Genomic DNA, 72,089 nt, shown 5'->3' with positions numbered 1-72,089 from the left:
AATTTCTTGAAGTCGAACATGGAAAGACATCGCTTGATTACCGGTCAATGATGTAAACCGTTAACAAGCGCGAGAGGAATCACCGATAAGGATGATGACCCTCAAGGTACAGCAGTACAATTCACATGGTGGGAATAAAGGACTTGGCGTCGACCACCATGCAAAATCTTCTGGTCGAAGGTCATTGATGTATACCTGTCGCCGGAAGTGAGAAACTTGCCATTGAGGCATGCAAGCTTCAAAGTACTGAAGGGGTTGTTCCTAGATCAACTCCTTGGATAATGAGCTGATGTCGACAAGGAGCGATCCGTCAAAGGAGGGCCTTAATGAATCCCACATCAGTGACACGGAATGGAGCTAGTGATTGTGATGAGGTGAAAACAAACTGTGATGTATGATTCAGGGTGGCGGTCATGAAATGGATGAAGGACAATGTATGGCAGTGGATGGGACACGGTTGACTCTTTGCAGAACAACATCTCTTGAACATATAACGACACTGATGTGATGGATTGGTAGCATTACCCCAAATGTGGATGGTGTGGCGAGGACCATGGTGATGAGACCGGTGAATGAAACAACCCAACCCGACGTGATATGGAGGACAAAGTGTCATGTTCAAGAGCGACTTGCTACCATTAAAGCTGTGAGGTTCTCCCAATTTTTCCCCAGTCATTGCTGACCAGTACCTCTTTATTTTTATCAAGCTTGAGGAGGATAACATATGCTTGTTCTATAACCTGCCCTTCGGGCAAGACCATCGCTATGTTTTAACGAGCCTAGCGATAGGGAAACTCGTTCTCGTCTAAAGACAAGTTTGTCGCTATTTAATGAATTTAACGAGTCTAACGACAAGGATAACTCGGTCCTTTTCATTTTTAGAGAGTCTGAAAAGGTACATAAAGTCAACTCCAGAATTCCTTTTTCTTCATCTAATCCCTTAAGTCCGAAAAAGTATAAGACAATACAGAAGGGATGAATTTTCGATTGCTTTAACAAGCCGAACAAAACAAGCGCTCGATCTTTTTGTGCAATAATCCCTCAGGTCCAAAAAGATTAAAATCTAGAGGAGGGATAGCTCTTCCGGTTGTTTAACGAGCTGGAAGGCCAAAACTCGGCAAACTTTTCATATTTTACGAGTCAGGAGAAAAGAGCTCAAAGAAGACTCGTCTTTTGAGGAACGAGTGATAAGCAGGGATAGCAGCAGATTCCAGGTACAGGTTGGAATTTTCCAATCACGGCAGTGTCACAAGGATGGCTAAGTGAAATCACTCTTCGCAGCTGTTCCTCAAAATGGGTAAACAAACATATGGAGATGAACGATTGGCCAAATGAACGGATGGAGGTGAGACTGCAAGAACACGACCAAGGGCTTTAATATGGCTGTCAAAGGTTACATTTACCAAGGTTATTTACCGGTTCATTTTTTCTGGGTGAGCTTGAACTCTAGGGGAAGATTGCTCACAACTTATGTTTATTTTTTAACGAGCATGAACTATGTGCTAAAACTGCTCGGATCTTGCGTTTATTTTTTAACGAGCATGAACTGTGTGCTAAAACTGCTCGAATATACCAGTCTTAATACAAGGAACGCCTCAGGTGAGGTAGTCATATTTAAGGAGCTATACCTCACTAGTTACTCCAATTTGGCAAGTTTTAACTTTTGCCCCACATCCTTTCTTTATGCAAGCTGGAAACGGCTAATCCTACGAGTTTAACGGGTTAGACCTACAGGTTTAAAGGGAGGACCTAAAAATTTAAAAAATAAATAGTCGTCCCATGCTTGCACTCCAAAAGGTTCGCATGCCCCCAGGTATAAAGTATAATTTCAAGGCTACCCCTCCTCTGTCCCACCTCTGTTTTTCTACTTGTCGTCTTGCTATATTTTTAACGATACTTGTCTTCTTGTTATTTTTTGGTGCCGACGGTACTTGTCTTCCCATCAGTTCACTTTTTGATTTTTGCAAGATTGCAACAGATAAAACATTGGCGTTACGGAGGGAGGTTTGCCTCTTACTTATTATCCGAAAAATGGTTTTGTTCGCTGCCGCAAACTAAACTCTTTTTTCCGGCGATGTCTATTACTAGGTTACTAAAGATGGTGACCACTTGTTGCAGCAATTTCATCTCTTTCTTTGGAGGCTACCCCTACTTATCCTTCAAAACATATGTTTTAATGGGTGAGGCTTGCCTTCAAAGATGGTGGCTACTTGCCGCCACAAATGGATCTCCTCCCTCGGCATCCTACTTACCTAGACAAGGGGAGTGAGAAGCTGATTATCTCACTCACATAACTTTGACAAAAGAACTTTATCCTAGAACAACCCTCTCTTCCATGCCGGACGGGGTACGGACTAGTCATATTCTTTTGTGGAAATTAACTTTATACCCAAGGTTTTCTCTGCCCAAGGCAGGCCAGGGTGCATGCCCCCTGGGTCCCAGTTCTTTCTTCGGAATCACTCGCATTCATCGGGAAGTAGAACCGGGGGTGGAGACATTCCTTGAGTGAATAAACCGTTAAGGGATGGTATTTGACTATTTGCGATGCGTGATCCTGGAAATGAAAGTTGGTCTACGAGCTTGACCATTCTTCCTTCGTGCGGAAAACACATAACTCTGAAGAGTGAGGACACTATCGCCTCCATGCAATATATATAGTCTCGTCCAAGGAGTAAGTTATACACCAAGGGTCCCTGGACGACCATGACGTTCATATGAACTGTCTTCCCCTTCAATGTAACGGGAACATTGGGGAGAATCCCTAACGGGCGACTGGTTCCTTTATCAAAACCTGATAGATTTCTCATCTCAGGTAAAAGCGCCGGGGAACCCAGTGCTTTCCAAGCAATAGAGGAAAGGATACTCACAGATGCCCCTTCATCAATGATAGTTCCAGCCATCACCATTCTGTAGATTTGGACGATGATTCTGAATGGAATACTGGCTGGTAACCGGGGTCTGCCTAGTTGATTCCAATCAAAGGACACAACCAGGTTGCTTGGTGGTGGGACCGAATACACGGCCGGATATGACCCTGACGATGTTCCTTCCTGCGATAAAGGAATGGGTGCATTGCCCTGATGCTCATCAGAGTCTGTGTTGATGAAAAGAATCTGGATGGTGTCATCCTTGTTCTCTTCAGTGAGGGTGTCATTTGAAGATGAATCTTCAACGACGGTGTCATTTGAGGATGAAACCTTTGAAGGAAGAACCGGGTCAACCGCCGTTTGAACCTTTAGACTTTCGTCTGGTCTGGATTCAGTAGGTTCATTCTCAATGACCGACACTTCAGCTGACCACTTGATCGGGCCGGCTGGATTTTCAACTATCGAGGGACTTGGCACGAGTTTTTGGTATCCAGGAGGAAGTCGTAACGGTGAAACCGGACGATCTTCCAAAACTCTCTTCGCCTCATCTAAGAATGGACAACGGTGGATGGCGTGATCGCCTTCACACAGTCTGCAGGGTGATCTTGGTCTCCCTCTTTGTCCTTCACTCTCGCTAGTTGACGGAATGCAATCAACATGTCTATCAGAGGTTGATGCTACCAGATTGTGCAACCTGGGGGACCAGTCCCTTAGTATCCGGGGAATACAAGGACAGTCACGGTGGAAGTGGGTCCCTTTGCAAATGACACATGGCGATTTAGGCCCGGTCGGTGCAGTGTGTGGATTTTTAAATATTTTATTTGAATTTAATTTTATAACATTTTTTAATTAAATCTAAAAGCAAAAATATTATAATTGCTTTTAAGATATATCTAAATCCCTTATCACATTCAAATATATGAGATATAAATAATAGTTATAAATTAAGATCCATTTTACCATATAAGTTAGTCTAATAATTTTGTAACCATATTTAAACTTTATTAATAAGCACATAAAAATTTAATACTTATAATATAACAATTTTTTTAACCATGGATATTCACCTCCACTTTACCATGGACATTTTTAAGTTGTTGTTGTAGACATTTTTGGGCACTGCAACCCCAATCATATATGTCCATAAACCAAGGGCTCCTAAGTCCCTAAAAGTGTTGCTTAAAACTCTAAAGAAACAAGGTCAGCTGATTACATCTTCTCCCAGAAGTTCTCCATGAAAAACTACTCAAAAATGGTCAAAACTGGACCATATTGATTGATCAGTGCTGAGGGTGAGATGCATCCTACCTAAATGCACATGGGAGGTGTGATGCATACTGACAATTCCTTCTATAGGGTGTGATGAATGAGAATAGACAAGTGGCAGAGACAATTTGCGAGGTGGATGATCATGGAATCTTCCTTAAACTTCTCATGTGACACTTACCTCTCAGAATCTCCGAAGGATGAGTAAGAGATCAATGAGATCTCCAAGTGGAATCAAGAACTATCAGAGAGAAGACACTAATCAAAAACCCAGAGCTGACTCACACCTCTGCAAATATCTATATATAGATCTCTCATCCTAGAGATCAGGAGGTTAGGGGCTGGAATTTTGTATCTTGTAAGGAAGTGCTGCTGGTTTCTTGGTGTAACGTCATAGTGTTGGGTGATCTAAGCTTTTCATGAGGTGAAGAAGGGATTTCTTTCTCAAAGGATGATGCTGGGTCAGAGAAATTGTTTGTAATCCTCTTTTCTATTCTTGATATTAATAAAGCTATTCAAGTTTTCCTCCATATTCTTGTATAATTGATGATATATGCATTTGTGTGGTCAATATATATCTGGTCCTATATTGTTTATGATAGTAGATCTCTGTTCTTGGATAGTGTTATGCTGCTTTGATTCTTCAAGTGCTCTTTGAAACTGGGTAGACGAGGAAGCGAGTGGCAAAGATCTATCAAAAGGGAGAGGAATCAAGCAAGGAACCAAGCGCAAGACTGAGGTTGGTCTCCTTCGTTCCCCTCTCATCTACTTCTCATAAAGGAAAACAGAAGTAGTTTTATTTTTTTTGTTTCTAAGATTGCTACAATATTTCTAAAATGGTGATGACCCATGTTGTCAAAATGTTCAAGAATGTTCTGAATCCATTAGAGAAGATTTGATATTGCAGGTTTCCACTTTGTCCACTTCCGCCATATTACTCGGAGGTGGTAGGGTAAAAGTACCCATTAAGGCAGGGTCTTTTAGTAGGCCTACTCAGATATTTTGAAGCGAATGATTGCTTCCATGGATCATTGGAATGCTTCCTGTAACTTGTGAACTTTTGGGGATAAATTTTTGTTGGTCGACAATTGTAATTCCTGCTTGAAAGGGAAATGCAATTTTCCTGAAGTAGGTCGACACAACTATGGCCATGGCATATATCCAGGTCCTTCCCAGTAGGATTTTGTAATCTAGGTTTCTTTCCATTATTTTGACATTAATCTCTACTGTTTTTCCCCCTATTTCAACTTGCAAGTTACTTAAAATCCCATATGGAGTGTATGATCATCCATCAAATTCTTTTAACATCGTTGATGATCACGACAAGGGTGGTGAGCCTAAATTTTTCCAGCAACTCATCGACATAATAGATGTAGATGCCCCCTCATCAATAATTGTTCGATGAACAATTTTGTTGAGGGCTTTCACTTGAATAAGGAAAGCTAGTTGAGCTGGTAACTGAGGGTCATGTCTTTTGTGATTAAAGGATACAAGATTGGAATCTGTTGGGTCAATCCGACCTATTACTGATAATAGATCCTGCTTTTGGGAGGGGCAATTTTGCGGTACCTCAAGTGTCGACATAGTGGACGGCGATTGGGCTAGGTCCTCTACCATATTATAATTTTGTGCTACTTTGGCATGAGGATTAAATGTCAATTTGCGTACTACTCCCTTTGGCGGCTTTATCATTGGCTCAGGAATGATGGGTAGCACAACTTCGGTCAAAGTTGTTGTCGAACTACTAGGTTGTTCATTAGCCTTGTTATTCGACAACTGTGGATTCTTGTGATCTGTATTCCTTGTCAAAGCATCATTTTTCTACTTTGAGCTAGACAACATAAGCACTTGGGATTGGGAGGCATTTTTATTAGCAACTAGTTTGGTTCCCGAGTTTACAAACAGGTCAGTCAATACTGTTGAGGTTTTTGAACTCTTAAAGAGTTTCTTAACTTTAGCTTTATGGGGACAATCTCTCGTCCGATGATCCTCATCACATATCTGACACCCCGCAGGGGGTTTCCTTTGCCCAGAAGGGTTTGCAGAAGGTTTTTCGGGATATGACTCATCTTGCTTCTTTTTTCTCCCTTCCTTTTTCTTCTTTCCCCCTCGTTGCTTCAGTTGTTTACCCTTGTCGGTCGACACATCATTTAGCTCCGAGGCGAGAGGTTCTTCATTTGCATTTTGATCAGAAATCTTACAGGCTTTCGTAGTGTTTGGATAGATAGGTCTAAGGAATATGGTACCTCTTTAGATCCTTGGTCGCGTGTACATTCTACAGACAAAGGAATCATTTAGTCAATGATGTTAGGAGAGGCACCATGGGAAGATTACCGCCATCATTCCCATCTTCCGGATTACCACGAAGATTATTCCAGTGACCTTAATCATCCTTCAGTTTTTAATTTTCTGTCAAATACTGTAAATACAGTGGATTCTGAGGACAATTCCTATCTTTTGTCAACCTCATTAAAAAATGAAACATCTCCCTGTCCAAATCGAGTCTTTGATTATGATCTCGTAAAATCCAAGTCGAGTCTTTCAAAGATCTCAAAGGTAAACCTTCATTCCAACCACCGAGATGAATGCAATGAAGCTTGGGGGTCATGCACCTCGATTTGCATTATTATGCTGGGGGCATGAAAACTTACCTCGAGCAATTTTTATGTGGAGTTCAAGCTTGTTAAAAATTAAACATAAGCAGTGAGGAAATGTTTCCCTGAGAGTTTAAGCTCATTCATTAAAAAATGAACCAATTTCTGGTAAATAATCATCGTGAATGCACTATCATCAGCCTTTGAAGCCTTGGTCGTTTTCTCATCATCACCTCCACTCTATTTTGGCCAATTATTCACCTCCATTTGATTGTTTACCCTTTTTGAGGAACAACTGCGAAGAGTGATCCTGTTAGCCATCCTTGTGACACTGCTGCGATTGGAAAATTCCAAACCTTACCTGGAATTAGCTGCTACCCGAATTTATCACTCGTTCCTCAAAAAACGCGTCCCCTTTAAGCTCTTTTCATCTCACTCGTAAAATATGAAAAGATTGCCGAGTAATTGGCCTCTCCAGCTCGTTAAAGTGACTGTAAGTGATATCCCTCCTTTAGATTTTAATCTTTTTGGACCTGAGGGATTATTACACAAAAAGATGGAGCGCCTATTTTGTTCGGCTCGTTAAAATTACCAAAAATTCATCCCTTTTGTATTGTTTTATTCTTTTTCAGACTTAAGGGATTATAAGATGAAAAAGGATTATTGGAGTTTTCTTTACATCCCTTTCACACTCTCTAAAATTGAAAAGGACCGAGTTATCTTTGTCGTTAAACTCGTTAAAACCGAATAGCGACAAACTTGTCCATACAGACAAGAATGAGTTTCACTATCGCTAGGCTCGTTAAAACATAGCGATGGGTTTGCTTGAAGGGAAAATTATAGAACAAGCATATGTTATCCTCCTCAAGCTTGACAAAAATAAAGAGGTATTGGTCAACAATGACTGGGGAAAAATTGGGAAGAAAACTTGAAGAAACTTTATTGGTAGCAATTCGCTCTTGAACATGACACTTTCACTCTACATCTGAGTTAGGTTGGTTGTTCCGTTCACTGGTCATATCACCATTGGTCCATCACACCATCCATATTTGGGGTTAACGCTACCAATCCAACATGTCAGTGTCACCGGTATGTTCAAGAGAAGTCGCTCAGAGAATTCACTTGTGTCTCATCCACTACAATACATTCATGCTCCATTCTTTCATGACCGCCACCCTAAACCCTATATCATCAGACCGTTTTCACCTCCAAAATCATTTACTCTATTCCGTTCCGTAGATGTGGGATTCATTAAGGCCCTCCTACGGCGGGTTGCTTCTTGTCGACATCAGCTCATTATCCAAGAATTCGACTTAGGGACATCCCTTTCAGTACTTTGAACCTTGCATGCCTCAATGGCAAGTTTCTCACTTCCGTCGATAGGTTTACATCAATGGCCTTTAACCGAAAGATTTTGCATGGTGTTCGACACCAAGTCCCTTATTCAAACCATGTGGATTGTACTGTAGTACCTTGAGGGTCATCATCATTATCAGTGATTCCTATCGCACCTGTTAACATCTTACACCATTGGCCGGTAATCAGGCGATATCTTTCCATGTTCGACTCCAGAACATCTCTCACATGGATCGACTTGTACTTTGAGTGAAGATCGAATGAGATTGAAGACCCTGGATCTAGTTTCATCCATCCGGGTTGCAATATATATTTAGGAAAATAAAGACATCAAATGTACATCATTTCTGCATAGATAATCATCCAATCTAAGGGATGATGACTCTACCAGAATCATCAGTCTGCACTCAGATGATTGTCTGTCTTATGTACATAAAAATGAATTTATAAAGCTGAGCATGGGAATGCCCGCCTTAGCTAGATCATGAAAATATTATGAAGATAATGTATTGTACTGTATCTTATTACAGGTCATCTTCCAGCTTGAAAAAACTTCGGATCCTCATGATAAAGCATTTCACCCGACATCAAAAGATTAACGACCTCATGCTTTAGGGGGCAACTGTTATAGACATTTTTGGGCACTGCAACCCCAATCATATATGTCCATAAACCAAGGGCTCCTAAGTCCCTAAAAGTGTTGCTTAACACTCTAAAGAAACAAGGTCAGCTGATTACATCATCTCCCAGAAGTTCTCCATGAAAAACTACTCAGAAATGGTCAAAACTGGACCATACTCATAGCTCCGTGCTAAGGGTGAGATGCATCCCACCTAAATGCACACAGGAGGTGTGATGCATACTGAAAAGCCCTTCTATAGGGTGCGATGGACGAGAATAGACAAGTGGCGGAGATAGTTTGCGAGGTGGATGATCATGGAATCTTCCAGAAACTTCTCCTGTGACACTTGCCTCTCAGAATTGCCCAAGGATGAGTAAGAGATCAATGATATCTCCAAGTGGAATCAAGAACTATTAGAGAGAAGACACTAATCAAAAACCCAGAGCCGACTCACACCTATGCAAATATCTATATATAGATCTCTCATCCCAGAGATCCAGAGGTTAGGGGCTGGAATTTTGTATCTTGAAAGGAAGTGTTGCTGGTTTCTTGGTGTAACATCATAGTGTTGGGTGATCTAAGCTTTTCATGAGGTGAAGAAGAGCTTTCTTGCTGAGAGGATGACGCTAGGTCAGAACAATTGGTTGTAATCATCTTTGCTATTCTTGATATTAATAAAGCTATTCAAGTTTTCCTCCAAATTGTTGTATGATTGATGATATATGCTTTTTTGTGGTCAATATATATCTGGTCCTATATTGTTTATGGTAGTAGATCTCTGTTCTTGGATACTGTTATGCTGCGTTGATTCTACAGGTGCTCTTTGAAGCTAGGTAGACGAGGAAGCGAGTGGCAAAGATCTATCAGAAGGGAGAGGAATCAAGCAAAGAACCAAGCGCAAGACTGAGGTTGGTCTCCTTCGTTCCCCTCTCATCTACTTCTCATAAAGGAAAACGAAAGTAGTTTTATTTTGTTTGTTTCTAAGATAGCTACCAGTCTTAGTGGGACTAGCAGATTCGAGTGGACACTAGATTTCCCGATAACACTTGTGAACATGCTTTGATATAATACCATGGGCCAATACCATGACTTATCAATACCACATGCCCAAAAATCATTTCTCATTTTACAATCAAAATATTTTACCGTTTTTTTTTTTAATTTAATGTTATTACATTTTTGGTATGGAAAAGATATTGTAATGTCATTTTATGTTATCTAAATATTATGACTCAATCAAATTAAAAAAATTGATTGATTAAATAATTAAAAATTAAAATATTTTGACTCACTAAAATTACATAAAAATAGAAATTACATTAAAAAAATAAAATTAATAATAATTAATAATTAAACAAACCTAGATCCATTTTAACTTTGGATCTATCTAGAGATTTGCTAATTAATAACCCTATGTTAAAATTAAAAGTCTATGTTATTATTTTATGTAAAAAATTTAGGTTATTATTTTTTTTAACCAATTTTTGTTGAGTAAAGGTAAATTTGAAATAAAAACAAAAATAACTCTATGTAAAAATGATAGTTCTACATTTTTTTTTTTTATTATATCAAGAGATATTGTTTTGTCCATTACTAGTTTTTGAGCTCAAGGTTTATAAGAACCCATGGTATTCATGTGGAATATAGTCTATTTATAGGGGGGAATTATACCATCCTAAATCCATCTTCTCATTCTCCCTCTTTCTCTCTCTCTCACTCAGCTTTGATTCACATTTCGCATTAGCCTTGACTATAGATCTCTCAAGATTTTTCGATCTCTCAAGCTTAGAGAGGGATGGATCTTGGTTCGTGTCTATCTAAAGAGAGGTATGCTATGAATTCTTAAAGTAGTATACTTGGATTTGCAAAATGTAAGATTTTTTTTACATAGGGATATCTTAATGTAGTATACTTGGATTTGCAAAATGTAATATTTTTTTTACATAGGGATATCATTTACTTTTGATTATGGTCTTGCCTATTAAGTGCCCATATTCTGGTTTTGATGAGTTTTGATTATGGTTTTGGTCAAGTGCAACGTCTATGAACCTTTCCTATTAAGTGTCTATATTCTGTTTTTGATCAGGTGAAGCGTCTATGACCCTTGTCTATTAAGTGCCCATATTCTATCCATCATCTGGGAGGTTTTTTTTATTGCACCCAAGGATGTTGTCTTGTTCTGTGAAGTTACCAGTGGTTTTTGAGCTCCAGGTTTATGAGAACCCATGGTATTTCCCATGATATTCATGTGGAATATAGTCCTTTTAAAGGGGGAATTAAACTAGCCTAGATCCATGTTCTCCCTCTTCCTCTTCCTATGCGTCAAAACCATTAGTTTTGATTCTCATTTCCCACTTGCTAGGTTTTCATTCTCATAAACTAGCCTAGATCCATCTTCTCCCTCTTCCTCTGGGTATCCCTTGAAACCCTCGGTTTTGATTCTCATTTTCCACTCACTAGGTTTTTATTCTCATTTCCCATTCACCTTAACTAAGGATGAATCTAGGTTGGTGTGTATCAAAAGAGAGGTATATTGTGAATTCTTAAAGTAGTATATTCTGATTTGCAAAATGTAAGGTTTTTTTAAATAGGCATATAGTTTATTGGATTTGAAAAACATAAGGTTTTTCTATGTAGGGATACGGCTTACTTTTGATTATGGTTTTGATCAGGTGAAGCATCTATGACCGTTGCCTATTAAGTGTCCATATTCTACATATCACTTGGGAGGTTTGCATAGGTTGATCATAATTGTGAAACCCTATTCCAAAACAAAGACATCTATCGACTTAATCATTTTTTTCATTTAAAATAAAAATAAAAATCAATAATATGAAAAATATCAATTATGGGGCTGAAGAAAAGCTAGAAGCACTCGTAGTTGTTGGGAGATTTCAGGTTTTCTAATATCATGAGAAAAATGTTTTTTTTTTGTTTCTTTATATTTTATAGTTTGTGTACGATAAAATATGGTATATTAACGACTTAATCATTTCTATCTTAATGGTTAACTTTTTTAAATTCATTTAAATTATAATTAATTAACTTGATATAAAAATTATTGATGAGACAATATTATATAAAGGGAAAGTGATTTGATAATTATAATTACAAGTTGTCCAAATTTGTGAGTGAATGATTACCTTCACTTTCAAAATCTGCATTGAGATATAATTAAATTTGTAATGGTTTATTTATATAGTCATCACTCAAACATGATATTTTTCCACAAGGAGGTCACTCACAAAACATAATAATAAAAATATACATATTTTAATTCCAAAACTAAATAGGTCATTTCAAGTTACAAGGGTTTGTCTATATATATATATATATATATATATATATATATATATATATATATATATATATATATATATATATATATGAAAATTAACGATCATGCAATATAATATTATGTTGACTCCCTTAAATTAAAACATAAATTATTATTTTAATATGATAACTATAATTATTGTTTATATGTGTCCTTAGAGGTATCCCAAATTGTTGTTAGATTCTAGCTAGTTCATTTTTAATCATGTTACGGAAACAATCATAGTACCTAAGGTGACCATGTATATTCATTTTAAAATTTAAATATTTTGTAATATTTTTTGTCAATATAGACAATTTTAAAACTGAAATTCATTAAGAAAAATCATAACAATACTTATCTACTAATCTCTCTCAAAACTACATCTCTCCCTAGACTTTTGTAATTAATATACATTTAAAAAATAAATATTTAAAACTGAAAACTAAATCTCTCCTTAGTTTCAAATGTTATATAAAATATTTTTTAATTAGTACATATTTAAAAACTAAATATTCAAAACTTATTTTTATTCACACCGAGCCACGTTTTCCAATGATGGTCTAAAATCCAAAACCCTAGTAGAAAAAAAGATTCCTTCCCACATGATAGGCTTCTTTGCACTCAGATTATTGGGAGGATGATACTAAAATGTAAAAACTAGTAATTCAAAAATACTATAAGATAAAGAATAAATAAGTTAACTACATTATAATTTTTTTGAGTTGAATTGCAAGGCGCAACCCTTGACATTTAACAAAACATTACTTAAATCATGATCAGGCTATTTACCTGCTCGCAAATAGTAAAATCTCATCTTCCTTCTTAGCTATTGCGAATATATGTAGGGCTCTGCATTTTAAGGAAGTCGCTTTGAAATGTTGAGCATTTTTGTAGGGCATAAACCTCTTCTTTTACTGATGCGAGGGGTTCTCACTTATTTTCGGCTAGGGCTTTGCATTTTGGGGTTTCATCTTGATACATAAAATTCCAAGGGAGACGCAGGGTTATTATCATTGTTTTGCTTGGCCGTAGGAGTTTAAGGCCGATTTCTATTGCAAACCTTTATGCGCTATAACCTTTCGTGCTGATTTTCACCATGTGGATTTTATTAATATGCTCTTTTAGTATGTAATGTTGGATTTTTTAGGCTTTTTAGTACTAAAAAGTTTTTGGTTTGCGAATATTGTCGAAAAAATTGGGGCATACTTAATGATAGACATGGCTATACCTATACAATTTGTTACAACAAAAAATGGGACAATTATATCTCCAATACTCATATTTGTTGATCTCCATCTAAAGATAGGTAGGATGAGTAAAATACATTTCACAAAATCCATGCTCTAACATATCTACTTGGCAACTATTTTACAAACTAATTATATAACAAGATACATAGATAGATCATTCCTAATTTTTCAATAGGCCTCAAAATAAGTACCCAAACTCAACGAGCAAGGATTGTAATCCCAATGCTTTGTTCCATTTAAATTCTTGTTCTCACATTTCTTTCCTAGATTTCCTCCCTCTCATGACTGGCATAGAGCATAATGTTTTTTTAGTTACACTTGCATAAGTGAGAGTTCTAATGTCTACCTTTGTTACCCTTAAGCTGATGGAACATCTTCCCTCACTATCTCTAATCATTGTTCCTCCCATGGATTATTAATTTGTTGTTTCACCATTTTTCCCTTGTATTTCTTCTCAATTTTTCCATTTTCACCTTTTTTATTTTTTGCACTTATCTTCTTCATGTCAATTTTATAAGGACTTATTGTGGCTCATCTCCCACTCCTCACTCATATATTTATATTCTAATACATGATAAATATATTTATATTCCATACGAGTAATATACATATTTCAGTCCTCAAGGGATTGCTTAGAAAATAAGGCTTATAGTCATTACAAGAAATACTCATTATGAGTCCAACACATTGTCACATGTAGGATTTCTCCCTACCACCTGTGCTAAACCTAATTGACTTTCCATGAGAAATATCGTTATATTTCATATAAGCAATATAATTTTAAGGAATATACTTGTTTTGGTTCTTGATGGATTGATTAGCAAGGCTTCAAGTCATGAGAAGAAATACTTATTATGAACTTTGTTAGCCCTTTACAAAGCCTTTATTATTCAGTGAAATATTCACCATGATCTTACAAGATTTTATAATGCAATGAAAGATTCACCATGATTTTACAAGATAATATAATTTGGTTAGAGATTCGCCAAAAACATTATATATACATATTATATTATTGATAAAATCACCTTCCATTTTTCCTATGTATCATGGGGATTCTCTCATTTATTATATATATAAATTTAGGGAGGTTTTAAAAATTTTCCCTATAACAAAGTCTCAGCGATTTAATTTCCTTTGAAAGTCGTATTTTTGAATAACTTGAGATTTTCACTAGATTGTTGTACCATTGAGAAGATTTGGTGATTACCTGCAGAAAGAAACACCATGTTTTGTTATCTGAACAAAGGAATCTTGTCAAGAATTTCTATTCCTTGACAAGTTGTTGGGTAAAATTCAAGTAACTATTTGTCGCTTTCTACTTCTCCAAACAATTCCACTGATCCAAGCAAATCTTATAAAGCTTTGTGCGACTGATTGTTTTTTGAGCTTTCTGTTATTGCTCCCCTCTTTGACTTTTGTTTTACTTCCCAGATTGTCTTTCTTACATCTGGAAAGCATTCCTCTTTCTCTAGTGAAGTCTTTGGACGAATTGATTCATATTAGGAATTTATAAAGAATATTTTTCCTCTCCCATTCCTCTTGGATAGTGGGCATGAACTTCCTTTCACCAGCAAAGGTTGCATAGATCAAAAGGGATTCTAAAATTTGATGAGCAGAAAGGATGGGTGAAGCGTCTCCATTAAGAATATGACATATCTCAGATTTGAGATCATCATAAGTAATTATTGGCAAACATTTCTTGTAAGTAGATCTGTTAATTTTCCCCCTTTAGATGTGCCTCTTCAAATACTCTGTATCGACATTTATTCCTAGGATTGGGGAGAGAACACGAGCCTACACCTGGTCGGCATTTTGGTAACATTCTTAATGAATTCCGGAGTTGCCTTATGTTCAGTCATTGGCATCATTATGCATCTGGTCATTGGTTTCTATGAATAATAAAAGAAATTGTTCGGTGGTGATGGGTACATGAAAGGAGCCTTCTTTTTCTTCCTCTCAGAGTCTCCGTGCAAATTTTACAATTGGCCAAATATATGTAACCGGTCTACAATAATTTGCAATGCAAACGTCTGAGTCCGGTGTGGATCTCAATGGAAATTCATGTGGCTACTTAAGCGCATGGATTTAGTGAGGACCGCTGCTCAATTTTGATGATCTCCATTGTTGATTACCAGACTTGGGAAGTGTGCACCATGCAACAATGATGCATTGTGTTGTAACTTCATCTGGTGGTGATTTAAATATGCACCCCTACCGGATTTGAACTTCTTGTTAATGATGCAGGTTTTGCGGCTCATAAGAATGTAATTTCTAGGAAAACGTTGTAACTTGAGCAATATAATACCAAGGCTTTATCAAGTTAATTTCAATTTCGATTCTTCAAAAGCCAACATTCCACATTGCTAGATCAAATTAGTTTTGGGTAATTTATATAGCCCCTCAGTTCTAAAAATACGAACCACATTGCTTGATGCCAATATTTGGTGGTCATCATGAACTGAATTTGGGCTTTTCGAAACATCATTAAAAGATATAGGGTAGTTTCAGTGATTTTTATCCAATTTCGACTTTTTACTTGACGAACCTGTAGACTTGAACTTTTCCATGCGACTGGCCCAAAAATAAATGATTAACAGTTTTGAATTTTTCACCTTCTAATCCTTCTTTTAGTTGTGTTGAGACTTGTGATGGTACGATATAGAGTTCTTTATCTCATGCTCTTACTTTAAAGTTATAACAAGGCATAATACTCCAATTCGTGCGAATAAAGTTGCAGCTCGAAATCATGTAAACCTTATGGATGTTGGGTAAAACTCGGGGGCATAAATGTAGATAACTGTAACGGTTCCTGTGATGCATAGGAGTGCTCTAGATAAACATAAAAATCATTTCAACCTCATGTTGATGGACTGTTAATGGAAGAAGAAAAACACAACATATGTAAAACATTGTAGCCATTGACAATTTACGCGCAAAAAGGTTCACAATAGTTGCTGATAACAAAAGAAGAAGAATATGCAGAACTTGAAATAAAAACATCCCTATAAGACTACTCTCATCGTAAGAAATTAAAAGCATAGTGTCTGATGTGAAATTCACATCTCCACTTCTCAATTCAGATGTAAGAAAGACAACCCCATAGTAGGAAAATGCATTTTGCAAATAATACTATCCACAGAAGAAGCACTGACCTGATTAACAACAGGGAAAAGAGACTAGAAAACTCTGAGAGTACTTCAGTTTCACTTTCTAGTTCCATGTGGCTCTCCTTTAACTTATCCTATGCTTCCAATAAACAACCTTCTTCTAACCCACCAATGGTAACTACTTCATTGAGTTCTATGCTGACATCACTAACAGATTTGCCAGGTGCAAGTTCTCTTTTATTTACATGTGAAATTTTTCAAGGATATGGCGTGTATCATCAGTTCTGCCCTTTAGCAAAAGGTACCTTGGGGATTCTGGTACTACAACATAGAATAGAAATATAATCAATAGAGGTGTCAAAGATAGTCGAAGTAACCACCTCCAACCATGTTAACATCACGATGTGGCTTTCAAGAACACTCTATGAAATTTCAAAAAACGGAGTTGATGTCACCCACAATAGTATTGATCCTTGGGAAAATTATGTTTTCTTCACACCTCCTTGCAACTCAATTAGTGAGGATAGTGTGCCATATTTGATCAATTTTTAATCTAGTCTTCTATATTGGGAAATCTATTGGCTCGGTAAACATTGAGAAGAAGTAACTTTCAGTATTATCTAATGTGTTAATTATTAAAGCTTCTAATGTTTATGGAAATGGAATTATTTGACCCTTGACTACAGCTTCAAGACTATAAGGATGAGAAAATCCACCAATTGAAAGAATAGGGTCTAGCATTTTCCACAGGGTCCATAAAATTTTGCAATTTTTAATCTCGTGTTGGAACTCCCTTAAACATCTCCAATAATTTAGTTATTCTAGAATAAACTACAACATCTGGGTCCCACTGGAGACAACGGTTTTCTTTCAAAAAGCCGAGTATCATAGGTCAGTGGCCTTTGTTGGGAACGAAGTCCAAAATTATAAAAACCCTGAAATATGAAAAATTGAAATTTGAAACCTCTACAAACCTTTAACTAAAAAATGAATGGAATAAGTTCAACTGAAAATAAAATGCTCACTGGTTGAGATTATTTATGCATAGGTTCTTACCTATGTACATGACTGATGTCAATCAGGTGAAGTCATCTTCCAATGGTACTAGGTTAACATTTGAGTGCTAGGTCGAAGACCATGTCCGTGAATTTTGAAAATACAATTCATCCTCAATAGAAAATAAACTATCCATAAGGGCAGCTTACAACGAGATGATATGCATAGATTGCTAATAAATTTCTCCATGTAATTTGCTGCAGGATCTTCAAAAGTATGAGAAAATATATGGTCTTGATTAGCTCCAAAAAATTCTCTATCTTTGAAGTTTTCTGCTGAAATAGATTTTCTAATGGAATAATACTCTCAATAGAATAATCAACAACATACTTAATAAAATGAACTATGTCACTTTTATGTCTCCATTTTACATATTTGAGTTTTGATTAAAAATACTTTTTAATTTTGATCTCATGAAATAAAAGAATTTTTTTCATATCACTATATGACATATGGCCAACTTCAAATAGATTGTTTACCTCTGATCCACGAGAAACATTGTGTTCTTCATTGCGATGATAAACAATCTCTTAATCAACTTCTTTTTTACATAAGATAGCATATTTTGCTATGATAATTGGCTTGACATAATGTTGTCCAACATTTCCCACTCACTGCTTTTCTTCTCATGTTCAACACTCAACTTATGAACTTGAAGACATTCATCATGTTCCTCGTATGAATAATATTTGTCATAAATAGAAGGACCAAGAAAATTAAGAACATAAGATCTCTGAGGATTTGTTTGCAATTTAATCATTACTCCTTCTCGATTGTTGAGTAGAAACTCTTGATGTAGGTTTAAACCTCTCCCTATTTTAATGCTTTCTTTATTTGTTTGGAATAGGGTCAAGAAACTTTTCGCTTGTGGGATTATTGAAGAAGAGTATTTTTTAAACTTTTTGATGCAGGAGCATCTGGCTAACAGGGCGAAGAGGAAAAGAAGGTTGACGTGGTTTCTGAGAAGGACAGAGAACACAACTCACTGGACTGACAACATATCTGTCTTTATTTTTATTTGTTGTTTTTATTTTACTTTTCTGTTTAAAATGCCTAAGAATAATGTAATGACTTCTAATTAGGAGTAGTCGTAATTATTTAGAATCACTTGTTTCCGAACAGTTATATTACTGTTGTAAATACATGTAAAGGAAAATGTGCTAGTTATGAAGAAGTTTCAAATATGAAACAACTACTATAATCGACAGCAAAAAAAACTAACAACAGTTATCCAACTGTTTGAGAACAATGATACAAAATGAGGAAAACAAGCCCAATACGGGTTCGACTGTGAAAAATAAATTACCAGTAAAGAATATATTCATTTTTTTAGTGCACATACAATTCCTACGAGCGTCCTCAAATACTGTATAATTCAATGCTGTGCAATCTTTTTGGGTGTGAACGTTGTTAAATTACCACTACAGATTCTGAACCAGAACGAAAAGACAACTAAATCAAACGAAGAGCCACAACGACCAGCACAGGCCACACAATCATAGCGTTCAGGCATATACAATTATAACAGGTAAGTAAACAAACCACGAGAGCGATTCAAGGTTTATTTCCACATAAATTCACAGGGTTATAATATAGTCATCCAAAGTCCATGTACACATTCACATTCTCTTTTCAAAACAATTACAAGACCAACCTAGTTCGCAGACGTGGGAACTGACACGACTACAAACAAAAGCCACCAGCATAGAGTCCGAACTCATTTCTTGAAGCTACCACCAAGCCTTATAGCTAAGGAACCAACAACAGACAGCGGCACAAGGCCAAAGAAAAACAAATAGACCCTACAAGTCGGAAACCCAGCCAAGCAAAGCTAGAACAACAGAATGATTCTACCCGTATACTGTTCGGGGCAGTCGAAAGTCCAGGCATCCATACCAACGAACGACTCCACCCGCACAAAGGCAAATAAAAGAAGGGTTAGGTTCCAACCACAGAAAAACAAAAACAGAGAACTCGGACGAAGACATTGACTAAGATAAACGAGTGTCATTACCTGACAGGCAAGCCATAGCTGTATTTTCTCACCCGGACGAACCCCCTACTCACAGAGGAGCCAGGCCATTAGACTCACGAAAAACAGCTTAAGAAAAGTCTAGCATAGAATAGAAGCTTACCAGGTTAAGCTGACGGAGGAACAAACAGAGCATGCCACCACCACCTGTCGAATTTGGAAGCCAACAAACCAGAGCTGAAGTGAATGTCACCATGAACCTTACAGCTCTCGACTAGCTGTAAACCCTTGTGAGATACGGGCAGAGATTGACCAAAACACACAGAGGCAGACATTAAGGCCAAATATATACACATAGTGACAGAGAATATACATGCAAACAAATCCCGTAATGCAAACCTTACCAAGGTATCGCTGAGAAAACAATAGCATGCAGGCCAATACTTAGAACGATTGAGACCACAACTGCAACCAGGAGCACATCACTCCGTCGACCAGGCAGATAGAACTCACAAACTCACAATGGAAAATACAGAAGTCGCAAGGAATCGCCAGGAGCTCGCAGAGCCAAAGACCGGAGGAACAATGAAAACCAAAGGAGCGCGAACAGTGTAAAACCCCAACCCAAGGTGGGTTTTGCAAAATCCCGAGGAGGGACAATTGTACAATAGACAGACCATCAAGGTAAATATACCGTAACCCAAGCAGATTGAAAATAAAATGACATTTATATCCAAAATCAATTGCATTGCTAAACATATTGTGAGTACATAACACATCAGCGTTTAGACGACGGGACCACGTGGGCTAGCCCCATCAAGTGGTATCAGAGCAACATTTTGAGGAAGTAGAGGAAGATGGAAGTACAAAGACGAGGACGTAGGAGAGGTGCACGCAGAGTAGCAGAAGAAGGTTTGAGAGAACAGTTGAGAATCCTTACAGCTCGCTTGGAAGTAGTAGATGCAGGTAGGTGAAGAGACCCGGAACTTGCGGATGATACTAAAGATGAGGCAGCAACTGTTATAGATGGGTCAGAGGAAGAAGCCCCAGAGTTAAGACTGTTGCGATCGGTACTGTTAGCCAGCAGCAAACCCAAAACGGAGATCCCTAACTATGATTGCAGTCTGTCCGCAGATGTCGTACTGGATTGGGTAAGTGAATTAGACAAGTATTTTGAAAATGAGTAAATCAGTGAAGACAAAAGAGTTAGATTTGCTGCAACTAAATTAAAAGGGCACGCTGCCTTATGGTGGGATAGTGTCCAAGCGGACAGGAGACGAATGAACAAGTTGCCAATAAGAAAGTGGCCAAGGATGGTGGCAAAACTGAAGGGCAGATTTTTTCCTAAAGACTACCAGGTTGAGCTTTATCGACGAGTGCAAAATTTAAGGCAGAAAGGTATGACTGTAAAGGAGTACACAGAAGAGTTTTACCGTGTAAATTTATGTGCTGGTTATACATATGATACTCCAGAAAAAATAGCGAGGTATGTAAATGGCTTGAGGTTGGAAATATTGGACGAGATCAGTATTCTCTCTCCCCGAAATATTGAAGAATCCTTTCAGAGTGTTGTAAAGGCTGAAGAGAAAATCAACAGGAAGCAGAACAAAAGGAGAGGGAGAGGGAATGGCAGAGGACGAGGACAGTCCTACGGCAGAGGGAGAACTACCACAAACAGGGAAGAAGGCAGCAGTTCCAGAGCTTCAGGGACAGCAGAGAAGGGAGAAAGCACTAGAGGAGGTCGGCCATATCAGCGGGGAAGAGTAAATGGTCACGGAAGAGGGACTAATGTCTAGTGCTACAGGTGCCATAAGTGGGGGCATAGATCCTTTGAATGCCCAGAAGCTGAGCACGCTGGCCAGAGGGGAGCATTTGATGCACAGCCTGAGGAAGTTGAAGCACAACCCCTGGAGATAGAAAACGTGGCAGAAACAGGGGAAGCTTTAATTTTGAACAAGGTACTGTTGAAGCCAACCAAGGAGATGGCTGAATAGACCCAGCGAAAGGCGTTGTTTCGAACAGTTTGTAAATCACATGGGAAGTGTTGTAAATTGATTATAGACAGCAGGAGTACAGACAATTTGGTTGCCACCGAAATGGTGGAAAAGCTGGGACTGAAGTGGCTTAAACACCCCACACCTTACAAGGTGTCGTGGCTACAGAAACGCCACGAGCTACTAGTTGATGAACAGTGCGAGGTTGAATTTCACATTGGCAAATATCAAGACATGGTGGTCTGCGATATTATGCCAATGGATGTGTGCCATATACTACTAGGGAGACCGTGGCAGTATGATCGGAGAGTGACACACGATGGGAAGACAAATTGTTATAAATTTGTGAAAGATGGGGTCAAACATACGCTTGTACCCATCAAAGAGGAGGATGCAGCAGAATCAAGTGGAACAAAGGCACTGTTAATTGGAGGAAAACAGTTTGTGAAGCAGATTGAGGAAAATGTGGACAATTATGCGATTGTAAGGAGGACAAAACCGATGTTGCTAAACATAGAAAAATCAGAACTGCCTGTAGAAATTCAGGAGCTGTTAAAAGAATTTCAAGACATTGTAGTTGACGATCTACCAGATAAGTTTACTCCCAAGAGGAGTATTAGCCATAATATTGATTTTATACCTGGAGAAAGCTTGCCAAACAAAGCAGCGTATAGGATGAGTCCGAAAGACAATGAAGAAATTCGTAAACAAGTGCAGGAGTTGCTGGATAAGGAACTGATCAGAGAAAGTTTGAGCCCTTGTGCAGTACCAACAGTACTTGCACCTAAGAAGGGTGGGGAATGGCGAATGTGTACAGATCTGTGAGCTATTAATAAAATCATTATTCGATATAGATTTCCCTTACCCAGGATGGACGACATGATGGATTGTCTTAGTGGAGCAGCTTATTTTACAAATATTTATCTGAAGAGTGGTTATCATCAGATCAAGATTAGGGAAGGAGATGATTGGAAAACAACTTTCAAGACTAATGAAGGGCTGTACGAATGGCTGGTCATGCCATTTGGATTGAGCAACACTCCTAGTACCTTTATGAGATTGATGAATGAGATGTTAAAGGAATTTATTGGCAAGTTCGTGATAGTTTATCTTGATGATATTTTAATTTTCAGCAGAACAAAGGAGAGCATCTTCAACATGTTCGAAGGGTGTTAGAGAAGTTATAGCAGAACAAACTGCTGATAAACTTAAGGAAATGCACTTTCCTGTAGAAGGAGATGGTCTATCTGGGGTTTGTAGTTGCGGAAAATGAATTGAAAATGGACCCTAAGAAGATTGCAGCAATTATAAATTGGCCATCACCGAAGAGCTTATTTTAGGTACGTAGTTTCCACGGACTGGCAAGTTTTTATCGAAAATTTATTAGAAATTTCAGTGAAAATTGTGCACCAATGTTAGAGACCATAAAAAAGGCCAGTCAACCTTTTTGTTGCACCAAGATGGCAGAAGACAGTTTTCAGCTTTTGAAGCGGAAGATCACGGAGAGGCCAATCTTGAGGCTGCCCGATTTCAATAAACTTTTTCAAGTTTGGTGTGACGCAAGTGGAACAACTATTGGCGCTGTGCTCAGTCAGAAAGATAGACCAGTGGCATTTTTTAGTGAAAAACTAAATGAGAGCCGGAAGAAATATTCCTTGTATGACAAGGAATTTTATGCAGTGGTCCAAGCTTTAAAACATTGGAGGCACTACCTGCTGGGCAATGAGTTCGTTTTGTTTTCTAATAATTCGACATTACAATATGTAATGCAGCAGCACAAGTTAAGCGATAAGCATGCCAAGTGGGTAGAATACTTGCAGAGTTTCACTTTCGTGTTAAAACACATAAGTGGGCAAGCTTACAAAGTGGCGGATGCCGTGAGAAGAAGAGCCTTGGTCTTACAGGAGAGTAGCATACAAGTATTGGGATTCAAACATTTGAAAGATTTGTACCAAACTGACACAGATTTCAAGGAATCTTTTGAAGCCTGCCAAAATCCCGTATTAAGGAATGCAAGCCCATGGGTGGACTATAATTTACAGGAAGGATTATTATTCAGAGGTGGGCAGTTATGTATCCCGGACTGTTCAATGAGGGAGAATATTGTACAGGAAAAGCATAGTGGCGGATTAGCGGGACATTTTGGCATCAACAAAACTTTGGAGCAACTCGGAAATTTTTATTATTTGCCTAAAATGAGCAGGGATGTACAGAGATATGTAAACAGGTGTAAAGTCTGCCAACTGTCAAAAGGACACAGTCATAATAATGGACTTTACACACCACTACCTATTCCAAGTAGGCCATGCGACTCGATCAGCATTGACTTTGTTCTCGGACTGCCTAGAACACAGCGGGGGTATGATTCAGTAATGGTGGTGGTAGGTATATTTTCGAAAATGGCTCATTTTATTCCTTACCGGAAAACTAGTGACGCCACGTATGTGGCACACCTGTTTTTCACAGAGTTTGTTAGATTACATGGCCTACCCAGAACTATCATTTCAGATAGGGATGTAAAATTCACAGGACACTTTTGGCGCACCCTGTGGAAAAAGTTGGGAATGCAATTGAATTTCAGCTCTGCGTATCATTCGCAGACTGATGGACAAGCGGAAGTGGTGAACAGGAGCTTGGGGAATTTATTACGAAGTTTAACTGGAGAAAATTCACGATTATGGGATCGAGCTCTCGCCCAGGCAGAATTCGCTTATAATGATTCGCCCAATCGTAGCACCGGACACAACCCATTTCAGATCTTGTATGGCATGCATCCTTGGGGAATACATGAACTACGAGATTTGGGAAAGTTGGAACGGAGAAGCGTGGATGGGGAAGACTTTGCTGAAGCAATGAGCGAACTTCATGAAAAAGTCAAAATAAGGTTGCAGGACAGCGTATAGAAATACAAGCAGAAAGCAGATTCAAAGCGACGAGAGGTGCATTTTAATGTTCAAGATGAGGTCCTTGCGCACCTGCGCCGGGAACAGTTTCCTAAGGGCACGTATAATAAGATAAAATATAAGAAAATTGGTCCATGCAAGATTTTACGAAAATTTTCAGCCAACGCTTACGAGATTCAACTGCCACCTGACATAGGCATATCACCTATTTTCAATGTGGCAGATCTGTTCCTATATAATGCCCAAGTAGAGGATGATAATGTGGTACAGCCAGAACGGGACACCCAACTTGGAGACAGTTCTTGGAAGAAAAAATTTCCTTTGGCCCAGTCCCATTAAATTGAAGGGATCCTCAGCACCCAGGTAGCCAAGAAGACATGTAGGAAAGAATATCTATGTTACCTCGTCAAGTGGAGAGACCGTCCAATGGAGGAAAGCTCATGACTCGACGCAGCGCAGATACATAAGGCTGGTTATTCAATGGAGGAACTCATGGAACGGAGCCATGAATTTCTTTTACCCCTGGAGCCTGATGCAGGAGCATCTGGCTAACAGGGCGAAGACAGAAAGAAGGTTGACATGGTTTCTGAGAAGGACAGAGAACACAGCTCACTGGACTGACAGCATATCTGTCTTTATTTTTATTTGTTGTTTTTATTTTACTTTTCTATTTAAAATGCCTAAGAATAATGTAATGACTTATAATTAGGAACAGTAGTAATTAGTTAGAATCATTCATTTCCGAACAGTTATATTACTATTGTAGATACATGTAAAGGAAAATGTGCTAGTTATGAAGAAGTTTCAAATATGAAACAACTACTATAACAGACAACAAAAAAAACTAGCAACAGTTATCCAACTGTTTGAGAACAGTGATACAAAAGGAGGAAAACAAGCCCAATACGGGTTCGACTGTGAAAAAGAAATTACCAGTAAAGAATATATTCATTTTTTCAGTGCACATACAATTCCTACGAGCGTCCTCAAATACTCTATAATTCAATGCTGTGTAATTCTTTTTTGGTGTGAACGTTGTTAATTTACCACTACAGATTCTGAACCGGAACGAAAAGACAACTAAATCAAACGAAAAGCCACAACGACCAACACAGGCCACACAATCATAGCGTTCAGGCGTATACAATTGTAACAGGTATGTAAACAAACCACGAGAGTGATTCAAGATTTATTTCCACATAAATTCACAAGGTTACAATATAGTCATCCAAAGTCCATATAAACATTCACATTCTTTGTTCAAAACAATTACAAGACCAACCCAATTTGCAGACGTGGGAACTGACACGACTACAAACAAAAGCCACCAGCATAGAGTCCGAACTCATTTCTTGAAGCTACCACCAAGCCTAATAGCTAAGGAACCAACAACAGACAGTGGCACAAGGCCAACGAAAAACAAACATACCCTACAAGTCGGAAACCTAGCCAAGCAAAGCCAGAACAACAGAACGACTCTACCTGTATACTGTTCGGGGCAGCTAGAAGTCCAGGCATCGAGACCAACGAACGGCTCCACCTTCACAAAGGCAAACAGAAGAAGGGTTAGGTTTCAACCACAGAAAAAAAAAAACAGAGAACTGGGACGAAGATATTGACTAAGATAAACGAGTGCCATTACCTGACAGGTAAGCCATAGCTATATTTTCTCACCCGGACGAACCCCCTACTCACAGAGGAGCCAGGCCATTAGATTTAGGAAAAACAGCTAAAGAAAAGTCTAGCATAGAACAGAAGCTTACCAGGTTAAGTTGACGGAGGAACGAATAGAGCATGCCACCACCACCTGTCGAATTTGGAAGCCAACGAACCAGAGCTGAAGCGAATGTCACCATGAACCTTACAGCTCTCGACTAGCTATAAACCCTTGTGAGATACGGGCAGAGATTGACCAAAACCCACAGAGGCAGACATTAAGGCCGAATATATACACACAGTGACAGAGAATATACATGCAAACAAATCCCGTAATGCAAACCTTACCAAGCTATCGCTGAGAAAAAAATAGCATATAGGCCGAGACATAGAACGATTGAGACCACGACTGCAACCAGGAGCACATCACTCCGTCGACCAGGCAGACAGAACTCACAAAATCACAACGGAAAATACAGAAGTCGCAAGGAATTGCCAGGAGCTCGCAGAGCCAAAGACCGGAGGAACAATGAAAGCCAAAGGAGCGCGAACGGTGTAAAACCCCAACCCAAGGCGAGTTTTGCAAAATCCCGAGGAGGGACAGTTGTCCAATAGACATACCATCAAGGTACATATACCGTAACCCAAGCAAATTAAAAATCAAATGACATTTATATCCAAATTCAATTGCATTGTTATACATATTGTGAGTACATAACACATCAACGTTTAGACGGTGGGACCACATGGGCTGGCCCCATCACTTTTCATCATCATTTTCATTAAAGGATTGCTCTTTGCAGTCAAAGACATGTTCATAATTAATTTGGCTATAGCCTCCTTGAATGCTCACTACATTATCAACATTATCATCAATTTCTTCAGCAAGATCGTGAGGCGCTTTAAAAGTATCTTTAGAATCGTAATACTCACAACAACCTTAAAAAGGAAACTCGTGTGCATATAAAGTTTTGCAAAATGAATTCAGTACTACATGAAACACCTTCAAGGATGAAACACTAGATTGAGGCAAGGCTCTATACCAAATCTGAGCATCTCTATTTAATGAATAGAAAAATAGCTTCATTAATGTGTCTTCATGTTTGATCCCTTATTAGCCCATGCATATATGAAAATCGTTGAGGTGTCGAGTTGCATTTTCATATTCATTTTCTTTGAATATTGGAAGAAAGGAATTCTAGTCATGGAATGAAGGCATGGGATTTGGGAAGCCAGGGATCCCAGTAAAATCTAGTGGGGAAAATTCATTGGCTAAGAATGTAGGGATAGCCATTAAATCCTAGAAAAATAAATGCTCAAAGGGAAAAAACACTAGGTGAAAATTTTACAGCCTACCATTATTTTTTGTCACTTTCAAAAACGAGACAAAAATATTTAAATCCAGGGAAAAATAACTTCGTGTCTCTGTTCCCGATGCAGAAAAATGTTGTACCTTAGGAGACAATTCCTATTTGTGGGGGAACGAGCGCCCGAGACAATTTTGAGATTGGATAAAAAGATTAAAATGAATGGCTGGAAGTACAAAACCATGAAGGCTTGTAACCAAAATATCTATTTTTGAAACCCTAGCATTCCAAAGAAGAATGGTGAGAGAGGCTATGAGAGTTGCAAGGTGGAGGTGTAAAGCAGAAAATAGAAGAGACAAAGTTTTTTCATAGGCAATTAAGAATCTTTGCTTTAACTTTGTGGAAAGAATAATGTAAGACTGAGAAAATGTAATGAAGTTCCTGGATGTGGAGCGCTTCATTAAGGGATTCAAGATTAATTTTAATAAGTATAATTAAGTAAAATCATCAAAAACTAAACCAAAGCACCAACTGCATCTTACATTGTCAAAAAGAGCAAAATACATAAATTTGAGTGTTGAAAATCAAGAGAAAAAAAATCACTACAACTTCCCAATACTAGAATCAAACTAAAACATACTATTTAGGCTTCAAAAAGATTTTGGACTAAAATACTGAGTCATGAAGGCTAAACTCCAAACCCTTGCCATGTCTAATTTCTGCTTTTTTATTCTCTCCCCTCCTCAATTGTCCTAGAATTAGTTATAAAACTATTTTTTGAAACACTTATACAACTTTTCAAAATATTTTTACAAAAATATGATATAATAAATCTCATAATATTTGAAACCCAAAGAAAATAAAAGGGCTAGCTCTTTTAATGTGTATACATTGTATAATTAGCAAGCCCCTTTTCAACTCTCTGAATTCAATGACACGAGCATGCAATTGACTTTTCCAAGAGAGGAAATTTAAATGGGACCCAGGGTTTGTCCTTGGCACACATCGCTAAGCAAGATCGTAAACAACTTACGGGGGCACTTGAGAAGTTTCGAGATTAGAGAACTAGTGCTTCCGTAATGATTAGTAGTCATCGATCCGTACATGAATGGTTTTGTCCAAACCACTCCCAGAGGCACTCTCTATATTAAAATTCATGTATACTATGGTGTCGAAATTCATTAAAATTCATGTCATTATTTTCCGCTTTATTCTTTTCCAAACAATTCCACTGATCCAAGAGAATATTATAAAGCTTTGTGCGACTCGCTGTTTTTTGAGATTTCTGTTGTTGTTCTACTCTTAGACTTTCGTTTTACTACCCAGATTTTCTTTTTTACATCTAGAAAGAATTCATTTTTCTGTGGTCAAGTCCTTGTACGAATTGACTCATAATCGACATTAGGAATTTATGAAGAAGATTTTTCCTCTCCAATTCCTCCTAGATAGTGGGCATCAACTTCCTTTCACCATCAGAGGTTCCATAGTTTGTAAGGGATTCTGAAATTGGATGAGCACAAAGATGGGTGAAGCATCTCCATTAGAAATATGATGTATGCCAGATTTGAGATCATCATAAATAATTGCTGGAAATCATTTCTTGAAAGTAGTTCTGTTAGTTTTTCCCCTCAGGTCGCGCCTCTTCAAACACTCTGTATAGACATTTCTTGTTACGACTGAGGAGACAACGTGAGCTTGCACCTAGTCTGTGTTTTGGTGAAATTCTTGTTGAATTCCAGAGATGCCTTATGTTCATTCATTGGAACTATTATCCATGTTATCATTGGTTTTTATGAATAATAGAAGAAATTGTTTCGCGGTGATGGGAATGGGAAAGGAGCCTTCTTTTTCTTGCTCTCAAAGTCTCTGTGGGAATTCTCCAAGTGGCCAAAAATATGAAACCAGGATACAAGAATTTGGAATGCAAATGTCTGAGTCCGATGTGGATCTTAATGGCGATTCATGTGGGGAATTAAATGCACAGAATTAGCGAGGACCACTGCTCAATTTTCGTCCTATCCATTGTTAATTCCCAGACTTGGGAAGTGTGCACCATACAACAATGATGCGTTTTCTTGTAACTTTTTTGGCGGTGATTTAAATATGAACCCTACCGAATCTGAACTTCTTGTTAATGATGCAAGATTTATGTGCTCATAAGAATATAATTTCCAGGAAAACGTTGTAACTTGAGAAATATAATACCAAGGATTTATCATGTAAATTTCAATGTCGAGGCTTGGAAAACCAACATTCCAAATTGCTAGATCAAAGTACTTTGGGGTAATTTATATAGTCCCTCAGTTTTAAAAATACAGAACACGTTACTTGTTGCCAACATTCAGTGGTCATCATTGTTGCAAAATGTAATTCTTATTTGTCTAAGTTGTGATTCTTTCTACTTAAAGGAGTATGTTCTTATTAGTTAGGAGTTGTTTCGTAGATTGTTGTGTGGTTAAGTGTTGGAAATAATACTGAGAAGGGGGGGGGGGGAGAGGGGGAATCAGTATTATCAGATCAATAAAACTTTTCAAATTTCATGCTCAGAAACATATACGCTACTTCAGTTAAGTGAACCAGTGTGTACATGCTACCGTGTCTAAGGTAACTAGCGTATATCCAGAAATCTTATGATTCAGTTAGCTTATATTCAGTAAATGCATCATAACATTATTAACCACATTGACAGTAAACAGGTGTAGTATAATAGAACAGATCATCACATAAAAGCCACACACATGAACACCATGATATAAGGTGGAAACCCAATGTGGGTGAAAACCACCTGCTGCAAGTCGTCTCTTTCTTTCTTTAATAAGAATCTTCAGTTTACAATCTTTTGTACTGGTGCAGCCTTATACCAGTATGCAGGCTACAACCTGCAGAGGGCTACAACCCTCTCTCGTTTTCCAACTACTTTTGGAAGGGAGCTACAACCCCCTCAGCTCTTGTACTAGCCGATCCATTTACTAGTACGTAGGTGCTGACCCTACAAAACGCTACAACCTTCTTTCCTACAGGGACCACGTTTCATCAATTTTCAGACTGGATCCATGAGTACAAAACAAACACTGCTACAATACAATCATCAACTTATACTTGTATCATAATTCTCTAAATCACCCAATATTGAATCACTGAAACCCTGTCATCAAGAACACATAACACAAACCAGAGCCCAGAACTCTGCAACAACCACCAGAATCAACAACAACCTGAAATATCAAACCTTATTATGCATACGCTACTTCGCTATACCAAAACCGCGTGTATACGCGCTTTCTCCAAAGGCAACCCGCGTGTAGATCTAGAAATAATTACTTATACCTTCGCTGTCAGATCCGACCCTTGCCAAGCGTCCCGAACAGATAACCAGCAATACCAGATCTTCTCACTTCATCAGACACACATTGCTTACATCACTTTGCCTAATGATCTTCTCCTTATATAGCCTTAGGCACTTCACAATACCACGGACCAAAACCATAGTAACACAATACCATCAACTTCAAAACTAAGGATCGACACGCCCGTCGAGACACCATGGTCCAGAACCATAGGCACAACTTCCAAGGACTAACCGCCACGGACCAAAGGTACTTTTCACATGTACGCGCTTTTCCTGAAGCCAACCTGCGTGTACACGCTGGTTTTCCTTAATGAACCTGCGTATATCTCTTTCTTGTCCTGTTGTACTGAGATCTGTCCTCTGATCAATTTGCCATCACTTGTACCTGTCTCTGAGTGAGTTTCCATCAAGGACACCACTTGTATCTTAATGCCAACAAGATATTCTCTCAACCATGTGTCTAATATAGTTTCGCTATATTGAGACAACACTTCATATATTTATTTATAACATTATTTGGTTAATAACAATATAGATTTCCTTATGGAAATTTAACATGGTATCAGATCCCTTGAAATGAGAAGTACAATAACTTTTCCCTAAATGTAGGATCTCCCTCCATTAATGTTCTATCAACCGTTATCTGAATACATGTACCTATACCTGCAAATGCCCCTCCATCATCATCGTGGGTTTTATCGGATTACCCATAACCATGCTCTGGGTTTTTTCAGATTACCTTCAACCATGCCAAGAAGGGCTCTCAGCCACCAAGGCTAAACTCAGCCATGAAGACTCAACACAACCACGAAGGATCAACTCAACCTTGTAGGCTCTATCATAGCCACGAAGACTCACCACATACCCAACTCAACCAGGGCCTGAGTTTTCATGGCTCACCCTCAACCATGCCAAGGGTTTTGTCGGCCGACCCAAAACCATGGCTACAGGAATACCTGTCCACTTCACTCTCACATGTGGTTTCTGGCTTACCACAAACCAACGTTGCACATTAGTTTCCAGCTAAGACTATCATGGCCGACATTCAGATAATTTGCTGGACTTTGAACCTGCATGTCCAAAATTTGATACTTCCATGAACTGTGTGGGATGGGGCTCAGATTTGATTTGTTGCAGGAGACCCCATTTGGAGGAGGAAAAAATGGAGGAAGTCCATTGTAGTGAAGGACACCATGAAAGTTGGCCTCTCCAAGGTCAATAGCGATTAAAAGGAATTAGACGTAGTTGTGGTCAAAGCCACCAATCTTGTCGAGTATCCTCCAAACGAAAGGCATATTAGAAAAAAAATTCCAATGAACTCATTATCTCGGCCTCGAGATGATGCTTAGGGCTGATGTAGCTTACTGTATACATGCTCTTGCTAGGCAACTGGCCAAAAGTCATAACTCAAAGGTTTCATTAAAGACTGAAAGTTATCGATAGAACATTAACAGAGGGAGATCCTACATTTAGGGAAAAGATATTGAACTTCTCATTTCGAGAGAATATTCTTTGTTTAACCAATTTAAAGTATGAGTCAAGTAGAGAATGGTTATTTGTGTATGCTTGGGAAAGTTAAGAATTTTTTTTTCATTATAAAAATATTTTGGAATTAAATCAATATATATATTGAGATTAACCACCGTGATATATAATTACTAGAGATCATCTCTTGAAAGTAGATCTGTTAGCTTTTCCCTTTGGGTCATGCCTCTTCAAATACTCTGTATAGACATTTCTTGTTACGACTTAGGAGACAACTTGAGCCTGCACCTAGTCTGCATTTTGGTTACATTCTTGATGAATTCCAGAGATGCCTTATGTTCATTCATTGGAACCGGTATCCATCTTATCATTGGTTTTTATGAATAATAAAAGAATTTGTTATGTGGTGATGGGAATGGGAAAGGATCCTTCTTTTTTTTCCTCTCAGAGTCTCTGTGGGAATTTTCCAAGTGGCCAAAAATATGAAACCAAGGTACAAGAATTTGGAGTTTAAACGTCTTTGTTTGATGTGGATCTCAATGGCGATTCATGTGGGGAATTAAATGCACGAATTAGCGAGGACCATTGCTCAATTTCCATCCTCTCCATTGTTAATTCCCAGACTTGGGAAGTGTGCACCATACAACAATGACGCGTTGTGTTGTAACTTCTTCTGGCGGTGATTTAAATATGAACCCCTACCAGATCCGAACTCGTTGTTAGTGATACAAGATTTATGTGCTCATAAGAATATAATTTCTAGGAAAATGTTGTAACTTGAGAAATATGATACCAAGGATTTATCAAATTAATATCAATGTCGATTGTTCGAAAACCAACATTCCAACTTGCTAGATCAAATTACTTTTGGGTAATTTATATAGTCCCTCAGTTTTAAAAATACAAAACATGTTTTTTGATGCCAACATTCAGTGGTCATCATTGTTGGAAAATGAAATTCCTACTTGTCTAAGTTGTGATTCTTGCTATGTAAAGGAGTCTCTTCCTATTAGTTAAGAGTTGTTTCCTAGATTGTTGTATGGTTGAGATATTCTCTCAACCAAGTGACTGTGTATCCAAGATATTTTCCCTATCTCGAGACAACAATTCATATATTTATTTGTAACATTATTTGATTACTGACAATATAGATTTCCTTATCGAAATTTAACATGGTATCAGAGCCTTTGAAATGAGAAGTTCAATAACTTTTTCCTAAATGTAGGATCTCCCTCTGTTAATGTTCTATCAACCATTATCTGCATACATGTACCTGTACCTACAAACCCCCCTCCATCAAAATCGTGGCTTTTATTGGATTACCCATAACCATGCTCGAGGTTTTGTCAGATTACCATCAACCATACCAAGAAGGGCTCTCAAACATCAAGGCTAAACTCAGCCATGAAGGCTCAACATAGCCACAAAGGCTCAACTTAGCCATGTAGGCTCTATCACAACCATGAAGGCTCACAACATACCCAACTCAACTAGGCCCAGAGATTTCTCAGCTCACCCTCAACCATGCCAAGGGTTTTGTCGTCTGACCCTAAACCATGGCTATAGGAATACCTATCCACTTCGCTCTCACACGTGGTTTCTGTCTCACCACAAACCAACACTGCAAATTGGTTTCCAGCTAAGACTATCGTGGTCGACATTCAGATAATTTGCTAGGCTTCGAACCCGCATGTCCAAAATTTGATACTTCCATGAAATCTGTGGAATGGGGCTCAGATTTGATTTGTTGCAGGAGACCTCATTTGGAGGAGCAAAAAATGGAGGAAGTCTGTTGTACTGAACGACACCATGAAATTTGGCCTCGCTAAGATCAATAGCGATTACAAGGAATGAGACGTAGCTCTGGATAAAGGCACCAATCATATCGAGTATCCTCTAAAGGAAAGGCATATTGGAAAAAAAAATCAGGTGACCTCATTATCTCAGCTTCGGGATGATGCTTAGGGTTGATGTAGCTTATTGTATACATGCTCTTTCTAGGCAACATGCCAAAACTCATAACTCGGCGGTTTCATTAAATAGTGGTAGTTATCGATAGAAGATTAACAAAGGGAGATCCTACATTTAGGGAAAAGCTATTGAACTTCTCATTTCAAGGGCATATTATTCGTTTATCCAATTTAAGGTATGAGTCAAGTAGAGAATGGTTATTTGTGTGTGCTTGGGAAAGCTAAGAAAACTTTTTTCATGATAAAATTATTTTGGATATATATAATATCATATATATATATATATATATATATATATATATATATATATATATATATATATATTGAGATTAGCCACCTCAATATAGAGTTATTTTGCTAGGATTGGCTATTCCAACAAATGACAGGTTAAGCATGGAATTCCAAGACTTAATTGACAAAGGCAAAGATGCCCGAGATGTGAACAATTTTAAAGGAGGAGATAAAGGAGCAGCAATAGTGACTAAAGAATGATGGAAAACTAGGTGAAAGCTTGTGTGACTTAGTGTGAGTTTGTGGAATAGAATCACTAGCATGATATATTATGAGTCACACATATTAATTGTGAGAAAGTCTAGGATGTTTTGTAGTTGGATTTATAATTTATATATCTGTTAACTCCAAGAGTTGGAGTGTGTAATGTAAGCCTAATGAGGCATATGTACCCCCATAAAGTTCGTGGTAATCTTAAAACCACTTTGTAATTGCAGGTTTGTAGTCAGCTGGAAACCATTGTCCAGTGTTGGTTTGTGGTAAGCCAGAAACCACGTGTGAGAGTGAAGTGGACAGTGATTCCTGTAGGCATGGTTTAGCTTCAATTGACAAAACCCTCGGCATGGTTGAGGGTGAGCCGAGAAAAACCTCGGCCTGGTTAAGTTGGGTATGTGGTGGGCCTTCGTGGCTATGTTAGAGCCTTCATGGCTTTGTTGAGACTTCGTGGTTTTGTTGAGCCTTCATGACTGACTTTAGCCTTGGTGGCTGAGAGCCCTTCTTGGCATGGTTGATGGTAATCCAACAAAACCCGAAGCATGGTTATGGGTAATACGATAAAACCCATGATGATGATGGAGGGGCATTTGTAGATACGGGTACATGTATGTAGATAATTGTCGATACAACCATGTATATGAAGGACAACCTACTAAACTAGTGGTTGCAGCGGTTGGACACCCATGCATTCTGGTGGATGGTTGTTCCTTTATATGGACATCAATATTTTCTCTTCTTATGTTTGACCACAACTAGACTTTGTAGATTGATATCGGGACAAGTAGTCATTAAGGGGGTGTGTTGGAAAATGTAATTCCTACTTGTCTCAGTTGTGATACTTGCTATGTGAAGGAGTCTATTCCTATTAGTAAGGGGTTGTTTCCTATATTTGTTTGTGGTTGAGATATTCTCTCAACCAAGTGATTGTGTGTCAAAGATAGTTTCCCTATCTTGAGAAACACTTCATCGATTTATTTGTAACATTATTTTATTAATGCCAATATATATTTCCTTATGGAAATTTAACAATCATGAACTGAATTTGAACTTTTGGAAACATCATTAAAATATATAGGGTCATTTGAGTCATCTTTATCCAATTTCGACTTTTTACTCGATGAACTTGTACACTTAAACTTTGCAATGGGACTGGCCCAAAAAGAAATGATTGATGGTTTCAAATTGTTCGTCTTCTAATCCTTCTTTTACTTGTTTTGAGACATGCGACGATATGAATAGAGTTCTCGATATTATGATCTTACTTCAAAGCTATAATAGGGCATAATACAACTCCAATTTGTGTGAATGAACTTACGGGTCGAAATCCTACAAACCTTATGGATGTTGAGTAATCCTCGAGGGCATAAATGTAAACAATTGCAATGGTTCCTATTATGCATAGGCATGGTCCATAGAAAATAAAAGTCATGGAAAATTCATGTTGATGGAATGTTAATGGAATAAGAAAAAAATAACATAGGAAATGTTGGGCCATGGAAAAGGTATGTTTTATCCTCATATTAGCTTAATTTATCATTCATCTTTATGTGTTTATTTTCGTTTTATGAATAAATATAGAAGAAACAAGCACAGAAGATGGATAAAATCAATTATTAACGAATTGGGTAAATTTGGGCACGAAAAAATAACTTTCGCTCTCTTTATATGCAGGAACATGAATTGAACGATCGTTGTTCAAATCACAAAACAACAGTGACCAAGAAAGGAAAAGGTGTTGGGTCCCTATAATACTAGTGATTACCCCATTACTATTGTAGTTATACTCCTTATTAATATTGTTGTGCCCCTATTGCCCCCATATTGTTATTACTGCGCCCCATAAAATCCCTCTATTGTTATTTTTGTTGCTTTATATTATTATTGTTAGGTCGACTTGATTATATTGTGACTCTTTAGACTCCTATATATAGAAAGGAGGTTTTTCCATTTGGAGCATCCAAGAATTGTTCATTTATGTAATGTAAAGGAGGTTTCCCCCTCGAAGAGGTTGAATTTTTGTTTTGCAATGTTTCAGAAGTTGCAAGAAAAACCCATTTGAGAAGAAATCGCGCTTAACCTCAAGTCCAAATTTCCGAGCTTTTCGCGCTATATTTGTGGAGATATGATCTGCGGAAGTTGGTGTTTTTGCAGACTCTTGAATTACATTCCAAACAGGGGACCTAGGAAAAATAGTCATAACTTTCTTTCTGAGCATCGGATTGAAATTTTGTAAGAAGGTACAGAAAGAGGACGGACTGTAGTTATCTTGTATATATTGTTTAGAGTCAAAGGTCAAAACAGTGACATGTGGCACTTCATACAAGTTCGCTCTAGTGAACTAGTCTATAATCAGGTCACTGCGGGAGATTGTGCATAACGCTTTCTTGGAGAATCCAATTTGGATGAGACTAGTGGCATTAGAAATATGACACAGAAGGCTACTAGAGGTCAAAATTTCAGAATTGGATGATTCAAAATTACAGAGATACATCAGATCCAATATCAGGCTTCTACAAAGTGAAAAAAGGTGTGTAGTTTTTTTTAAATTTTTGCGTAAGCTTGGTTTGAAGGAATTCAAAGGGCATAGTAAAGAATTATTATCGGTAATTGATGCCCCAAGGAAAGAAAATTCAAACACCTAGAAAGAAACCTGAAAGCTCTAGCATGACTTATGAAGAAGAGGAAGAAATTCAACATGATATAGCAAAATTATGAGACCAAGTGCAACAAGTGTCACTTGCACAAAAAGGAACAGAATCTAAGATGGATGGTTTAAAGAAAGATGTAGAAGCTAAGATGGATGGTTTAAAAAAAGGAGTAGAAGCTAATATGTATTGTTTAAAGAAAGGCGTAGAAGATAAGATGGATGATTTGAAGATAGATTTGAAGACAGACATGGAAGAATTGAAGAAGTTGCTACAAGAAAGGGTCACTAATGGTGAAAGGGTAGTAAAGAAAACTCATGATGAGAACAAAAGAAATGTTAATCATGATTCCATAGACTCTAATGTTGGATCGAAGACCCGCCGTATTCCAAAAATCGATATGAGGAATTTTGATGGCAAGGATCCCGCAACATGGATATTACAAATGGAGCAATTCTTCAATCTCAATAATGTGCAAAACACACAAAAGGTATGTATGGAAATTTTATATTTGGAACCAAATCAGTTTGTATGGTATCAATGGCTTTGCTCTCATAAATAATTTATCACTTGGGCAATTTTTACAGAAGAATTGATAGCACATTATGAGGATACAAAAAGAAACATTTTTTTTAGCCAATTGATAAGTCTCAAACAAAAGGGTTCAATAATGGAGCACATTGAGGAGTTCCAAAAATTGAACATAAGGGTAAAAGATATTCGAGAGGAGCATAGATTGATGTGTTCTTAGGGTATTTAAAGGATAATATCCAACATGATGTTCGCCTTTGGGAACCTGATTCATTAGAGAAGGCATTCAGGTTAGCAAGAAAAATGGAAAGCAAAATTATGGCAACTAGGAAGCATACCACTCACAACTATAAAGACGGAAGTGTTGTTGCCCCTAGTCTTCCACAACCTATAAGGTTGACACCACAACAATTGGAAGAAAAAACAGCAAAAGGGCTTTGTTAGAGTTGTGATAGCAAATACACTAAAGGTCATACATGTGCTGAGAAGAAATTATTCTACATAGATTGTGAAGAGGAAGAAGAAAAGGAGAAAGAAAGGTCAAAAGAAGAGGATATACTCCAGGAACAAAGCCTAGATGAAGAACAAATAAATCCACCCATATCTTGTAATTCATTGGTAGGAGTTACCACTCTTCAAACCATCAAGATAGAAGGACAAATCAAGAAGAAAAAGCTAATAGTGTTGATTGATTTAGGAAGCACCCACAATTTTATTCATTGTAAGGTAGCAAAAGAATTGGATTGCTTCCTATATCCAACACTAGAGTGTCAAGTGATGATTGCAAATGGAGGAACAATAAATTTCTCTGGAAAGTGCCATAATATCAAGCTATCCATGGGAGAATATGTATTGCCTAGCCCAATGCTTTCCATTCCAATGGGAGGTGCTGACGTTGTACTAGGAGTCCAATGGCTACAATCTTTGGGTACAATAGCTTTTAATTTTTAAGAACTTTTCATCAAATTTTCTACGGAAGCAAAGGAAGTTTAATTAAGGGGTATTTCAGGGAAACCAGGAAAGATAATCAGCTCTAATGGTATGACAAAGCTTCTAAAAAAGGACCAAAGAGGTGTAATTGCACAATTATGTTCGCTAGATGTTTCCACATCAGAATCATCTATTTCTCCAGATCTCCAAAAAGTCTTGAACAATCATTTCAAGGTATTTGAGACTCCAAAAGGTCTCCCACCTATGCGTGATCATGATCATGTTATTCATCTGATTCCAGGAAGTGTTCATCAGGCCGTACAGATATCCCTATGTCCAAAAGAGTGAAATTGAACGTATGGTTGCAGAAATACTAGAGGCTGGTATAATTCAACCGAGTCAAAGTTCTTTCTCTGCTCCAGTAGTATTGGTGCACAAGAAGGATGGATCATGGTGCATGTGTCTAGATTATAGGGAGCTCAACAAGCTCACTATTAAAGATAAGTTCCCCATTCCTGTCATTGATGAATTACTGGATGAATTGCATGGATCAATTTACTTCACCAAGTGGGATCTTCGTTCAGGATATCATCAAATCAGAATGAAGACTGAAGACATTCCAAAAACAACATTTAGAACTCATGAGGGTCATTATGAATTTTTGGTCATGCCTTTTGGCCTTACCAATGCACCTTCAACATTTCAAGGTTTGATGAATTCAATTTTCAAACCATTCGTTAGAAAATTTGTGTTAGTATTTTTTGATGATATACTAATCTACAACAAGTCTTGGAAGGATCATGTTGAACATGTTGACAGGGTGCTACAACTATTGGAGGAGAAACAATTATATGCAAAGAGATACAAATGTTTCTTTGGAGTCCAGGATGTGGAATATCTGGGTCATATTGTATCTCATGAAGGAGTTAAGGTAGACCCTAGAAAAATTAAAGCCATTAAGGAATGGAAAATCCGCACATCCATAAAGCATCTGCGAGGATTTCTCAGGTTCACAGGGTATTATCGCAAGTTTGTTAAGAATTATGGGAGAATAGCAGCACCTATAACAACATTATTTAAGAAAGATGCATTTTCATGGACTCCGGAAGCAACAAAGGCCTTTGAACATCTTAAAGAGGCAATGTTCCAAGCACCAGTCTTAGCTACACTGGACTTTACAAAAACCTTTATTGTGGAATGTGATGCTTCAAGAAATGGAATTGGTGTTTTTCTAATGCAAGATGAAAGACCCATTGCTTTTGAAAGTCGTCCAATCAAGGGAAAGTTTTTAAGAAAATCTATTTATGAGAAGGACATGTTGGCAATACTCCATGCACTTAAGAAATGGTGACCCTACCTAATGGGAATACACTTCAAGGTAAAAACGGATCATGATAGCCTTAAATGCTTTTTAGAACAAAGATTATCCGCTGAAGAGAAACAAAAGTGGGTCATAAAGATGTTGGGTTATGACTTTGAATTCATCTACAAAAAAGGGAAGCAAAATGTGCTGGCATATGCACTCTCAAGAAAGGATGAGGATGTGGAAGCATTGTTGTGCGCCACATGAGGATGTTGATTATGAAGAATAGCGAAAGACCAGGAGGATTAATTCTATTCTATAATGAAATCAGATTTTCTGTTGCGAAATCCTCCGGATCACCTAATCCCGAGGATTCACTTTTGTCCATTTATCTTTCCAAAGTTATATAAATCCATCCGACAAAATGAACAACTAGTTTGAAATTTCAAGATTGTAACTATTCATTTAGGAAACAAAGTATTTTTACTACTATGACGTTGTAACTCTATTATCAAGTTTAATGAAGAAGATTTTGTTTTACCTGTAATCGCATTTTGAGTGTCTTTCGGTAGTGACTTCTGGAGACTTTGGGCCTGGTCAATATGAGACTTATTGCTTTAATTGTGTCATATTTATTTCTACTTATTCTTATAATTGTTTATTATTGTTAGTTCATGAAATTAGAATTATAATGATTGTTGTGAGTATTGATTATTATGATTTGCTAGATTCTAGAGTTTGTCGTGTTTTACATCTACGTGTTAATATTTACCGAATTGATTAGGTTAATTTAAGTATTCGATTGTTGTTCATTGTGAGGTAGTGTTACGAGAGATCTCAAGCTTATATTTGATTTCTTTCCATGAGATGTTTGAATAGTTACTTGCTATTCATTTGTTGTAGCTTTCCTTCATGCTAAATGAGTTATTGTCTCTACGAGTTAGATTTGCTAATAGTGATTCCTTTTACTTGCATTCCGATTCAATTCTTTACATAATAGATTAAAGTAGATTTCGAAATGCTTTAAAGATTTCTTTTAGAATTGTTTTGGATTGAACTTCGAGAATTAGATATTAATCATTGAAATGATTCTCAATCATTTCATTATGAATTAGCCTCTAAATTCACTTGCATATACAATGTTGGACGCTCGTGAAATAAAGAGAATTTCCCTGGTTTGATAACTAATGTAGGTATTAAGGTTGCTTTTAATAGTCAACTCAGTGCACCAACATTTTGGCGTCATTTCCGGGGAGAGTGTTTCAAAGTGATTTTTTTTATTTTTTTGTAAAAGGATTGGGTTTTAAAACTTAGAGGTAAGAACCTGCATAACCAGTAAGTAAAGTGCTTTCTCATCATCCCGCTTTTCAACAAATGCATAGAGGTTAAATAGGAGTAGTTTTTGTTTTATTTTATGAATGACTAGGAATAAAAATATAGAAAAGGATCAGAAGCCCCCACCTAAATCCAAAAAACCCAAGGGATCAGTGAACCTTGGGAGATCAACTTTTGTAGACAAAATCCTAAGAAAATTAGAGTCTCAAGCATCAGTAGGATGCCAAACTATATTTGGAAAAATCTCTACTATAATCCCTGAGGAAACAAGCTCACCATCTACAGCCTACGCTAAGATTCATAGCCAAATCGGAGGATCTCACCAGAGATTTTAGGTTACAGAAAATTTACATTTTGATCCTTACAAGAGGGAAAATCATGCAATTTAAAATAAGGATAGGAAGAAACCAGTGAAACTGCTAAGCAGAGCCACAGTTGTTTGAACTAGGATCTCATGTGATCCCAGATTTGGGTAATGTCGCAAAACCATTTCGGATTGAGAATACTCCACTTACTCAAATAGCACCCCCTGAAGTCCCTGAAGGATATTGGCACATTTCCGATGAAATGGCTAATCAACCTCAAGGTCAGACCTCGACATTGGAATACCCCATAGTCGACCAAGTAGCCAATGCCCCTATGAAAGCCATTCCCTTTCAAACCCTCCCAACCTTTCATGGGATGACCAAAGAAGATCTAGATGCCCTATCATTCGAGTTTGACATCCTCTGCAAAGGATACGATTACACCACCAATCCTCAAAAATTAAAGTTGTTCGCTTCTACTATAAAAGGAGCAGCTTTGAGGTGCTTCATGGGTTTAGGTGGACGCATTATTAAGTCTTGGGATGACATGAAAACTTCTTTTCTGATAAAATATTAGGACTAGGGAATGAAAATATTAAATATTTAAGATTTCTACATAGGATAGTGAAACCCTAGAGGAATATGTCAAATTATTTCACTACAATTTGCAGAGATCCCCTCACTCCACATTACCAAAAGAAGTCTTAAAAGCCATCTTAATTAAAGGAATGAAAGAAGAATGGACAGAAACTCTAAATTTGATGGGGAAGGGGGAAACTTCTCAAGAGGATTATCACAAAATTGTGCTCTTATGCATTAGGTGTTCGCGAGGTAGCACACGCATCGGGACAGGAAACCGAGATCTTATGACTAGAGGAAGAAAACCAAATAGTGGAGGTGTAACAAGAGTGGGAATGAGTAACCTCCTGGAGAACTTCAAGACAGACATCCTTGGCACCCTTACAATGCATTTGGACATCCTACAGGCCAAACAAAAACAAGCCTTAGTAGAACAGAGCTTGGCCATTTTTTTCCCACGTTGCCGGAAGAAGCACAACCAACAGGAGTGTCCATTGGACATTTTCCAGACATGCGCCATCTACACCAAGGACCATGCCACTGAGGAGTGTCCATCACTTCTAGTGCTAAAAGTAGTTTTTAAAGAAGAAAAAGAAGAGACAAAAGTTGTATACTTAATGAACCAACATCGATAGTGGCAAGGCTGACCCATAGGTATGTCACAAGACACATCTCAGTTCTTTCCTTCTTCATCATTTAATCAACAACATAATTCTAGAGCAGCATGGCATGGTCAATCAACTTTCTGGAATTGGTAGTCCTAACCATTTCCTATGTAACCTTGGCCAACTCAGTTGTTTCTGGGTAATGGTTGGCCAAATTATCCTTTTACTCCTTTCTGGTAGAGTAATCCATATCCATCCCAGTGGCCTGCCTTCACTTCACAAAATTCAAACTCATCTCCGAATTGGCAGTGACCTTTAGGGATAACTAATCCTCCAATGGGGATGGGTCCTCAACCTCAACCTACATTACCGGCCCCATATCCATTATAGCAAAATCCGCAGCCCCTTCTGCATCCCCAACTACTAGCTCAACCGAATCCAAACCCCAATAACAGGCTAGTTCAGTTGAGACAAATTGTTGAAAACTCAGACTATGAGACTGAACAAAAAGAATGCAATGAACCTAGACTAAGGCCAGGACACCTTATCTCTCCTAAGGAAGACAGATACCAGCCACCAATTGAGTTAGAAACCCCACTTGTACATATACCACCAACTGCGACTGACACAAAAATAAAACAAGGAGAATATATAGTAGGTCATAAAGATCCTGGAAAACTCATAGTTACTTCTCCCCCATTCCTTGAAAGATTAACAATACCTAAACGTGTTCTTTATCTAGACTTTGATCTCGTTGGGGAACTGAAAAATATTTGCATTAAAATTCCTCTCCTATAGGCCATCCAAGATATTCCTATTTATACTAAAACAATTAAAGAACTTTGTGTGAAAAATCTTGTGAGGGAAAAAAAATGTCCACCCACTATTCATGTTGTAGGGACCTTATCTGATTTTATCTTGGGTAGGGAAACAAAGATAAAATATGAAGATCCTAGGAATCCCATAGTTACAGTCCAAATATATGGTCACTCCTTTCCAAACACATTGGTTGACTTGGGTGCAGTCATTAACATCTTAATAAGAGAAACTTGTAAGACACTTGGTATCATAACATTGGACCTAACCACCACTGTACTAGAACTTTCTGATCATTTGATGGTAAGACCATATGGAACTTTATAGGATATTACAATTTCTATTGATTCATGGGAGTACCCAATATATTTTCTTGTCATAAACCCAAAAAATTGATTAGATGGGCACCCTTTAATTTTGGGTTGACCTTGGCTGGCAACAGTTGATGCTTACATGGGTTTCTAAGAGGGCAGCATGACCATTGCTAAGGGGGATGTCGTACAAAATCCTTTTTTCTATCCTCCTCCGAAACCAAGTCCACCCATTGTTAAAATACATAAAAAACCACCCTCATACCTGGAATAGGGCATTAGTTCACCGCTTGAAATAGCAGAGGTGCTTGAGTTTAAGAATCAGACTGAAGAAGACGTACTCAGTAACTTTATCAATAAGCCAACCACTATGAATAATGTAAAACATCAAATGTTAAAAGAAATTCTTGACAATGAAGCCTTGGAAGAGCCTTTTAAAAGTACTGATGATCAACATATCCAGACAACTGTCGCTCATAATAAAAATCCTGTTGAAATTGAACTAGGAAAAATTTTAAACATTAATGATAGCCTCGACAGTGAAAAATAGAAAAAGCTAATACAAGTTGTGAAAAAATATAAAGGGGCTTTTTCTTGGGACTATCTAGACATGAAGGGCATAGACCCACATTTATGTACATATCATATCTACACTGAAAAGGATGTTCATCCTATCCAGAAACCTCAGCGGAGATTGAATGTGCATCTCAAAGATATTGTAAAAGAAGAGCTACAGAAGTTGTTGGACGTGAATTTTGTTTATCCCATTTTGGATAGCAAGTGTGTCTCTCCACTAGTAGTTGTTCCCAAGAAAAATGGGAAGTTCCACATCTGTGTGGATTATTGAGAATTAAATAAGGCCACAGAGAAAGATCGCTTCCCTCATCCATTTATTGATCAAGTCCTTGATAGACTCGTAGGAAAATAGTTCTTTTCCTTTCTGGATGGCTTCAGTGGCTACAATCAGATCCAAATCACCCCTGAAAACCAAGAAAAAACCACCTTTACCTACCCGTGGGATACATTCGCTTACAAAGTGTTATTGTTTGTGTAATGCTTAGCCCCAACTATGTTTCAGAGGGCCATACTAAGTATTTTTGTTGATCTGTTAAATGAAGGACTTGAAGTTTACATGGATGACTGTACCCCATATGGGGATGATTTTGACCAAGCGTTATAGACATTAGAGAAGGTTTTGGAATGATGCATCACCACTGGGTTGTTTTTAAGAAATGTCAAGTGTCACGTGATGATGACAGAAGGTGTAGTCTTAGGACACTACATTTCTGCAGTAGGGATACAATTAGATCCAACAAAGATACAGGTAATTCTCTTACTACCTACACCCTATAGTCAGATGGAGGTACGTAGCTTCCTTGGATATGCACGTTATTATCATAGTTTTATCAAAAAAAATTCACAAGTCATTGTGCCTTTGTATGCTTTAACAGGAAATGTTCACTTTAAATGGTTTGATAAATGTGACACAACTTTTACAGATTTGAAGAAATTAGTTTTGACGGCACGAATATCGCGTGGACCAAACTAGGAGCTACCCTTCACATCTCTACACATGTGTCATATACAACGATAGGCACTGTCCTCAGTCAACAAGCGAATATAAATCCTTATGATATTTATTATATCAACAAAAATATTACTGTTGCTAAGCTTAATTATAGAGTAACAGAAAAGGAATTCTTAGTTGTCATTTATGCAATAAACAAATTTAGACATTATATAACTGGCTATCAAGTTATCTATATACTGATCATTCTGTCATTAGATACTTAGCTAACAAACCCATTACAAATGGTCGAGTGACTCGTTGGTTGTTACTTTTATAGGAGTTTGATATCACCATTAAAGACCGTCGAGGGAAGGAAAACACAGTCATGAATTTTCTGTCTCGGATTCCAAAGATAAATGATCTGTTGGCAGTAGATGACCAATTTCTAGATGAACATTTGTTTTCTGTAGCAGTTAAAATGCCATGGTATGAAGACATATCAAACTATCTCACAGTAGGAAAGATGCCCAGTCACTTGACTGCAAGGGAAAGGAAACAGATTGTCTAGCGTAGTGCCCGATTTTCTTGTATTGACGGATACTTTTTTCATATAGGGTCTGATATCTGCATACACATATGGATTCATGAAGATGAAAGCTACGACATCCTCAAGGTTTTCCATGACGAGCCCTATGGAGGACACTTCGCAGATCACAGAGTGGGGCATAAGGTACTACATATGGGCTATTATTGGTCCACTATTTTTAAAGATGCTAAGAAATATGTCCAGGTTTGTGATAGTTGCCAAAGGATGGGCTATCTTAGTCAATCTGACGAAATGCTGCTGCAACCCCAATTGGTAATAAAACCTTTCAAGCAATGGGCATTGGATTTTGTTGGCCCATTTCATCTGCCATCAAACCAAAAGGCCTAGATACTGGTTGCTACAGATGATGTAACGAAGTGGGTAGAAATAGTAGATTTGTCAAGAGATACGGAAGAAGCCGTAATTAGTTTCCCTTTTGGGTTATTTGTGTGGTATGGTTTACCTAGGGAAGTGATAACAGATGGAGGGGGGCGATTTGTAGGACATAAGATTACAACCACTTTACGGAACCACCACATCACACATAGAGTCACTTCCCCATATCACCCATAGGTGAATGGGGAGGTTGAAAGCACCAACAAGGTCATCGAAGCAATTCTGACCAAGACATTTTGACACATTGGCAGGATTGGGATGCTAGACTAGCAGAGGACTTGTGGACCTATAGCACAACTTGGCGAAATACTAGTAGATATTCTCTGTACCAACTTGTATTTCGCAAAGAACTTATCTTTCCTATTGAATTTGAAATAAATACTCTTGGAACATCAAAGGAAGTTGGATTGGATCAGACGGAGGCCCAAACTAAATGACTTCAACAAATAAATGAATTGGATGAGTCTCGACTACTTTCTCTACAATGCACCACAATTATTCAGAAGCAAAGGGAAAAGTGGCATGATAGTCTTATTAAAAGAAGACGTTTCAAAAAGGAGATTGGGCACTCCTCTATTATTCAAGATTCCAAGGCTTTCTTGGCAAGTTGCAGACAAGGTGGCTTGGCCCTTATGAAATTCAAGAGGTACACAACAATAGCACTCTCACTCTGACTACCATTGATGAGTCTGGGCATTCTTTCAGGGTGAATGGACATCAGTTGTGTCTTTATCATAAACCACTCACTAAAGAGTCTTTTTTCCAATAGGTACATAATGATATCACTATGAAAATTTTAGCTACAGGGAGGGATGATTCGACTACTTTACTTCATAAAATTTTTTCTTTCTTCAGTTGTAAATAATGTGTATATTATTTTTATGGTTGGTTGCAATTTAGTTTAGGAATCACTATGAAAATACAAGGATTTCTCTTTTTCTTTGGGTGTTTTTAATAATTGTTGCTCAATCAATTGAATAGATGTTGTTCAATCAATTGAACAACTCCAATTTTTCCTTTTTATGTATTTTGTTGTTCAATCAATTGAACAACTACTGTTCAATGAATTGAACAACTCCATTTTTTTATTTTTGTGTGTTTTCTTGTTCAATGATTTGAATAATTGTTGTTCAATCCATTGAACAACACCAATTTCTTTTTGTGTATTGTGTTGTTCAAGCAATTGAACAACTGTTGTTCAATCAATTGAAAAACTATTGTTCAATCAATTGGACAACAACAATTTTTTTGTGCGTTTTGTTGTTCAATAAATTGAGCAACACTGATTTCTTTTTGTGTGTTTTTTTATTCAATCAATTGAACGGTTGTTGTTCAATCAATTAAAAAACACCAATTTCTTTTTGCGCGTTTTGCTATTCAATCAATTGAACAGCTGTTGTTCAATAAATTGAACAATACCGATTTATTTTTATGTGTTTGCTATTCAATCAATTGAATAGTTATTGTTCAATATATTGAATAGCTGTTGTTCGGTAGAATGAAAAGATGTGATTTCTCTTTGCTGTTCCAGTCAGTCATTCTTTTTTCCAATTTTTTTCTCTTCCATGTTTTTTTAGTAAAACCATCTATTTGTATTTGGAATTTGTACATGAGATAAAAGAAAAACAATAGTATCAATACCATTATCACTTTTAAAACCTTTGATGGTCATCTTTATTCCAAAACTGACCCGGTTCATCTATATAATGACTGGTTGTATATATTCTCTTTGAACACATCATAAAATTATTTACTATCTTAATACCATGTTGGTTTATCTTTCACACTTTAAATTGATAATTCCCTTTGGTATGATGATATAGGGGTAAAATCATAACATTCATTGGCATTTTTTTACTTCTCATGCCATACCTGGCTCTTAAGGAGTAAATGAGCCTCCCTTGCTTTAGAATATAAATATGAAAATATGAAAATGAAACACACATCTTAAATAGGATAGGGGGTCTAATCACGAGCCAACCTACCATGACGATAAGGATGTAACAAGTGACATTCCATTATGGCCACCACACCATGGTAATGACCTTGATAGTTAAAACTATCAAAAGGATAGGATGTCTTATCATGAGATGACCTGATTAGCTTGTTATATCTTGGTGAATGAAACTCTTATTATCTAATTACCATGCCAACATAGTGGTCTCTTTATAGCAAGAAAAAAGAAAATCATTTAAATATTGAAAGGATGACTCTAGCTCATTTTTGGGTTAAAAAGGAACCATGTTGAAGCTATGAATGCCTGCTGGTAGTAGTGGCTCTGCTTGTGGTATTGAAGTGCTATGTTACATTGCCAAATATTCCTTATCCTAAAATACCCTATTGATTCATTTCTAAAGGTGAATTTACCATTTGAACGTCATTTATAACTAAATAACCAACATGCATGGTAAACTATATCTTTATATGCATTATATCATTATTGTCTGATCAATCGATAAGAATAGTCATTAACATTTATCGTCGGTCATGCGTCATCACCTCTTCCACTTAAGGTAAATATCTCTTCACATAATGATCTAATCTCCATTTTATTCCTTTTACGAGCATTTCAAATCTTTTCACATGTACTACTCTAACTGTTTTTGTCATATTTACACTATTTGATTGTTCTCCAACAACATTTATGGGTTCTCGACGCCCTTTCCCTTTTTCCCATGATTTGTGGGTGTGGATGCCCTTTTCTAATTGGGGGGGGGGCAGTCTGCGTTATGGATAGCAGGTGTAATGATTATTAAACTTATTTCTGATTGGAGGGGGGAAGGACTGCATTATGAATGTGCATGTGTAATAATTATTAGATTGTTTTCTGATAGCATGAGAATTAATTATGAAGCTGTGCTAAAAACTATTGATAAGAGAATCAACGTGATTGCCTTTAATATTAATTCTAAAACAACGTCACTGCTCTATCAATAACTTTAATGTTTTGTACATGATTTTCGTTGTTGTTCCAAACTATGAAATTGGGAGAGGAGTGCATGCAAAATTGCAAGTGAACCAGTTACTGAAAAATTACAACCATGGGAGGAAAAGCCATCCATAGTGAACCTACAGTACTCCAAGTATCAGAACAGGCTCGTGAAATTCTTTAGCGTGCCAACTCGATTCAATACCTGACCAAATTATAGGGATTCCATGAGGAAATAACACTTGAATTTTTGCGTAATCTATAGAATGGATGCATGATGGTGAAAGGAAGAAACATAACAGTTTCTAAAGCAGTTATAGCTAAAGTCTCTAGACATCCAGTGGAAGGCACGAGATGAATAGATAAGCATGTTCTTCTGCACGATGCAGTCGTAGTATTCCAAGACCCGGATGAAAAATTGGTATGCAAAGGAAAATGGATTCACCCTATAGCTTTAAGGCAACCATGTTAGGAATTGGTGACCATTATTTAGAGGTATATCACTTGTGATGGATGTTAGGATGTGGTAAAACCTCAAAAAATAAAACTGTTAGTTATTATGAAGCAGAAAATTATAGTTAATTTGGCATTTTATTTAAATTCTCTATTGCATGACGTTGCTAGTCGGGTCAGGAAGGCTAAGGACCCACATTTTGTCATCAACCATCATGGTCTGATCAAATTAATCATCATTCATGGACTGGTCCAGTAGAAATTAACTTGGGATAACCTTGTAAATCTTGCTTTGACCCCATCAGATGAAAACCCAGACTTTAAACAATAGGGGGTAAGTGTAACAAGTCCAAAAGGGACAAGAAAAAGAAGGAATCCTTCTTTGGCCATGGGCCCAGTAAAGTGTAGGCACTCTGAGAGGATCATATCACAACAACACACCCCAATTCTAATAGAGGAAGTAGGGTCATCTCACATGCCCTCTCCAATTCCACAAGATTAATTTTTGTAGGAATATGAGGAAGACGTGGCCTGAGTATTGGAGAATATGGGGACATTCTGTGAGGAAAGGGAGCCGTCTGGAAACTTTGAAGGGAAAAATCATGCCCTTAACTAGTTTTCCTCTGCCGGTAGTTCCAGCCATGCTAAAAATTTTCCATTTTTTAATAAGTTGGAGGGTCGGAGGAAACCAGTTCCCTCTATGAATGAAAAAAATATAGGTTATTATTCCATTGGAACCCCGAGTGAAGGAAAACCCTACAGAAGAAATCTTGGAGGATGAAAATAAACCAGGGGATACCGTCTTAATGAAGTCCCTAGAGGATGAGGCCCATACAGAAGAAGACCCTAAAATGATAATCACTCAGGAGATACTATTCTGTTAGAGTCCCCTAAGAGAGAAGCCCCTGAAGAAAAAAACCTGGAAGATGAGAATCCATGGGGCGATACTGTTCCAAGGGAACATTATCTTGATATTTGAAAAACTCCACTTGAACCTTAAATAAACAAAGTTATGCCATTGCCAATCAGAAAACCCATGACAAAGAAAATGTATAAAGGTAGATTAAGGAAGTTGCTTAAGAAGTACAGGAAATAGAAGAAAACAGTTAAGCAACTAAGAAAATGGTTAGAGAAAGCAGTTAGGGTCTGGAAATTGAAGGTGGAATTGGAAACTGTAGGGACCCAAACAAAACATTTTTCTTTGGAGGATATTGAAGCCCAGACTGAGAGTTCTTGTGTTTGCTCAAAAGGTACCCAAACAGAGAAATGTCCTTTAAGGAATAGTGAGGTTAAGACTAAAGGTCCTTGTATTTACTTAATGGAAATCCAAATGGATTTTCCCACTATAGATGTTGCTATCCAAACCAATTTTGAGGAGAAAACTCAGGAATATTGTTGTATGCCCCAAGGAACAGTTTAAGTTTATGTTCAAATTGATTTTGAAGTAAATTCCCAAGAAAATTGTTGTATGTACCGAGAAGCGGTTGAGGTTGTTGTTCAAACTGATTCAATGATAAAACATGATGATGAAACTCTGACAGAGGAAACACCTCACTACGTTCCTATGGTAAGGGAAGTTGTTATCATAAAATTTCAAAATGAGCTAGCCAAGATTCAAAAGGAGTTGGATCGACATAAGGAAGAACTAGTGCCATTACAAGTACACCAGGAATTGTGGAATAAATTTGAGGCACTTAATGTATCAAAAGATGAGACTTTCACCAATTTCAAATATGAGTAGAAGAAAGTAGAAAAGTAAAAGCTAAGTTGTAGATTGCCAAGGAGAAAATTGAAACTATTTGTTCTCTCTACTCTGATGCTTTGTCTTGTCGATCACCCGCCACCAATTATGGACTATTCTTGTTAGAAATATATCTCTTACTGGAAGTTAAAGCCGTCAAGGTTGGTAACTTAGCAGAATTCAAGACCACTCTAGACTTTGTCAAATGTTTGAAGGAACAAAATGAACAAGCACAACACCTTTTATGTGAGTTATACACGAACAATTTTTTCTTGGAGGATGAACTAGATAGTAATTCTGGCCCCTTCAATGGGGATATTCAATTTCAAGCTTTTCTTTCATTTGCCACCAATCAAATTTAATGGGCTAAATCCTGTAACACTTTTCTAAGAAGGGAATATGGTATATACGTATGCATTAGGGGAGAACCCACAAAACCCTTACATATTTCTGTCCAGCATAAATAGTTCATGAAATGAGCAAGAGTCATGGCTCACTTAGGGCCACTCCATAAAGATATCACATAGGCAGGAAAGGAACACTTTTAGGAAATTAAGGAATCTTTGTTAGCAGCAAGTCAAAGATGGGAAGCTTCCTCTAACAATGTTAGAAACAAGGAGCCATTTGGGTAGAGAAATTTCCAAGCTACCTCTACTTGCCTACACAGATACAACAATATGGCCTTAAGCATCGACCCTGACTAGATAGGGTTCCGGTACAAATTTCCTATTATTTGGTACCCTCCTGATGGGTATAACAATGATTATAATCTTCCAGATTACCATGTAAACCAGGCTTTTGCAATTGTTAAACAAAAACACAGTTTTAGGCTATATAAGGAAGAAGTTTATCCTTCTTATTCATTGACATAACTTCACCTCAATCATCTTATTACCTGAGGACATGAAAAAAGGTAAGCGAGGGAGTATGTTGGGCCATGGAAAAGGGATGCTTTATCCTCATATTAACTTAATTTATCATTCATATTTATGTGTTTATCTTCTTTTTAGCAATAAATATAGAGGAAACAATCGCAAAAGCTAGATAAAATCAATCATTAACGAATTGGGTAAATCTGGGCATGAAAAAATAACTTTCGCTATCTTTATATGCAAGAACATGAATTGAAAAATTGTTTTCCAAACAAGAGAACAACAATGACCAAGAAAGGAAAAGGACAACGTCTCGATTACGAAGGGCAACGGAAGACTAGGCGGATTAATTCTATTCTATTATGAAATCATATTATTGGTTGCGAAATTTTCAGGATCTCTTGATACTGAGGATTCGCTTTTATCCATTTATCTTTCCAAGGTTATATAAAGCCATCCCGTGAAATGAACAACTAGTTAGAAATTTCCAGACTGTAACTATTCATTTTGGACAGAGAGTATTTTCATTATTGTGACATTGTAACTCTACGATCAAGTTTAATGAAGAAGACTGTGTTTTACCTATATTCACATTCTGAGTGTCTTTCGAAAGTGACTTCTGCAGACTTTGTGCCTGGTCGACAGGAGATTTACTGCTTTAATTATGTCATATTTATTTCTTTTTATTCTTGTAATTTTTTATTACTGTTAGTTCATGAAATTTAGAATTATTCTGATTGCTGTGAGTATTGATTATTATGATTTGCTAGATTCTAGAGCTTGCCATGTTTTACATTTTCATGTTAATCTTTACCGAATTCATCAGGTTAATTTAAGTATCAATTGTTTTTCATTTTGAAGTAGTGTTACCAGATATCTCAAGCTTATAGTTGATTGCTTTCCGTGAGATGTTTGAATAGTCACTTGTTGTTCATTTGTTGTAGTTTTCCTTCATTCTTAACGAATTATTGTCTATACAAGTTAGACTTGCTAAGAGTGATTCCTTTTACTTGCATTGTGATTCAGCTCTTTGCATAATATATTAAATTAGATTTGAAAGTGATTTAAAGCTTTCTTTTAGAATTGTTTTGGATTGAACTTCGAGAATAAGATATTAATCATTGTAACGATTCCCAATCATTTCATTATGAATTATGCTCTGAATTCACCTGCATAGACAATGTTGAACACTCTTGAAATAAACAGACTTGCCCTAGTTTGATAACTAATGTAGGTATTAAGGTTGGTTTTAATAGTCGTCTTAGTGCACCAACAAGAAAAAAATGATAATTGCTAACAATTTGTGCCCAAAGAGGTCAACAATTGTTGTTGATAACACAAGACCAGGAATCTACAGAACTTGAAATAAAAAAAATCCCTGTAAAGACTACTCTCATCATAAGAAATTAAAAGCACAGTGTCCAATGTATAATTCCAACCTTCACTACTCAATTCGGATGTAAGAAAGACAAATCCATAGTAGGAAAAAGCAATTGCAAATAATACTATCCATAGAAGAAGCATTGGCCTGATTAACAATGGGGAAGAGAGACTAGAGAACTCTGAGATTACTCCAACTTCACTTTCTATTTCCATATGTCTCTCCTCTAACTTCGCATAGGCTTCAAACACCAAGCTCCTTCTAACCCATCAATGGTATCTACTTCATTGATTTCCATGCTGAGATCATTAACAAATTTCTTAGGTGGAAATTTCCTTTTATTTTCATGTGAAAATTTTCAAGTATATGGTTTGTATCATAAGTTCTTCTATGCTTCAGCAAAAGGTACCTCGGGGATTCCGGGACTACAACATAGAACAAAAATAGAATCAATAAAGGTGTCAAAGATAGTCCAACTAACCACCTCCAACCCAATGTTAAGATCACGATGTGGCTTTTGAGCACACTCTCTCAAATTTCACCAAACACTATTGATGTCACTCGCAATAGTATTGATCCCTGAGAAATTGATGTTTTCTTCACAACTCCATGCAACTCAATTAAGGAGGATAGTATGCAATATTTGATCAATTTTTAATCTAGTATTCTATCATGGGAAATCTATTTTCTCTGCAAAAAAATGAGGAGAAGTAACATTCAGTATTCTCCAACATGTTAACTAAAAAAACTTCTAATGTTTATGGAAATGGAACTATTTGTGCATGGACTGCAACTTCAAGCCCATAACGATGAGAAAATCCACAAGTTGGAAGAACAGGGTCTAGCATTTGCCATAGGTTCCATCTAATTTTGTAATTTTTCCTTAAACATCTTCAATATTCTAGTTGTGCTAGAATGAGCTACAACACTATAAAAAGAAGAAAGCATACAACATGTAATACAATATGAAAGACCAAACAAAATTTATGATCTCACGTCCCAAACATAATTTAACTTCCATCTTTTTACAAATAATATAGCAAGGAGTGAGAGTTCATAGAATGATACAACTGTAGATTCATGTAACTCCCAAATACAAGTTTGTGCCATAAATGACATATAATACTTATACAATATTATTTACATAACCCTTCCACATCCATCCCATTCTCTACTCTGATGGAGGACACAAGGAAGTACCACCCATGTGAATTATCCCTTTGTTTCCTTCTCCCACCATTGATGTTTCACACTATGGAGAATATATAATTTTTTTGTGGTCATGCACACCTCTTATGTGAGCATTGACATGTAAATTTCTTCTCCAATGATCATTTTCTCCCTCCACTCATTCCATTTTATTGATATGGAGCATGTGCTCTTCATTGGATCAATCCATCATTCTAGTGGATTCTCGCTTTCACCTCATTCTTACCAACTGACATTTCAACTTCACACACCCATTTACATATGAGATAATCATTGCACATTTTTGCACAAGAAACCAACATAACATTTCACCCTTCATCCATGTGGTTTTTCTACTTCACGTGCTAATTTACCTTCATCCTAGCTAGTCCATGCACATCCATTCTCTTTTTTCATGTTGGATCCTAGTTCTACCTCCTTGTGCATTCCAATTGTTCTCATGTGTGAACATATTCCATTGTTCATGGACGATTCTCATACACATTACTTGTCTCACACTCAATACCCGTGTTGGTCTAGCAACCCCACATTCTTGGGAATCAAGAATTACTAAGATTGGAAGGGGGTTAATAAGTGAATACAAAATTTTACAATTTTGAGTGTTTATTTCAAAAGATGACATGCTTTTTGTAGGTTCTAACATGCAGGAAACAAATGTGCTCAAAAGGAAATTGGCAAACTCAGTTTCAATGAAGGATTTGGGTGTTGCAAAACAAATCCTTAGTATTAGAATAACTAGAGATAGGAAGAATCGCAAATTAACATTGTCTCAAAGTGAGTACATATAAAAGGTGTTGAAAAGGTTTAATATGCAAAATGCAAAACCAATTAGTATACCTTTCGCTAGCCATTTCAAATTAAGTAAGGACGAGTGTCCCAAGACTCAGGAAGAAATGGCTCACATGTCTAAAGTTCCATATGCATTAGTAGTTGGAAGCATAATGTATGGAATGGTCTACACAAGGCCTGATATTGCACATGTAGTGGGAGTTGTAAGCAGGTACATGAACAATCCAAGAAAAGAACATTGGATGGTGGTGAAGTGGATTCTCAGGTATTTAAGAGGTACCACAAATCAAGGATTATGCTTTGGTGGATCAAACATTGCTCTACAGGGATATGTTGATGCAGATATGGCAGGTGACAAAGATAACAGGGGGAGTACTACAAGATATGTATTTAATGTAGGTGGAATAGTTGTAAGTTGGGTCTCAAAACTACAAAGTGTTGTTGCACTCTAAAAAACAGAAGCAGAGAATGTTGCTGCTACAGAGGCTAGTAAAGAAATGATTTGGTTACAAAGGTTTTTGGATGAATTGGGTAAGAAGCAGGAGTTGGGTAGGTTATACAGTGACATCCAGAGTGCCATACATCTTGCAAAGAACTCTGCATTTCATTCCAAGACTAACCATATACAACTCAAGTACCATTTCAAACGATCAGTGCTGGAAGATGGACAGTTGAAGCTGGAAAAGATACACACTAGCCAGAATCCTGCAGATATGTTGACAAAAGTTGTAACCAAGGAGAAGCTAAGAATCTGCTCAGTTTCAATTGGTCTTTAAGTATGATGAAGAAGATGAGAAATAGCCAGGTCCAAAGAGGAGTCACTGTCTAGCAAATGAAGCAACGACAAAGTTGCTATAATCAGTCTCCAAGTGGGAGATTGTTGGGTGTGGAGCCTGATTATCTCATGTATTCAAAGGTATCACCACATTGCACCCTAGTTTGTAATGGGGTGGCAATGTCACCCATAAAGATATTCGTTGCAAGGGGGGTACAAGGGGGGTGGCAGTGACATTTTGGGAGAACCCCATGGTGGGGTGTTTCTGGGCCAATTCCCCTGAAGCTAAGAATATATGTAAAATTTCCTTTTAAAAGTATACTAATTTTTAGTCAATATGGGATGTTCATTAGGTAGAGATCTGACGGTAGAAGTTATGTTTAATCTATGGTTTTTTTCCCTAGAAGGAAACCCCTCACTATATATATGATGGAATTGTATTGCATCTATGTAGATTTGTATTCTGAGTGAATAAAATGGAGGCGATTGAGAGCAAAGAGGGAGTTACATCGGATCTGTTGTAGGTTGTATCTCTTCAGTTTGCTGGATAATATAATAAAAGAAGAACTGGCTGTTTCTTCGTGGATGTAGCCCAAACTGGGTGAACCACATATATCTATGTCTCTCTTGTTTTATTCGTTTTCTGTGTTTATATTTCTGCAATATTTTATGTGTTCCATTGCTTTGTAATACATAATTTTATAACACCCAGGTCTTATGGACTATGCATGTGACCTCGCCTCCAACTTTTTAAAGGCCCAACAGGAAGGGCTGGTAGTTAGCCTAAACCTTGGATTGGTGGTGCCCACATGACCACGTGCCCATGATTCAAGCACTAGGCCAACGAGGGAGGGCCTTAAGGCCCAGCCCATGGCCTTATTTACCAATGTGACCCTATTTTTCAAACATGAGATTTATGGGAGAAATTAAATTTCCAACAAATTACATCCACGAATGCAAATTTTTTTCTCAGTTAGTGAAAAATAAGGTGGATTAGTAGGACAGTTAGATTATTGGTCTCATTGGTAGCCTCTAATTTTTTATTTGATCACCTCTAGGTAGTATTTTTGTAGGTTTGAGACTAAGGGTGTATAGATCACTCAGGGTTTGGAAGCAGTTCTAGAAGGTTTTTGAGCATGGAGAAGGCCTTGTAGGGGTTTTCTCAGCTTTAGAAGTCTACTGCAATAGCTGTTACTTGTAGGGTTCAACTCAATTTTACTTTTCTCATTATGTTATGCTAAGAGAAGTTTTGTTTATGTGCTTCAATGTGGACTTGAAGTGTTCACGTGCTCATTTTAGCTCATTTCAGTTGGAGTATGGAATATTTGTAGGAGATGCTTTGTGTTTCTATTGTATGTTAGAGTTCTTTGCAGGAGAACACTATCTTGTAGAGGTACTAGCCATATGTTTCCATTACAAAACAATTATGTACCTCCTTTTCCTACTGAATATAAGAGTCGTCTAGCTATGTTGGTAGGCCTAGAGATGTAGCTGAGGAGGGGCGAACTCTGTCAACACATTTTTTTATACTCTTCATTATGCCCCTATGAGTTATGTGGTTTTATGTTGGTTATGTTAGGTTTACATCTGAAGACTAACTCATGACATGAAGCGACACTAGAAACATGTGTCTTGTGACAAGACCCATTTTACGTTTCAAAGGATCAAAAGGATCCTATTTTTATTTATTTATATTGTGGAGAAGAGGAAGAAGAAACCCAATCCATTTTTAGATCAAGCTGGTATTAGAGCACCAGTTGACCAATTTGCAAGAATGGGTAGCAAAAATAGTCTCCAAGAGCTAGAGGAACAACTTTTTTCTCTTCATATGGAGAACATAGAGTTGATAGGGATGCTAGATATCGATGAAGAGGAAAAGAGTCACATGCAAATTCAGTTGCAACACGTGTTAGAAGAACAAGGTGTTGAAAGTTCTACTCTTGTGCTAGCAAGACAAACCTCTAGAATGAAACTAACATGTGGTCATGGTTCAAACAGTGGTTATGGATGATATAAGGAAGATGATGCATGTGCATTTTGCAAGCATCTTCAAGAAGCACACCATATACCATTGAAAACTAAATTAAAGTAATTGTTTGAAGCATAGAACATACCATAAAAATTGACATGGTATCAGAGAAAATTAGAAGACAACGCCAAGGAAGTAGTGGAAAATCACTGTTGGAATACTGGTTGTTGTTGAAAAATAATTATTGGACATGTCTCCGTGGCCACTACCTCTTATTTGAAGACTAAGGATAAGCTCAATGACAAATGAGATTGACATGTCTGCAAGATAATTCTTCTGGATTTAAGACATCTGTGGTTTATATCTTTTGACTTAGTTACCGGAGAATCATAGTACGAACCATTTTCCGTCAATGTTTCAAATCCCAACCGGGATCCATCATCAGGACTTTATGAATGATGATATTAGAAGAGCTTAATTGAAGGATAGAAATAGTTATGAGGAGAGTAGATTTAAGGATCAGCTGAATGTCGACTTGTTTTTATAATATTTAATTGTAGGTTTTTTTTTGAATAAATTATTTTTACTGATGAGTTAATATATTAATTTAAATTATTATTATTAAAATCCTTAACCTTATTGCTAATAATAATAACTCTCTAAAGAATTTAATATTTAATATATGTTAATATAATATTATTAATTTTAATTTTGTATGTGAAATGATTAATTATGTTTAATATATATTAGTATTTAATGAGTAGAAATATTAGTATATTGTATTAGTATTTCAAATTATTTAACATTATATTAATATTAATACTAATTAATATACTAATTAATTAAATAATTAATATATTAAAATAATTAATATTAATAAATATTAATAATGTTAATATTCATGGAGTAACAGATAAGATTGCTAAGATCCTATGGAAGAAAAACATAATCACGCAATTCTCAGCACCTGGAACTATTAGGCAAGGTATGAGGTCTGTAAAAGATAAAATTAATAAACATCAACTTAAGGGAGTCTATAAAATAGATTGTTCATGTGGAAAAAGCTACATTGGTGAAAGAGGTCACTCCTTGCAGACAAGACTCAAGGAACATGGAGTTGATATTAAGAATGAAAGATCTCATACTTCGGCCTTGGCGGAGCACTCCTCAAAAACTAAGCACCATATCTGCTTGTAAAGCACCTCAATTGTCGCAAGGGAATAAAAACATCATAGGTGAAAGATTAGAGAAGCACTTGAAATTATCAAACATCGTCATAATTTGAATAGAGACAATGGTTTGGAGATTAGTGGGAGCTGGCTTCCCTTGATCGGAGAAATTAAGATGACCAGCACATCACATATATAGCAATCGGTAGGTAGGTATCCCTCTCCTATTCTAATATTTAGTAGTTAGCAACCCTGCTATTATAATAATAATAAATATTTAATTATTTTTATTATTAAGTTTTTAATTAAAATCTATTAATAAATCTATTAATTTGTAAAGACTATTTATAAAAATTAAAACATACCCTAGTAAAATTCTTCATAATAATGGGTATTATTAATATTAATTAATTATGATGTCTCAATATTAATTATCAATTAATATTAATTATCAACTATTAATATTAATTATTGTTAATTAATTATTAAGAGATTATTAATTATTAATTATTATTAATATTTATTTACTAATATTATTAATATTTATTAATATTTATTATTTTAATATATTAATTAATTAATTAATACATTAATATATTAATTATTATTAATATTAATATAATTTTAAATAATTTTAAATAAAATTATTAAATATTAATACAATATACTAATATTTCTATTCATTAAATACTAATATATATTAAAAATAATTAGTCATTTCACATACAAAATTAAAATTAATAATATTATATTAACATATATTAAACATTAAATGCTTTAATGAGTTATTATTATTAGCATTAAGGTTGAGGTTTTTAATAATAATAATTTAAATTAATATATTAACTCATGACTAAAAATAATTTATTCAAAAAAAAAAACCTACAATTAAATATTATAAAAAACAAGCTAACATTCAGCTGATCCTTAACTCTACTCTCCTCATAACTATTTATATCCTTCAATTAAGCTCTTCTAATATCATCATTCATAAAGTCCTCATGATGGATCCCGTTTGGGATTTGAAACATTGATGGAAATGGTTCGTATCGTGGATTCTCCAGTAACTAAGTCAAAAGATAATTCTTGATTTAACCTTGTAGGAACATGAAATGTTGGATTGTGTGCAAGGGAAAGTGGTGGAGTTTCCTTCAAATGAAAATGTTTCTTCTAGAACAAAGTATTGAAAATGACACGTCAACTCTAAGAAAATATTAGTTGACTCCATTGAAAATAATTTAATCTCTTATGTTTATGATTTGGGAACTCCTAAGAAAAAGTATGATAAGTTAATAGAGATGTTCAGAATCAACAATTCCAATGAAATCCTCTTTCTTAAGAACAAGTTAAGGGATATTAAGATAGAGATAGGGTATTCTATACATGCTTATTTCATGAGAATAAATCAAGTAAAGAATTATTTTCTATCGAATAGAGAACTTACTACTGATAGGGAACTCACCCTTATTTCACTTCGAGACCATACAATGTCATTGGAAACATTTATCACCACCATTCCTAATAATGATATGAAACCAAGTTTTGATGAGTTATTGGCTAGATGTGCTTAACACAAAACAAGGATGATGGAGTGGTATAAGAATCTAGATGGAAATTAAACTACTATCTTCTCAACTCATGATAAAAGTAGGAATAATGTTGGTCCATCAAATTCAAGAAAGCAGGGTCAAGGATCTAAGAAGGGATTCAAGGGAAAATACAAAGGAAGATTCTGCAATTGCAGCAAGTTTGGACACTATGCTAGAGAATGTCCTAACAATAAAAATCCTCGAAGGGACAACAAAAAAAATTAAAGAAACAAAAAGTCTAATAACAAAGGAAAAAGGAATGTTGTTACTCCTTGAGAAGGAAATAATTGACCTCCTAAGAGGACAAGAAATGCAAGGTATTGTTAAAATAATGTTGTTGGAAGTGAATAATATCTCATTTCTTATTTTTCTATTACCTCTTCTTGGGACACCATTGATCATTGGTTAATTGATAATGGAGCCTCAAGAAATTTCATTGTATATAAGTAGGTTCTCTCAAATTTAGTTGAGAGGAAGACTAATTTAATTATTATTCTTGGAGATAATTCCACCTACATCTTGAGAGGGTTATGACCTGTTACTCTTCACTTGAACTATGTTCAAACCATATACCTTCACGAAGTCTTATGTGTGCCTGATTTGAAGAAGAATCTGGTGTATACTTCTGTGATGGAAGATTAAGACTTTAGTTTAGCTTTCATTGATGGAAAGGTACATGCATGGAACAAGAACATTAAATATTCTTTTACACTTAGGTTCAAGGTTGATGGTATTCATCAATTTGGTAGAATTACTTTGGGAGATTTAGAAAATGACACCTCTATGCAATATGAGCTATGGAACTGAAGATTCGATCTTACATGACAAAGTCTTACCTAGTGTAAGGAACATGGTTATAGGGAAGCCCTGATTTCATATGAATCATGAAGGAGTTTGTGAAGGTTGTGCAACTAGAAAATATACAAAGAAACCTTTCCCTTCTAGTGAGAGAAAGACATCTAATATTATACAATTGGTCCATTCTGACATGGTTGGTCGTTTTCTTGTGAATTCATTGGGAGGATATTTATACTATGTGATATTTGTGGATGTCTTCTCCCGACTTGGTTTTATTTATTTAAGAATATGGATGAAGTGTTTAGATGTTTTTGTTCTTTCAAAGCATTGGTGGATAATCATACATGAAAGAAGATCAATACATTGAGAATTGATAATGTAACTGAGTATGAATCTAATGAATCCAATGAATTTTTATAATAGTCGGGTATTAAGAGGGAGACCACCCTCCTTTATAATCCACAAAAAATAGATTCATTGAGAGAAATAATCAAACAATTGGGCAATCCACCTATGCCATGATTCATGATCAAGATCTACCCAAGTTTTTAATGGGAGAGGTTACGAAAACTATTATGTACATTAAAAATATGAGTCCTCATCAAAAATTGGATTTGGGGACACCTAAAGAAGTATTCACCGGCAAGAATATTGATTTTGCTCATTTAAGATATTTAATTGTCTTGTATATTTTTATGTCTCAAACGAGAAAAGGAAAAATTTGGAAGCCTCTCGGAAGAAAGGTATATTCATTTCATACAATCAAGATTCAAAGGCACATCATATTTATGTACCTAGTCAATGTGATATGCAAGTGAGTGGAGAATTTACGTTTGATGAAGACATTGTCTTTTGAAATCTAGGGACCTTCCTATCACTAGGAAGGATGATGATGCCGCTAAAATTCAATAAGAACCTGCTATGGATGAACCTATTCCCGATGTTGATGGACAAATGGATCCACTTGATCCACCTCCTTATGATCCCTCTATCTCGAAGAAAATACGACTATGGCTCCAGGATACACTTGAAGATGATGAAAAACATGCTTTCCCAAGTGGAACATTTCAATCAAGTAATAAACCAACTAGGTATCAAGGATAGTTGGTTTCCATGAGTACTACCATTCAAACCAAACATTGCACTTTCGAAGAAGTTATGAAGCACCAAGTATGGAAAGATGTTATGCCTAAGGAATATGAATTCATCATGAAGAAAAATGTATGGGAAGTGGTTCGTAGACATAAGGACAAGTCTTCCATGGTCACTTCAAAATGTATCTAAAATATTAAACATGGAGTTAATTAAAGTGGTGAAAACTACAAGGCACGGTTCATGGCTTGAGGATTTTCTCAAAAGGAAGGAGTTGACTGTGATGAAATATTTGCACCAGCTACTCAATACACCATTATACAATCCAAAACTTCTCTTGCTACAAATAAAGGGTGGATATTCCATTAAATGAATGTCAAAACAGTATTATTACATGGCTCACTTAAATAAGAAGTTTATTTGGAATAACCTCAGTGGTTTGATGAGAAGGATACAAGGACACATGTATGTGGTTTGAAAGAATTCCTAAGAAAGCCACTAGAGCTTGGTATGACAGGTTTGATATCTATCTTATGAATTTGAAATTTACAAGGATCTATGTTGATACAAACTTATACTTCAAGGTTGAAAAGGACATGCCACTTATTTTGGCCTTGTACGTTGATGATCTATTTCTAACTAGTGGAGACCCTCCCATCTACCAATATAAGAGTGAGTTGACTTCACAATTAGAGATGGACCTAGGAATAATGCACTACTTCACAAGCTTTGAGATTTCGCAAAGTCCAAGTAATATCTTCCTCTCTTAAGGAAAATATATTGTGAAGATGTTATAAATATGTGGCATGGTGGAATGCAATTTTGTGACTACACTGATGGAACTAAATTTTAGGAAGTTGTGTGGAAGTGTTGCTAGTCCATATTTGGAAAATTCTACTAAATAAAAACAACTTGTGGGAGATTTAATGTTCTTGGTGAACACATGACCAAACATATTATTTTTTGTTAATACATTAGGTCCATTTATGGTTGAGCCTCATCATATCCATTAGGTTGCTAAGAATATTTATAGATATCTCCATGACACTATCAACCACGAACTAAGATACTTTATCAGGGATCTGAGACTACATGGATTTACTGATGTCAATTGGGTTTTAGTGTGGTTGATAGAAAAATCACATCTGGATGTTGTTTCTCTTTGTCCTCTGCTTCAATTTCATGGGTGAGATGGAAAAAAATTACATTCCTCTAAGAACTGCTGAGGCTAAATATATTGCAACTAGTATGGTTTGTTGTGAAGCCATTTGGTTGAGGAAGCTCTTCAGTGAGTTATTTGAGCATGTGTTGGATACCATCATCATTTATTATGATAATCAAAGTGGGATTCACCTTTCAAATAATCCTTTGTTCCTTGGCCATTCCAAGAATATTGATGTTAGGTACCACTTTATTTGAGATATGGTACATCGAGGAGAAATACGGCTCCAACACATCAGGATGGATGAATAAGTTGTTGACATCCTCATATAGACTTTAGTAAATATCAAGTTCTTAGCCTTTAGAGATAGACATGGAGTCTGGAAATACTCTCCCATGAGTGTCTCGATTGAGTTGGACATTGAGCTCTAGGAGCTATTGTGGGTGTATGGTACTTCTTGGAGCTACATGAGGATAGGAATACTGGTTCACCTTCTCATGTGGGGTACACACCCTAGCTTGTGACCATAAGGTGAGTGGTTCATCTTCCCCTATGGAGTACACTATATAAGAATGGGGTCAATGGTTGACCTTGTCCCGTCGATACCCTAGCATACATCCCACCCTTGTAGTCTGGGACTCTAGGAAACACCTCTCATTTAACCAATGAATTGGGAAAAGTGGTTAGGGATAATAAGTACTATTGATGGAGAGTTAGGTACTAATGGTTTCCCTATGATGAGGATGCATGATATTCAATATCTTGATCACTTAAGGATCAAGAGTGGTCGGGGTTTTACACCCTGGACATGAGGACTTTCCTTTGTCATTTTGGCAAGGGTGGCATGGGCTTATGAACCACCATTTTTCGATACTTTCTTATTGTTCTATCATATCAATATTTAGTAGAGATGAGAAAATTTTCATATATGGTACATCATGGACATGACAACATAACAGTAGTAGGTGGAATTCCTGCTTAGTTGAGAGGGAGTATTAGAGAGTCCAACTAGGGCTTAATTCCACTTCGTGGAAGCCCCTCATTTGATGGTTCATGACACCCTTGGATCAACCTTGATGATATCTCTCTTCAACTTGAAAATAAAAAAAAAATCACACCTACAAATGGCTCTTTTTCAAGTCAGCCTAATCTCCCCAGGTTGTCTCCATTAGTCAAGGGACATGAACCTTGACCACCATGCTCACCACTATAAATACACCATATGGCCACATCATTTGGGAATCTAATCATATCACAAAAACATCTCTCCTATAATTGGTTCATATATTTTTGAACTAGTTTCATTTCTCTCATGTGTGAAGGTTTTTTTGCAGCTGTAATTTATATATGTTGACTTTCTTGAAGTTGACTTTGACTAGTATTGACCAAGAGGTTTTTGGAATCTCCTTTCTATTATTTTTATGGAATATTTTATATCTGGGTGCGCCACATTGTTTCTCACAAGATTCAAGGTTTTTTTGCGAAGTTTGACCTATTTTCAACGTAGAATATGACTACCACATTGACCACATGTTGACTAGTGGTTTCTCCTTCCTTTGAGAGAAGAATTTATGGATTTTTTTACCCTCCTTTGATTAGCTTGGGAGGCCGCATTGACTGGCTATTTGACCACATTATTTTGAAGGTTGTTTGACTGGTATTTATCTATTGTTGACCTTACTGGTTAGGGCATGTTGACTGTTGTTATCTACTTCAGAAATTGCACGCTTGGAATAGGATTATTGTTGATCAATTTTGGGTTTATTGTTTATCGTCATTGTACTAAATTGGATCTTCTCTCTCTATTTAAAATTTTATATTAATCAATAATAAGGATTGGTTGGGATCTCCACCTTGTGGATTGTATCCCTGGAATTAACCTAAATCTCTTTATTTCATTGTCTTGGCTTTTCTTCTTGCGCACTGTTGACGATGTTCTCTCTACAATTATTCTCAATGTTTATTTAAATTAAATGATAATTGATTGCTACTAAAGGTTACTGCGATTTCTATCGGTATATAAAGTGGAATTATTATTGGGCTAATAAGACATTGAGGTAATTATTGCCAGCATAGAACATACCATAAACATTAGCATGTATTTCTTATGAAATATATTTTATCGAATCGTAACAAAAGTTATCAGACGAATATTTCTAAATAATGACATGGAATATAAACTATGGATGTTTTTCAATAGATATTTGGGGATTCATTTATACAATTTCTTTGTAGGTAGTCTTTGAACCCTGAAGATGTCACAACAACACATATTAGTCTATTATCAACTATAGTTTAGTTATCACACTACCACTATTACTACATCAAGTAATTAATCTCTCATTTATTCCATAAGATCATTTAGTAAAGTTATTGATCATAAAATTATTTTCTTGGAGTATATATTCCTAATGTTTCTAGAAGTTGAAAATTGATTACGATATTTATTCATAGGCCACCATTGAAAAGAGCTAGATAGGCCTGGGATTGAATTTCTTAATATGATAGTAATATATGCGATAAAAACCATCTACATATTTAAAATAAAAAACCCAATTTTGAATATATGAATTTTATGATTAATCAAAGTAAAATTTAACTTGACAATAGAAACATTGACAAAAGATATTTCATATCAACATCAGGCACAAGGGAGGAAGCTTTGATTATGTGGAATCATTGAGTGTGGAGGAAGCATAATAAAACCTTCCTTTGCATTTCCATATTCTACGCAATGAAATTAACTCAATACTAAAGACAAAAAATTTTGATCTTTAAGATGTTAAAGCACATAACATATTTATCGTGTTATCATTGTACTCTGAAGAGATGTATGTATGAGATCCAAAATTATTGCCATATATATATTTTTTTTCAATAACAAAATGTTAGGCATAATACAAAAGCTCAAATCACATGTTTGAGAACTTGTACAAGCATTATCACGCAATTGTCACATACACACAATTGGAACACATTACTAAGTCTTTGTGCTTGAGAAGCATTAAAGAGTAAGAAATACAACTATAGTAACAATAACTTCATGCAAATTAAAATGAAATTAACCATAGATATAATTTAGATATATAAAACATCATATTCAGAACATTATGCCAAGATTCTTGACAAAATTGGTGAACAGAGTCAGAACTAGAACAACGAGAATTGAAAATTCTGATACAAAATCATAAAAGTGAATGTGCTTGACCTAATGGGGATTGGGATAGGGATATTTTGAACTGTAATATGAAAAAGAAATCTATATTGAAAAACAATAATTTTTATACTTGAATGAGCTTAGGTCATGATCACATAACCAACAAAGTTGAATAATCAAAGACTAGTGAATACAAAAATGAATGTTGAAGAATTTGAGAACACTTATAGTATGTAAGAGAATATAATGTGATTTTCTAACTGTTAAGTGTCTACCAAGTTAATGATTTGGCTAAGGAATTTATCCACCATATTTTAATGAAATATTTGATAGGAAAAACTATAATTGTTGGGTGTAGGAATTACACTTAAGCAAACTCCTCAACACTTAAATTGTCAACCTAGGGGATTCGTAAACTTAGCGATGAAGCGCAGGTGATGCCAGGGATGGTATGAATGTTTCTATTGTCAATCCCTACTTTATTTAAAGGAAAGATTGCAGAATCAAACTAAAAACAGAAAAAGGCAACTTGAACCATCAAAATAATCTAAGGCTGGAACAAGGAAGAATGCATTTGCAAAAGGGATTTAGAAATAAATGGGGCAATCACTCTAGCTAACTATTGATTAACTACTGGGTGTGTGTTTTTCCTTTAGCAAAGACACTTTAGCAGTCTCATCAGATGGGCCCTTCAAACCTGCTTATGAAGAGATTTTCGTTTTGCACTATTCTATCTTGCATTATCGCAGTCTGCTGCAGGAAAAGAGATTTATGCAGAGGGTATAAATAGTGTCTATACTGAAAGTGTTTTGGTTCTTGCAAGGGCTTGAACTTTTTTAGGTTCATAGCACTCAGATCCCATGGCAAGAAACTACTTCTTGGACAAGATTAGAGCCTCTTGCGCTTAGCATTTAATTCTTGAAATAAGTGCTTAATTATTGCAAGTGTTATTATACTGTGAAATCAAATTGCACACATGAAAGTGAATGTTTCTGATTTTAATAGAGTGCAGAAATAAAGAAACAATCCTTATAATTTATCTTGTCATAAAGTATTTAATGAAAGCAAGAAATTGCGGGAAGTAAATTAGAAAGGCTTGCTACATCACACCAACCTTCATTGGTGTAGGTTCATTTCTCCTGCTTGGACCAGGCGGGGAAAACCAATCAAACAAAACTACAGAAAATGAATAGCACACCAACGTGCACTGGTGCAGGTTTATTTCTCTTGCTTAGACCAGGCGAGAAAACCAAGCAAGCAAAATTGCAGAAAATGAATAGCACACCAACGTGCACTGGTGCAGGTTTATTTCTCTTGCTTGGACCAGGTGGGGAAAACCAATCTGAAATCAAGTGCAAGAAAATGAATAGAACAACAATGTCAACTGGTGCACGTTTATTTCCCCTGCTTGGACTAGGCGAGAAAACCAATCTGAAATCAGGTGCAGGAAAAGTAAATCTAACTACTTCAGATAGTGGATCCGCTTTCACTCAAATAGGAATATGTGTGCTGGAAATTAGATCACACTTGAGAGTATAAACATAAATTACAAGAAATAGAAAATAGGGTAAACGTGTTGGGTTGGTTGGGCCCTAGCCAACCAGCGTGTTTCCCTTTCAAATAGAAATGTTGCTCAGTGCTTTATGAGTTCATCAGATTTCAAAAATAGATATACGATATATGAAACGTGAGGTAGAGCTCCATTTCTTATTAATTCATTAAGGAAAATACATGCCTGAATACATAGTCTAGCCCAGATTCGAGAGATAACAAAATGCAAGCCTGTTACCACCTCCCTAGTTATATCTCTATTCTGTACAAACTCTATCAAGAAATACCTCATCCTATTTACATTCTTCATTATATAGATTTGTGGCCAAAGGCCAAAAACATCATTCAACCAATAACATAGTCCATATGCAGAATTTAGCTTCTCGATTGTTATGAAACCAACTCAAGAAAAGATAGAAAATATAGATCAACGCCTTAGAATTCAGCCTCTTCGAGGGGGAAACCTCCTTTACATTACATAAATGAACAATTCTTTGATGATTCAAATGACAAAACCTCCTTTCTATATATAGGAGTCTAAGGAGTCACAATATAATCCAGCCGACCTAACAATAATAATATAAAGCCACAAAAATAACAATAGAGGGATTCTATGGGGCACATAAATAACAATATGGGGGTAATAGGGGCACAAGAATATAAATAAGGGGTATAAGTACAATAGTAATGGGGTAATCACTAGTATTATAGGGACCCCACATGCCCCTCTCCTTCAAAAAAGTGTTGTCCTCAACACTTGAGTAGTTCTGGATACTTCTGCATAAAATTCTCATCCTCCCATGTGGAATCCTCAGTGGATAAGTTCTTCCACTTGATAAGATACTCTGAAATTGATCGATTTCATAGCTGTTGAGTTCTTGTTTCTGTGACTGCTTCCGGTTCCAATATAATTTTTCCTTCCTCGTCAAGTTTTGGCAATATTGTTTGAACTGGGAGCTTGTCACCTATAACCTTCTTTAAACATGAAACATGGAAAACTGGGTGTAATCGAGAAGCTGCAGGAAGCTCCAATTTGTATGCCGTAGTACCAAACTTTTGCAACACCTTGTATGGACCATAATACTTTGGTGATAATTTATTATCCTTCTTATCTTGCTTTAGGGACATTTTCTTATATGGTTGTAGCCGTAGGAATATCCAATCACCTACATCAAAACTTCTTTCACTGCGATGTTGATCTGCCTGTTGTTTCATTCTATTTTGTGCCAACACAAGGTTATCCTTTAAGAGTTGGAGGAATTGTTGTTGATGTTCGATGTGATGTTCCACTGCCTGAACCTTAGAATTTTCTCTTAAATATGATGTGATGGATGGTGGTTGATACCCATAAAGTGCCATAAATGGGGTCATTTTTGTTGGTGTATGGAAGGAAGTGTTATACCACCATTCAGCCAGAGGAAACCATTTGACCCATATTGTCTGTTTATCATATTCAAAGCAACGAAGATATCCTTCCAAACATTTGTTTACTATCTCAGTTTTCCCATCAGATTGAGGATGATAATATGAGCTATGAGCTAACTGAGTACCAAGACAAGAAAATAATTCTGTCCAAAAATTTCCAGTGAAGATGGGATCTCTATCACTTACAATAATCTTTGGGTTTCCATGTAGCTTTTGAATTGTTTCCATAAATGCAATAGAAACTGTACTGGCTTTAAATGGATGTGATAATGCACAAAAGTGTGCATACTTGGTAAGTCTATTAACTACCACCATGATGACACTTTTTCCCTCAGACTTGGGTAAACCTGTGATAAAATCCATTGAAACGTCCTCCCAACGTTGGCTTAGAAGGGATAAAGGTTGTAGTAGACCCGATGTCTTAATTGTTTCAACTTTATTTTGTTGGCAAACCAAACATTCTGCCACAAAATTTTGAATATCTGATTTAAGGCCATCCCAAAAAAATTCCTTCTTAACCCTGTGGTAAGTTTTTAAAAATCCTAAGTGTCCTCCTAAGGGAGAAATGTGAAATTCCATAAGAATATTTTGTTTTAGCTGGGAATTCTTACAGAGGTATAAGCGATCTTTGTACCATAATGAATCATTTCTCCAGCTAAATGTATCAGACGTACTGGAATCTTGTTGTAGCTTTCGAATAAGTGCCCAAACTTCTTCATCATTCTTCCATTCCTCCCTTGCTTCATTTATCCAATCGGGTTGGATAATAGAAATGGCGCACAACAATGCTTCCACATCCTCATCCTTTCTTGAGAGTGCATCTGCCACCACATTTTGCTTCCCTTTTTTGTAGACGATTTTAAAGTCATAACCCAACATCTTTATGACCCACTTTTGTTTCTCTTCAGAGGATAATCTTTGTTCTAAAAAGTATTTAAGGCTATCATGATCTGTTTTTATCTTGAAGTGTCTTCCCATTAGGTAGGGTCGCCATTTCTTAAGTGCATGGAGTATTGCCAACATTTCCTTCTCATAAATAGCTTTTCTTAAAAACTTTCCCTTGATTGGACGAATTTCAAAAGCAATGGGTCTTTCATCTTGCATTAGAATAGCACCAATTCCATTTCCTGAAGCATCACATTAAACAATAAAGGTTTTTGTGAAGTCCAGTGTAGCTAAGACCGGTGCTTGGCACATTGCCTCTTTAAGATGTTCAAAGGCCTTTGTTTCTTCTGGAGTCCATGAAAATGCATCTTTCTTCAATAATGTTGTTAGAGGTGTTGCTATTCTCCCATTCTTAACAAACTTGTGATAATACCCTGTCAACCCAAGAAATCCTCGCAAATGCTTTATGGATGTGGGGATTTTCCATTCCTTAATGGCTTTAATTTTGCTAGGGTCTACGTTAACTCCGTAATGAGGTACAATATGACCCAAATATTCCACCTCCTGGACTCCAAAGAAACATTTGGATCTTTCTGCATATAATTGTTTCTCCTCCAATAGTTGTAGCACCCTATCAACATGTTCAACATGATCCTTCCAAGACTTGCTATAGATTAGTATATCATCAAAAAATACTAACACAAATTT

Source organism: Pinus tabuliformis, chromosome 1_2, assembly GCF_031772625.1.
Source record: "Pinus tabuliformis cultivar Carrire ecotype Pingquan chromosome 1_2, CPIR1, whole genome shotgun sequence".
NCBI lineage: Eukaryota > Viridiplantae > Streptophyta > Pinopsida > Pinales > Pinaceae > Pinus > Pinus tabuliformis.
This window is presented reverse-complemented; position numbering follows the sequence as displayed.